The sequence below is a fragment of the Ailuropoda melanoleuca genome, chromosome 10 (genome assembly GCF_002007445.2).
Source record: "Ailuropoda melanoleuca isolate Jingjing chromosome 10, ASM200744v2, whole genome shotgun sequence".
Taxonomy (NCBI): Eukaryota; Metazoa; Chordata; class Mammalia; order Carnivora; family Ursidae; genus Ailuropoda; species Ailuropoda melanoleuca.
In genome coordinates, this window is record NC_048227.1 from 85,180,532 (window position 1) to 85,243,053 (window position 62,522).

At 40.1% G+C, this 62,522-nt stretch overlaps 1 long non-coding RNA gene across 1 annotated transcript; it reads left to right on the plus strand.

The window, feature by feature from the left end:
• The first annotated feature begins 52,449 nt into the window (after positions 1 to 52,449).
• Positions 52,450 to 60,591, plus strand: LOC117804174. Its single transcript, XR_004628491.1, has 3 exons — positions 52,450 to 52,529; positions 56,053 to 56,115; positions 59,619 to 60,591. It is a non-coding gene; the product is annotated as an uncharacterized LOC117804174 (long non-coding RNA).
• The last annotated feature ends 1,931 nt before the right edge of the window (positions 60,592 to 62,522 follow it).

Sequence of the window (62,522 nt, forward strand, 5' to 3'; positions counted from 1 at the left end):
ACATCGATACCTCAGTGTGCAAAACAGATTCACAGGGGGTGGGGAAGGAGGACACAGAATTTCCCATGCCAAAGAGTTCGGCTCATCCGCCATTTGTAGTCTGCTGGGCCCTATGGGTAGATATTTTGAGCTGGAATTTTAATGCTTTTGGCTTCATCAGCTCTTGGGTTCCTCTTACTATCCTTACTTAGCTCAAGTCCAAGAAGCCCAACACGCTGTTAAATATATGAAATTGAAATCAGCAAAGAGCAGAACATGCCTCTTACTTTCCCACCCCTACCCCAGTTTTGCAAATGGGTCAATAAAAATAGTGTCCTTGATGTGGGCAAGAGTGTAAATTAGTACAGTGAAAACTCAAATAGAAAACAAATCCCCAGAACAGAGACTATTTATATTTCAATCTTTGGATTACAGAGAGCAGTTAGAAGAAATCTTAAATGTCATCTAATTTAACTCACTTGTTTTACAGAGTAGGAAACAGGATGTTCTGAGTAAGAGATCTTCTGACTTACAGACCCTGTATTTTTCATGTAGCTCTATATTTCTTATCTTTAGTTTTTTTTTTTTTTTCTTTTAAAGTTCTTCCTACTTGCATTCTCTCTGCATGATGAGTGCAAAAATATTTACAAAATAAGAGATTGGGTGAATTAACCAAGATCACAACTTGAAAGGGCTCAGACGAGAGCCCACATATCCTGGTTCTTAGTTCAGCACTCTGAGATTTAGTTGAGCATTAAAACAAGTTCAGTTGGAGTGAGTATTAGAAATTGTGGCCCCTAGACTCTTAGGTAAAGAATATAGCCTAATATTTGCTATCTGTCTCTATGGCAATGACTCTAAATTTCTTTTGGAGGGTGGAGAAATAGTCCCCATTTGAGAGTCTGAGGAACATCAAAGATCCTCTTCCCTGAAAAATGTACACACATAATTTGCACACAGTTCAGGTGATTCACCTAACTTCTTTTTTTTTTTTTTTTTTTAAGATTTTATCTATTTATTTGACAGAGATAGAGACAGCCAGCAAGAGAGGGAACACAAGCAGGGGGAGTGGGAGAGGAAGAAGCAGGCTCATAGCAGAGGAGCCTGATGTGGGGCTCGATCCCATAATGCCAGGATCACGCCCTGAGCTGAAGGCAGACTCTTAACCGCTGTGCCACCCAGGCGCCCCTCACCTAACTTCTTAATTTGAGGACAAGCTCTGAGGAAATGAACTGATGTTCTGAATATTAATGTCTGCTAAAGTTTATTGAGTGTTTGCTATGTTCCAGGCATTATTCTGAGGTCTTCGCACGTGGGACATCACTTCATATGTGTAACACTTGAAGCAAGTTCCATCCAAGTCTCCATTTTACAGAAAAAATAGAAATATTTAGAGAACATCTGTTTGTTTAAGGCTATTTTTTAAAAAGATTTATTTATTTATTTGAGAGAGAGAGAGAGCATGCAAGCACGGACACACAGAGGGAGATGGAGAGGGAGAAGCAGACTCCCTGCTGAGCAGGGAGCCTGATGTGGGGCTCGATCCCAGGACCCTGGGATCATGACTTGAGCTGAAGACAGATACTTAACTGACTGAGCCACCCACCATGCCTGCCCTCATCATGCTTAAAATCCAATGAAGCTGACTGCTTGCGTGTTTCCATGGAAATGTGGCATGAGGCAAACAGAAATGGGCATCGATAATAACACATACACACAGATTGTTAGGAGAATTTAAGAAGGAATTCCTGCCTGGGGCACTAAGAAAAACAGGCATGGGGGGCACCTAATGAGGGGCTGCAGAAGAGGGGAGTATGTCAGACCTTGCATGGGGAGTTAAATCCTGCATTAGAGGTCAACTTCAAAGGATAGATCTCAAACTCAAACCAGGTCCATTTGCTCCCAAAGTCAGCCCCTGCCCTGTTGTCACCACAGTTCAGTTCCTCTAACTACACTGACTCCTGTGATACTTTATAACATTCCATCCTAGTCTCCTCCACCCCTGTAGGGAGTACACCTCCCTAATGTGCCCAAGGCAGGGCTTCTGGGAACTTCTGTGAGGAAGAACCACATTTTGAAATTTTCAGTCTGTCACACTGTGTTCTGATATTTCTGTTTTTATTTTTTGCTGGGGAATCAACCTGTCACTCGCTCCCCAAGCCTTGGACCCCAATGTGCCTCCTGTGTCTGGATGGGCTCTGAGTAGGCTCACCGAGAATCTTGGATAATCATGGTTTCATGCCTAGTCATTTCCTGCCTCACCCTAAATGTGGAGAGATTATGTGTCCGGACTGTGCCTTAAGTGGTGAAAAAATACTCTCTAAATCTACTTCTGAAAAATTACCTAAAAGTGCTTCAGCTCTCACTGTTGCCCCACATCTGCAGAGCCCTGCCCCCAAACAATTGGGCCTTTATTTCTTCTTTCCAGGGCAACAGCTAGTGGACACATGTGACCCCCCCCAGCCCTGGGCTGGAGCCCTGCCCAGCGTGGCAGGGGTAGGTACCCAGGCCACATATGACTTCGAGTCTGTTGTCCAGCTGATGTACTTGGCATGCCACTGCCAGCAAGCATGCACACACGACACAGAAACGCAGTGCTAATTTCAAGGTCTATTAGAATCCCAGGGCAGTAGAAATAATGGTTGATAGACATAAACGGTTGGAACTGGCAGGTTAAGAAGTCCTATTCTAAAAGCTTCTAGGAGATGTCGACAAACACCGGAAAATAAATAAATACACTCTACGATAATAAAAATGTACTTGACATTGTGCTTTTGAAGGATAACAGTGAGGGGCTGAAGTGGATGATACGTGACCATGGGTTTTGCCCCCCACCATCCAGAACTACTGATCAGGTCAGGCTGAAAACAGGCAGCTGTGCATTCATGTAAAAGGTATCGGAATAGAGTGTTCTCAATGAATACACTAATAACGTCCAACATCCTTCACTTCTGGACACAATGTAATTAATTTTTGCATTGGGAAAGCAAGATGGTCTGTAGTCTGATATTTTCATTTGAAAGCAAGTGGGAAGACAAAAGCAAACAGGCTTTTTGGCTATGAGAGAATGAATGACCTTCCAAGTAAGGAATTTAAACTGGAGCTTTCGACTTCAGAGGGGAATGAAGCTGGAGAACCTTTTGGTAGCAGAAATTTAAGGTGGAGAAATGGTTGTGGGCTACGGTACCCTCCAAGAACCCCTGAGCATGCACCCTCTTCCCCATTACACAGACCACTCTCAGGTTCTGATGTCCCCCAACCACTTTTGAGCAGGAAAACATTGTTGCTAACAGTTTTTTTTTTTTTTTAAACAGGGCTGGCATGCCAGCACATGCTTGAATGCTCTCACAGTTACATATAAACTTTAAAAAGAGGCCCCCTTTCCCCCTAGCCTGACTCATACTCCATGCATCATATAACCAGAGTTTGGAAAGGCTATGAAGAATGCACATGGCAATTGGATATATTTTGTCTGGTTGTGGGATTGATACAAACAGGTGATCTAGTAGGGGGTGGGAGTGTGAAGTTGGGGGGTGAAGGTAAGGTGGAGAGGGGTCACAAAAGGCAAAAGGACAGTTTGTTATACTTCTTCGCTAGTCCTTAGGATGCTTAAGATAACCGAACCATCGTATTTTAAAGATGGAAGAGATCTTAGAAATCTAAAATGGATATTCAGAGGTATGAAATGCCATTGCAAGATCATACAGCCCAGCAGAAGGTGGGGGAGCCAGCCTCTGAACACTCTGTACATCCTTCAGACACTTCCCCCGCCGCCAGAATGTACACATAATATTTCCTGTACAATTTCAAAGTATTTAGGGACTCTTTACGTTCATCCCTGAACCTGAGGGTCTGATGAATTTTCTGTTATGTTAGGGTTATCAACTGAGCATATAAATAATTGTTCAGACAAGTGAGGGTGTAAGTTTCTCCTTTCTACTTAACTGGGCACAATGAAGCATACAATGCGTCTAGGCCTCAGTTTCCTGGTATATGAAATAGGAATAGGAATAGTACGTATTCGTAGGTTACCCGGAGATGAAATCCTGGCCGGTGGGAAGGACAAGGCCATGTTGTGACTGTGATCCTTCCCAACCTCCCTCACTGAGTGTCTGTCCTCCTGGGTTGGCTCTTGATGGGCTACTCCAAACCCCGGGCTTCTGAATCTCTTCCCAGGTGGTGGTGGGGGGTTTGTTTTGTTTTGTTTTGTTTTGTTTTTTTGCCTTTTGCCTGCTTCCAGCCTAAATCTATTCGCTTCCTGGCCATTCTCCTTTCCTTAAGGGTCTCTCCATCTCACCACATGCAAGGCAGCCTGTGTTAAAATGTCCTGATAACTTTGTTGTGCAGAAATCCATTAGAAGGAAGTGTTAGGAAAATAAGATTGTTGGAGCAGAGTGTGCCCGGTGAAGTGCTTCCTCACTCTAGTGCAGATCAAACAATAGAACGAGTGAAAATATTATGTCTTCTGGAACGGTGTTGAGCCCAGATTATTATTTCATCTTCCCTTTAATAACAGGGCAAATAACATGGCTTGTGTTTTACAGCTTATGTTTTAAAAATTTTAACTTTCAGCTTGGAAAACATATATTTTTGTTATCAATTTTCTCTGGTCGGTGTACTTAAATTACTTGCAGCTTCTAACCATTCTGCCCACCCTGGGACTCCAGTCCCTTCCAATCTGTGTTGAGAAACAGAAAGGTAGCTTCAAGAGGAGGGGAGATGTTAAAAATCCTGAGCAGAGGGGAACCTCCTCACCCCACCCCCACTTCTGATTCAAATTGTTCATTTCCTTGAGTGTTGGAAGTTCCCCTGGGGACTGGTGCAGGGTGAATGATAGGGAATTTTGGAAACCGAGGGTCCAAAGATAGTTCTGTGTAAGACTCAAAGCTTCCCCCTTCTACCTGACAAGGGTGGATCAGAAGACCTATAACCTTTCTTGATTTTTTGTGCCAATTCAACTCCTACCCACTTATGAAAGCAGGACTTCAAGGTACTTCACCACAGAAACCAGAAAGCAACCTGTAAATAGTCGCAGAACAGCCAAAGTCTGCACTCTCACGAGGCTAACTACTGAGTTTAACTGCACCCACACAAGAATTACATGATGAGGGCCAAGGGAGTGAGTTTCTTATTTTCTGATGCTTTTGGATTAGAGATAGTCATTCTCTTCAATGCTGTCCTTTCACTGTTGACCTGGTAGGGGTGAAAGTGAAGTGCCAATGAGCATCTTCAGGAACTGAGTCTTCTTGGTAGGGATTGCAGTTACGTGACAGTTCCCCCAAAGAGCTGCAGTCCGAGGGAGCGTAAAAGAAGGCTGCTTTGTGGGGAGAGGCAACCTCATTCAGTGGGACAATTCTGTTATTCTCTCTGCTCTTAGATTTGAGTTCAAAGTCCTCCTTTTCTATATTCTAGCTAAGGAGCCTGGGCAAATGACTCACTCCTAGCTTTGTAAACTTTTCTTTCTCTATAAGTGAAGATATAGAGCCATGATCGAAGCAATCCATATACAATGTCTGACACACAGAGTCTGTTCCCTCGTCTTGAGATAGGGAGTTCCATCTTGGGGAGTGACTAACTGTACTGGGGGATGAGAACATGCCTCCTATATGACAACTTAATTGCCAGAATTAGTGGAGATGGAATTGGAGTGTGTGTATGTTGGGAGGTGGTATTTATACGCACTGTAGACAATCAACTTTTCCTCTAATCTGTTAAAAATATGCTAGAGCCTTTTTTCTCTCCTTTTTCTTAGGGTCTCCTGCGGGTGTGTACCAAGAAATCATTTAGGCTGGTACAGCCTGTACATTACCTCTGTCGTCCAGGTGATTAGTTAACAGAGTCACTATCCACTGGTTACTAACTGTGCTGAAAAGAGAATCGAATGGGGTATTACAAGGGGATGCATCTATTCCACAAATATACATGAATACTTACTCTGTCCTGTCCCTGGGCTGGGTGTTATAGACATAAAAAATGAGGGAATTCGACATAACATTGTTGAGTGAGTCTACTGCAGCATTACCCAATTGGAATCCAAGGATTCTCAAGGATGGAGTATTCCAGAAGAATTCTATTTTTTAAAAATTTTGTTTTGATAGTACGCTTTAGTAGTCATTTTACTAGTTATAAAGACAAAGCTTTTTCTTCCCAACTTTACTGAGATATGATTGACATAGAACACCCTGTAACGTTAAGGTGTACAACATGTTGATTTGATATACTTAGATATTGCAATATGATTACCACAGTAGTGTCAGCTAACACCTCTATCACGTCACATAATTACCATTCCTTATTTTGTGGTGAAAACACTTAAGATCTACTCTCCTAGCAACTTTGAAGTGTATAGTACAGTACTATTATCTATAATCACAAAGCTGTGTATTCGCTCTCCAGAACTTATTCGTCTTATAACTGGAAGTTTGTACTCAATGACCAACATCCCCCTACTTCCTCTACCTACTCCCCAGGCTCTGGAAACCACCATGATACTGTTTATACAAGTTTGGCTTTTTTAGATTCCACATATCAGTCGTACTGTGCAGTATGTCTTTGTCTGGCTTATTTCACTTAGCACAATGTCCTCAAGTTCCATTCCATGTTGTTGCAAATGGCAGGATTTCCTTTTTTCACAAAGCATAATATTCCGTTGCATATATATATATATATATATATATATACACACACATATCTATATTACCATGTCTTCTTTATCTTGATGGACATTTAGGTTGTTTCCGTATCTTTGCTTTTGTGAATAATGCTTCAGTAAACATGGGGATACAGTTATCTCCTGTTTTCATTTCCTTTGGATGTATACACAGAGGTGGGATTGCTGGATCATAGGGTAGCTCTATTTTTAAGTTTTTGAGGAACCTCCATATTGTTTTCCATGGTGGCTGCACCAATTTGCTTTCCCATCAACAGTACATAGGCTTCCCTTTTCTCCACATCCTCACCAACACCTGTTGTTTCTTGTCATTTTTGATGACAGCCATTCTCATAGGTGTGAGATATAACTCCTTGTGCTTTTGATTTGCATTTTATTATGTGTACTTCAGAAAAACATCTATTCAGTTCCTCTGCCTATTTTTTAATGAGATTGTTTGTTTGTTTTTGCTCTTGAGTTGTGTAGGCTCTTTATATATTTTGGATACTAACCCCTTATGATACATGTAGTTTGCAAATATTTTCTCCCATTCTGGAGGCTGCTCTTTCATTTTGTTGATGGTTTCCTTTGCTGTGTTTTTTAGTTTGATATAGTCACTTCTTTATTTTTGCCTTTATTCCTTATACTTTTATATCAAAAAGAACAATTGCTAAGACCTATGTCAAGGAGCTTTTTCCCTATGTTTTCTTCTAGGAATTCTATGGTTTCAGGTCTTACACTTAAGTCTTTAATCCATTTCAAGTGAATTTTTGTAGTGGTACAAGAGAGGAATCCAATTTTCTTCTTCTGCACATGGTTATCTACTTTTCCAAGCAAAAATTTTTTTTTATAACAATAACTCAGATCTGAAAGATACATTCAAAGATTTTGTGAATCTGCTAACTGAGACTATGCATACATGTTCTCAGAATCCTCAAGAAGTTTTCTTTCATCCAGGGTACCTATGTTATCAAAGAAAAACACTGTCAGATGGGTCTGAGTTTTTGTGCTCCCCAACCTCTACCTAGGTGGTGTGTAATCTTAGCCAAGACACTCGTTTAAACCCACTGGGCCTCAGGATCTTCTTAAAACAAGGTGCCTGGGTCAGAGGAGCTCTGAAGCTCTTCCAGCTTTAATAGTCTCTGCCTCTATGACTATCCCTCTAACTGGATTGTAACCCGGATTTCTTTGTAATTTCTGGTTCAGAGAAGAGAGCACTGGCCAGACATCAGATCTGTTCTAATTCTCCCTTCAGAAATGATTGCTTTTAGAAATGATGGAATCATTTTCCTTTCTATGTCTTGGGCTTTCCACCTGAAACTTGAAAATGGTAACCTAAAAGGAAAACCTTGAAAATAAGTGATAAACATCCTTTAAAGCTTTGAAATACACAACATTAGTATTATGAAGTTGAGGTCTGCAGTGACACTAAAGGAAAGGACAAATTACTATCTCTATGTTAGGATGATATAGGCTATGCTGTGGCAACAAATAATCCCAAAGATTTACTTGTGCTATAAGTCAATGCAAGTTGGTGGGGGCTCTGCTGATCATAATCACCAAGGGATCCAGGCTGCTGGGAACACCATCTAGACTCATGGCTCCCATCACTGGAGGAGAGAAACGGGAACTACACCTTGTCTCTTAATCACTTTGCTGGCTAATACAAACCACATGGTTATGCCTAAGTTCACAGGGGGTAAAGGACAGCAATTCCACTTGTGACCTAAAGGAGGATATCTTGAATATTTATGAAATTGTTATGATACTAGATTTTCACAAATGTAACATCATTAGCATGCTCATTTTTAAACTCGGAGACTAAAATCCATACTATAATTTCAGGTAGGAATTCTTTTTTTTTTTTTTTTTAAAGATTTCATTTATTTGACAGAGAGAGAGAGACAGCCAGTGAGACAGGGAACACAAGCAGGGGGAGTGGGAGAGGAAGAAGCAGGCTCCCAGCAGAGCAGGGAGCCCAATGTGGGGCTCGATCCCAGGACCCTGGGATCACGCCCTGAGCCGAAGGCAGATGCTTAACAACTGAGCCACCCAGGGGCCCCCAGGTAGGAATTATTCTAAAATGCAAAACAACAAACAAACTGAAGGTGATTTTGGATTTGGCCACATTTATTTGTCGGAAGAGGGAGCTTTCCTGGAGAGGGTGAAGGAAGAGGAGAATATCTGGCAGCTGCTGAATTGGTGGGCTGCCATGATGGAAGAACTGGCAGGTAGGAGTTCTTAACACTGAGAATGTGCAAAAGGAACAAAACAAAATTAACTGAGGTTAAAGTTTATGAAGCATGAAAGAACACAGAACGGTGATCAAAGGAACAAATGGTTTATGAGAGAACTTCTTTATTAAGGATTCTGACGTGGAAGTCACGTTTGTGTTTAAAGTAGAATAAACCTACACGAGGCCCGGGGAAGCAGGCTTGGAATGAGAGAGATGTGTTCAAACGGAGGAGATGTAACAAACCACAGGGAAGCAGATCGAGAAAGTATAGTAAATATTTGAATTTCTATGTCTGGTCTTACAAATTGGTTTTGCTGGTGGCATACCTTAACATTTATTACTTAATGAGATTCTCACTACACAGTTTACTCTAACCCAGTAGAATAAATGAAAATTCTAAAAGAGAGGGAAATTTGAATCAAAACATGTAATTAGTTGATTACCTGCTTCATAGAGGTAACAACGACTTTGCTTTCATGTGGTATCCTGTCATCAGTCTGGGAGGTTAGTAGTTCTAAATACAGTGGCTTTATAGTTCCTTTGAATACATTGTTCTTAGAATGACATCATGATGTAGGGTAAAATATTAATTCCCAAATCACTGAAAACATATATTCAGGTGTAAGTATAGAAACATTTTCAAAATGCCAAACATAAACTTACGCACACACACACACGTCCAGTGCTGGCTGACTAGTGATGTTTACATTTATTCACATTTTAGATTATTTTTCACTATTGTCCATTTTTTTTTGGTGTGTCTAGAGCGTTGGTTAGTATAGAAATAGAAGTGAAACCCTACAGAGGAGAAAAGACAGCCAATGTTGGTGGCAAATTTAAAAATATGAAGAATCTAGGCAGAAGGGAGAAGACAAAATTCCTTACATGTGATATGAATCTTTTGAAATTATTTAGAGACAACAATTAGAAGAAAAAAAACCCTTCAGATTTAAAACATAATATAGGATGCTTAAATTTCTGTGGATTGGGAATGCAGATAGGAAAGCACTTGGTGTGAAGAAAGAGCACCTCAAAACCCTGGACTCAAGTCCGTGTGTGCCATTTGCTGTCATGTGTCTCTTTGTAAACCACTTTGATGCATGAGAAATACAATATATACATTAATGCTGATAGCAATGATAGAAAGTTCCTGTCTTGACTACGCTAATGTCTCTCTTCTCCAAAGTCTGTTATGGGATGCCACAGCTGTGAAGAACTAGCGGTAATGATTGGAAAGAGTGTTCTCTAGCTGTTTGTCTAAGATGAACCTGGCCTTACACTTCAGCTCCGTCTTCTGCCCATGTACAGAATCATAGATGACAATGAAAAGCCAACCAAAATATACCTACTGATAGAAGTTATGACCAAGTTGCCTCATGGCATCCTGTAATGGCCAGAAAGCGAATGTGGGGGAAGAAAAAAGTCCTAGAATGATAGAGAGGAGGACTAACAGTTGTTTCTCTCCTACTTCTGCTTGCTACCACCCAGTTCTGATCTTGAGGGCTTGCGATTATTTTAGGATGCCTGAGTGGTGAGGATATGTGCATTCTTCATGGGCCTACGTCCATGGAAAAGTGTTCTAATGTTTGATAAACCCATTGCTATTGGGAAGAGAATGGCATTGTCAAGAAAAGGAGCGACACCTCAGAAAGCCTGCCAGTTCTTGTCTTATATATGCATGTGGCGTGAGTGCTCGTGCCCACCTGTATCAGCAAACCCACCAAAGGTGTGACAAGATGCAGAGTGACACTAGTGTCTCGGACTAGAAAGGCCAGGGCAATGAGTCGGGGATGGGCCTTTCCCTCCTGGAGCCTCAGAGGGCCTATGGTTATTGCTTAGTTCTAGACAAGAACTCAGGTTATTATATAACTTGTTTTCAAAACATTCTTGTGGGGTGGGAAGGTGGGAGCTCTTCATGACCCCTCTTGCTGGAGAAGGACCGTGGCACCTGTGAATTTGCTACCCACTGCGGTGGGGCAGGCTTACCAGGTTGGCCAACCTTGTAGATATTATTGTCCGTGTGTGCCATTTGCTGTTGTGCAGAGAATATTTTCTTCTCTCTCCACTTTTGTTGTTTACTTAGCAAAAGGCACTCCACCCTCACTGCAAGTTTTGACACCCGCTGATACACTGTATGGCTACTGTACCTTGACTTTCAATTACATTAAATCCTATTATAATCGTTTTCTTATAACAAATCCTCTTTAGCACATGAAAAGCTCAGCTCCCATGGGTGTAGTGTTATGCTGTCAAAATAAAAAACAGAGGAATCCTACTGGAATTGCAGGAGTTCTTGCATGTGTTTGAAAATAAGATCAACAGAAGAGCCTTACACACTTTGCATTCAGTTCTGGTAGCAAAAGAGAGAAAAGTTATTCTAAGCCATTCAAATATGGCTTGGCCTATAAACCAGTGGCCTTAATTCAGTGATTTTAAATCAGTGTGATAACATGGTAAAATCCTTTCTCGGGGAAAGCCTTTCTTTCAGAAGCAAGGGTCCAGAATTCCTAATTATTACCATTGTAACGATTAATGTAAGCAGAATATTCTTTACTAGTCCATTATAAAAACGCACTGCACGGGAAGGTTTTCATTTGTTTGTTTGCTTTGTTTCTTTTAATGCTTCTGTGTAATGACTAAGCCTAACCAAGTTTAAAATTTTTTAGGCAAATGAACATGACGGATCATCTTTCCTGCCTTGATTGTTTTTGGCCAACGTCTGTGAGTATAGCTCAGAAGCCCGTTTAATTACTCCAGGTTTTTAGTTTATTCCACGTGGCTTGTTGCCACTTTGGGGAAACTCATGATTTTGAGGAGCATTCTCTGTCAAAGGAGGGGAGTGGCTGTCTTAGGAAAGTCACAGGTTTTGTTAACAGTGTGTTTTTGGTGTTAGTCATGCCTGTTGATTCTATACACTGACACTCTGAATTCCATCCAGGGCAACGAGAGCCCTTTCTGGATCAGCTGGTGGGAGGATATCTTTCCAGTTAATCAAATCCTACCCTAACACTTACTCCATTCCGTATACAACCAAAGAATTACCTCTGCTTTTATTATTTTCCCATTATGTCAGAAGAATGTGTAGAATCTAATTTCCCCTTTTGTTTTGAGCCTTTCCTTCCAAATGGCAGGTGGTAAAATATTGCCCCTTCTGGGGATGAGCGTGTGCCAGAGTTTAGTCATTTTCTTGAGGAACAAAATCAAGATTGCTGATGACTCTGGTCCCCCTAGATGACAACAAGTTCTTTTGCTATAACCTGGGAGAGGTAGAGTTCTCTGCTTTCATGACATAGCTTTGGTTCAGGCCCCTCTTTCCAGCTATGGGTAATGTGAGCTGGAATGGGTTGCAGAGGCTCTGGCAGCTGGCTTAACCTGTTTATATAAAGACGGAACACTGCCACTGATTAAGAGAGCCACCTCCTACTGGTTGGTTTTGGAGTAGAGCCCAGAATTTTCCATGGAGATAGCTTTTAAAAGTTAGGTCAGCATCTCAATGAAAGATAAGAACACACAAGAAAGCCCTTGTGGGTTTCCCTGTCTTCAGAAGCCCCACTGTTCAGAAAGAGTTAGAATAGATATATTTGACCAATAAAATACCTCCATTAGGTTTATCTCCATGGAAGGATAACTCTTCTTGGGAGCGATCCTCTGGTCTGAGGATTAAGTGGGTCAGTTTGAGCCCATATTCACATTTAGCAGTTTATATGTATGGCCCTGGTTCTTCAGGGTGGACTGGTCAGTAACCTAAGATGAGTTTGATGTCAGGACATTGTATATGGGGGATATTTTCAACTGGTAGGGACGACATTATAAATAATGAAAGACAACTGCTTCTCAGTTTAAATCAGCAAATAATTTTAAGGGGAGCAAATGAGGGATGGGTAGGAAGCTGAACAGGGGAACAAGAGCCTGATGGAAGAATTATAGAGAATCGGTGCAGAAACTGTAGGACATGAGTGATTCCATAGATTTCACCGCCCCCCTCACTAATCGAACATACTTGAAGAAATCGTATTCCTGAAAAACTGAGAAAAATGATTGAAGGTCTTGGGGTGATTTGCAGATGCAAAGGAATCCTTTTAGTGGATTGGATTGTGACTCTATATTTTTTATTTATTTAGTAGGCACAGACTATTCGTGAAGTTTTCCGTGTGCTTAGAAATAAAGATGTGGGGGAATGCCAAAACACTACTTAAGCTCGAGCCTTTAGTAGCTGGGGCGTGTGCCATTAAATGCAGTGATTGGAGGATATTCCTGCCCTCTAGTCTGTAACTTCCAGAGGTTAAAAAAGGAACATCCCACTTTTATAAAAGGAAAAAAAAAAAAAAGCCCTTTGCATAGATTATTATATAAATAAATCTTCTTAACAAGCACTGCAGTTCTTTTTTTTTTTTCTTCAAGGCACAAAGAGTTATTGTGTGATTTATGTGAAAAGGTTATATAACTGTACTCTGTTACTTTAAATAGTGTTTTTTATTTAAACTGCCAACTTCTTCATCACCAGCAAAGGAAAAAAAAAGCATATTTGCAAAGCACAAAGGTAATTTTCAAGGACTGTAATTAGCTCATGATAACTTTATCTTTCGTGATGTCTTTGCTGTGGGACGAGAAAAGAAATGGACTTTTTTTTCATTGTTAAATCTTCACTGTGGCACCTGCAGTGTGTCAATTCCATTAGAACCAGGGAGAAAGTTTGAAGTATTACACTTGGTCCGGGGAAAATTATGGATGGACTAACGTAACAGATCTTGCAATTTTCATTTGGCTTCATCTTTTCTTTTACAAACAGGACAAGGCTCCATTTCCCCTGTTCCTGTTCCCCAACTGACCCTTTATTTCCAAGACATTAGAAGACCTATTTAAGAACCAAACTGAAAGAATGATGTGGAAGATAAAAAACAACCATGAAATTATGATAAAAGAAGCTAGAAAGTAAAAGTAAAAGCTTTTGTGTCTTAAAAATTAATAGGACAGAACTCTGGCAAGAGAAAGAAAAGTAAAAGAAGGAAACAGCCTTTGAGGAAGAGGATGCAAAATAATTTAATTCATCCCAGGAAAATCAATTACTAAGAAAAATTTTATTTCCATGAAAAATTCTGTCTTTGGGGGAGGTCAGAGTAGATGTGCACACAAGGGGTGTGTGTGTGTGTGTGTGTGTGTGTGTGTGTGTGTCTAAGAGAGAGACAGGGAGAGGGAGAGAGAGAGAAAGACCTGATATATTTCTGTGATTGGCTGAGACAACAGGGTGGAGGAATCCAGGAGAGGAGGTCAGAGTCACAGAATTTCCCCATGGTGAAGAATATTTAAAGAGAATCTAGGAAGTCTCCTTCCTAGGAAAATAGGCTGTTGTAGGCAGCGGAATTCCCTGGAGGTCAGAATGATAGTCCATTCCGGGATTTGGAGGAGGGTTTCTTCTGAGAAGTAAACTCCACTTTAGGAGGCTGTGATCGGGAATTCTAGAACTTATTTATCTCACCAGCGGACTATAATCACATGAACAACAGGAAAATCTATAAAGCACTTAAAGTCGAGGAATGGCAATGTGGCAATACGAGTGCAGGGTGTGTTTCCTGTGCACTGTGAGAACATTATCACCTGTTTGGTCACCAACCTGGTTGCCCAGGTGGCAGTTTGGCAAACAACCAGTCCGAACAAAAACAGCCTCTTGCATGGGACTGTGAAATCTTTGGGCATAGTTGTTCTCAGACGGTATTGATCCTTTTCAGTTCAAACGTTAGAGTTCGATTTTAACGGGAATAAAAACAACCGATAGGAGACTAGAAATAAATAAATACTTTTAGAGTTCAGGGATCAGATACCCACTTTTAGCAATTCTGCACAGGGAGAAGGCAATTGATTTTTAAAGAGCGCCTTGCAACAACCAGGAAGAAATGAGACAATCTTTTTCGATATATTATGGACAACGATGCCAGTCAGTACGCTTTGCAGCAAGAATTCAGTTGTGAGCTTGATTGTTATATCTTTAAAAGTTATGTGGGAGTGTGGAGTCTGCCAGGTGAAATCTGCAGCATTTAGGATTCATTAAATCTTGTTGTCTGGGAAGGTGTCACATACACTGTTTAACAGATCAAGTAAGGGAGGACTGAAAGCTAATTTCCTAGCCAGGAAGGAAGAAGTCAATTAAAAATATACAGATGAAGAGTGATCAATTTCCTTCACACTAGAACCCAAAGGAAGTGTTTTGAAATGTGTATTTAAACTAAGAAGTAGAGTACATATCAAAGGGAAAAGAAAAGTTACATTGAAAGCCAAGCCGGAGTTAACACTCATGGTACATACAAGAACAGGTGCAACCTTTTCTAAATCCACAACCACCCTTTCCCGCTTTAACATGTGCTGGGAAAATCTCTTCAAACAGAAGATTCTTTCTCCAAGACTTAAGGGCTGTCTTGGGCTTCTAGCAAAGGTTGATGAGTAATATAAAATCTTCCATGTGCTCAAAATAAGGATCAGACTAAAATTAACCCCACTTGTAGACAGAAGATAGCCCAGATGACACCGTTATCCATTATGCTGAAAATGAAATGCTTCTCTTTAAACTAAAAGTGCAGAGACAAAAAGTCTTTCAAAATGAATTGTGTGCCCAGGTTTATGCAGGCTGGGTCACTCGGAGAGACACCTCCCTATTTCTGTCTTCTATGGACTACATTTAGATCTTAACTAATTAGCCTTCTTTAACTTTTTTGTTTTTTAAAGTCACCTGCTCTAGAAATTCCAGCATTTTGTATTTTTAGAGGCTGGGGTCAGGGGAAGTGCCAAAATGGTGACATTTTGTGCCTTCACAGGCAATTCTTTTTGACTTGAGCAGGACATAACACAATGAGTACTGAAAATGTTCCTGCTTTCCATTTTAACCCCTTAGGGTCAGAAGCACAAAGTGTAAAATACTAGTATATTCTCGGGAGGCTAATCCCATCAGAGTGAATTCCATTTAGGAAGACCATTGCTCCCTGTCGGGAAACTCATCAAGGTCCTACAAACCACACAATTAGGCCCATTTATTTTCTTGATCTGCTGTCATTTAATTGTAATCATAAAAGTAAGGCAAAGAAGCTACTTTCTAATTTGATCCCCCCCATCCCCGACAATTCTAAATCGAGTGTTCTGTGAACAGTTTAGCTTTCTAAAGTATTTTTTTTTCTCTTTAAGGAGAGGAAGTGTGTGTTCTATTGGACGACAGAAATTCCCCTCTTCTCAATTACACTAAAAAATTCAGCCCAAGCCTCTTAGAATAAATCACATATGAGAGGAAAGGAGGATAGCTTGAGAGAAAGAATGGAAAAACATACTGAATTGCATAAACATTTTAACTTTAAAATGAATACAGGCAATTCCCTAGTTGCGGTCACCCCTTATTTATGAACAGCTGGGCACACTTAAACATCACCCCTCTTTGCCTTTTCCTCTATAATCAGGAGGGGCTAACCCCTAAAGACCATCATCTAAAGCCTGAGAGCCGTCTCTCCTCATTGCATTTCATTCATTCATTTATTCATGCATTCATTCAGTACATATGTGGTGAATACCTATTATGTGCCACGCACAGCGGTAAGCAGATAGAGACCTCCTGAAGCTTACCGTCTAGACTGAAGAGCAAAAGTAGCCTTTAATCAAACAATTACATGAATAGATGTAAAACCACAACTCTGATAATGCAATGAGGGGAAAAAAGTACATAGTGCTGTAAGAATAGTAAAGAGGAGAAATTGAATCTGATCCAGGAGTTCAAAGAAGGGGTTTTTTTTTGTTTGTTTTTTGTTTTTTTTGAGGAAGTGATAAAAGCTGAAATGTGAAGGTTGGAGAGGAATTAATTCATCCCAGAAGGAAATGGAGAAACTTCCAGGTTAAGTAAGTAGCATGTTTGAGGATCTGAGGTGGACTTGAACAGGGGGATGATACAGAGAGAGGACCAGAGGTCAAGGGCAGCCTGGTGACAGCTGTGGCCAGAGAAGAGCCAGACAAATGGATCTGAGGTCAAAGTAGGATTCTAGTTTATCCTAAGAGAACTGGGGAGCCATGCACCATTTATGGCTTTTTTCACGGTGCTGTGTGTGTTGAGGAAGACGGGTCATGGCGGTTTGAGGGTGGTATTAAGTGGGGAAAGCATGCTCCCTTTCATTCCTCCATCGCTGCTTTTTCCCTGCCACTGTGCCTTTACCTCAGATCTCCCAGACGCCCATTTCTGTTTCTTACACTCGCTCATCCTATTCCTTACTCTAGAGCTCCTCACACTTCATTCTGGGTCTCTGCTTCATTTCTTGGCCTGTTGGCCTAAGGCCACAGAAACCCCACCAGTCATGCAGAGTTAAGGCAGGCAGAGAAGGTGGGCCTCTATTCAGTCACCCTGACTTCGAATTCGAATCTATTTCCCATAGATCAGTGGTACACGTGGTCTTCACTGTCTACTTCACCTATGGGATGGGTGACATTGGTTTTGGAAGGCTGTTCTTGGAACCTCACAACACGGGATGCTGTTTCTATGGGAAAGTTGACTTTAACAAACAACTTATAACTCTTGAAGCCAAATGCATTTTTCTCATTAGGGACTGCCTTTATATAAAGAAGTTCTTGTGTGGTGAGTACTTTAATGATATTTCCCCCACTTCTTTGTTTTTCATCCTTTGTATATTGAACTTAATAGAGTATTGAATTAATGAAGAACTAACCAGAGTAACCAGAGAACCTTTAGTCCCAATGATAGGTTTTGTTTTGTTTGTTTGTTTGTTTTTTTGAGAGAGAGAGAGAGAGAGAGAGGGAACGAGTGGGGGAGGGGCAGAGAGATAGGGCAAGAGAGACTCTGTTATTATTATTATTGTTATTAACATATAATATATTATTTGTTTCAGGGGTGCAGGTCTGTGATTCACCAGTCTTACACAATACAAAGCGCTCACATAACACATACCCACCCCAGTGTCCATCATCCAGGCACCCCTATCCCCGTACCCCCCTCCTCTCCACCAACCCTCAGTTTGTTTCCTGAGATTAAGAGTCTCTTATGGTTTGTCTCCCTCTCTGGTTTCGTCTTGTTTCATTGTTTTCCTCTCTTCCCCTATGATCCTCTGCCTTGTTTCTTAAATTCTGTGTATCAGTGAGATCATATGATAATTGTCTTTCTCTGATTGACTTTTTCACTTAGTATAATACTCTCTAGTTCCATCCATGTCATTGCAAATGGGAAGATTTTTTTCTTTTTATGGCTGAATAATATTCCCATGTATATATATATACCACATCTTCTTTATCCATTTATCTATTGATGGATACTTTGGCTGGCTGCTTCTATAGTTTGGCTATTATAAATAATGCTGCAACAAACCTAGAGGTGCATGTATCCCTTTGAATTAGTGTTTTTGTGTTTTTGAGGAAAATACCCAGTAGTGTGATTACTGGATCATAGGGTAGTTTTATTTTTAATTTTTTAAGGAACATTTGTACTGTTTTCCAGGGTGGCTGCACCAGTTTGCATTCCCACTGACAGTGCAAGAGGGTTCCTTTCTCTCCACATCCTCGTCAACGTTTATTATTTCTTGTGTTTTTTATTTTATCCCTCTGACAAAGTGTGAAGTGGTATCTCATTGTAGTTTTGACTTTTATTTCCGTGATGATGAATGATGTTGAGCAACTTTTCATGTGTCTGTTGGCCATCTGAATGTCTTCTTTGGAGAAATGTCTGTTCATGTCTTCTGCCCATTTTTAAATTGAATTATTTCTTTTTTGGGTGTTGAGTTGTATCAATTATTTACATATTTTGGATACTAATCTTTTATCAGATATGTCATTAGCAAATGTCTTTTCCCATTCAGTAGTTTGCCTTTTAGTTTTGTTGATTATTTTCCTCTCTGTGTAGAAACTTTATTTGGTTGTAGTCCCAGTAGTTTATCTTTGCTTTTATTTCACTTGCTTGTTTTATTTAATTTTAATTAATTTAAATCACAATTGAAATAGTCACATGTGGTCATTGTATTGGATAGTACAGGTTTAGGGGTACTGAGAGACAGGTCTAGGAAGATATAATGAAGGCAACCAGATGGAGCCTGGGAAAATTATTAACTACTTATACATTGTAGGACTAAAGGAAGAAGTAACTGAGTTCCAGATAATTGCCATTTTAAATAGGAGAAATGTGGGATAAATGACATGCACACAATCTTCTGGGAAATAAGTTAAAAAGTCTTAATAAAGCTAAAACCAACTAAAAAAAGATGTTTGACCATTCACTGGCTCTTCTCCAAATTTACACAGATGCACCTACCTATTGCATTCCCCTTAAAAAGAACCCCACGAGGATTCCTAAAACCAAATGCACAAGCACTCTGAGCATTTTGGAAGTCATAGGGGACCCTTACATTATCATTGTGCTAGAAATCATTACTGAGCTGAGCTGCATCACAGGAAAGAAGTTGAGCTTTTAAGGATAAATGGGTCATGCAATGATTTAAATCACCATTGAAAAAAATCTAGCATAAAACGTTTTGTTCTGGAAGAATATCACCCATTTTAGAAATCAGTTCAGAGGAACTCTGGCTAGAACAGTTTGTATCAGACAGAGTTGTTTAAAGGTTGTATGTTGTGTTACTGGTAGCAACAGGCTTCAGAGATGTTTTGTAGTTGAAAGTCATCATACCTAGCTTGCAGCTGCTAATCAAAGAAGGAATTAAGAAAAGGAGGGAACATTTTCCCTAATATTCTGAAAAGAACAATGCCAGGAGAAAGCTTTCTTGGACTGGGAGGAGTGGATCATGGTGGGGGGAGGGGTTCTACAAAAATAGAGGGATGCCCTAAATGTCAGTGATCAACTCGTGCCTCTTTTATGTGTGGAGAGATGTTCAAGACAGAACAGAGCCCTGCAGCTAATGCACAAGGGTTGGAAAGGAAATGAAAGCTGTGTGTTTAATTGTTTCTAGAAAGCTAATAAGGGAAAAGAGACCACATACAGATAGAGAGGTGCACCTGGGGTTAGGCCTACGCAGAATCTGGCTTGAAGGCAGTGGATACAGTGTGGATTAAAAAAGCAGCCTAATCAAGTCTCGGGGGAAGGCGAAGGTTAGATTAAATGGTGATAGAGACAGATTTTTAGAAAAGTACTTATGAAAAATTCAACTTTATGCTATTTAAAAGTTGTATGAAATGCACTATAACTAAAATAATGAGGTATATATTTTAAATTTCATTGACTTTGGCTCACTTGTGTCCATCACAGGAATCTCAAATAAAAAAAAAAAAATTAGAAGTCACCTTCTTGCCTTCCACCACCTGGTGACAGTCTACATCAAATATATTTCCCTAAGACTCTTTTTTCCCCTCACCTCTATATCTGTTTCCTTATCACTAGAATAAGGGTGTTAATATCTACTTCTGTCTGCTTCACAGAAGTGACAATCAAACAAGATAACAAGTGTAAAACATTTGGGAAACTCTACAACATATGCAAATATAAGCAATTTCATTTATTATTTGAATGGCAAATAATAGCCCTGAAAGGTAAATCTGTGCCCTTGCACACAGAGAGTGATTACAATAAACATTGGGATGTGATTGACTGTCTCCCTACTGGCCAGGTGAAGGAAAATGGTCAATGAAACAAGCCAGAGCATGTGAGTCCCACAGGTGCCTGTTCACTCAGTAGGTAGATTTCTAGGTATTTGTAGGCTTGTGAAAGAAAAGGCTGGAATAGAAATATTAAATAAGGCCCAAGTTCTTCTCTGCCCATAATAACAGATATCTAAAATATGTACGTTTTTAGTTATGGCGCAAACTCTGATGTGTGCATACTGTTAGTTCCAGACACATGTATAATTTTAGGTCCGTTCACCAGGTGACTAGCCACTGTAAAAGATGAGCTAATACAAATCAAAATCACTTGTGTTCTCCAATTCATAAGAGCCAGGCTATCCCCTGGTTCTTTGACTTTGAACCATTTGCATACTCCTTCTGGGGTATGGTATTCTTAGCTCTAGAATAAAAAGTCTATCCAAGGTCTTGGGTTCAAGGATCCCGAAATTCAGGGCACATGAGGAGCTTTAAGAAGAGTTACTCAGAAAAGTAGCTGGAATGGGGCTGGGTTTTTCAGCTCCTTTTCAGATTAATCCTTTTCTCTTAGTCATTGTAGGCTTCTGGAAAGGAGCTGAAACAATGGGAGGTGCTTGAGGGGAGGAAGAAGGCCCACAGAGCTCTGCTGAGCATCATATGCACCAAAGGGGCTCTGAACCCCAGGTTCTCAAAGGAAATTTGCCTGATTGGAGAAGAGCAAACTAACATTTATGAAGTGCCAACAATGTACAGGGACAGGACCAGTCACTTTATATGCTATCATTTTGTCTATCGGGGAATAGTAAGAATTGAATGATGTCTTTGTTCATGCAATTTGGCTATAAAGTGAAGTAAAACTCCGCCGGATGAATCCAATTTCCTATTGACTTTCCCTCGAATTAGACACCATCCCTATAGCTCTGGCTGCTTGGCTATCCCTCTCTCCTGGAAGTGTCACTTTTCACGTGCTCAATTATCTTAGCAAATTTGTGTCATCTTAGTCTTAACCAGGCTTACTCAAAGGGATGTCGTCATCATCTGTTTTGTTCCAAACACATATTTTCCCCCTAAGTATGTGGGAATTAAGATAGTGTCATTGCTTACAGAGGCAAATGCAAGAAGGCCACGTTTGTATTTTGAGTCTTCAGATCCTAACTTCTTTGTTCCATACATTAGATTCTTGCTGTCTGGGTTTGCATGGGGAGGGAAGCCCTGGGACGAGGGAGGAAGTAGGTGCTGAGCGAGCAGTCAGGCTGGGGCCATGTGTCTGAGGGGCCCAAGTCCAAGGCGACACCCAGGCTGTCCTTGCGGGCCATTTCTTTGCAGTCACTAGAATACTTGATTTTTTTTTTTTTTTTTACTATTTCAGCAGCTCCCTTTATGAGGACTTGTTCTTCTCATCCACAGAAGCCCTTTTCAAACAGTACTGAGAAGACTGATAAGAAGGAAAAGCATTCACTGAAGGGTTCTCAGAAAGAAAGCATTCGATTTAACTACAGGCCAGTGCTGCTCTGATTAGCACGGGCCCAGCTGACAGCAAGGTTGCCAGGCAGCACTTGTTCTGCCAAGAGTGGTGGTGGAATGAAGCAACCATGTGGTTTGTGTTACCATTTTTTAGCTTTTTCAGGTTTCGAGAGGAGAACGTCACCAGCAATGATAATTCAGTTTGGAATGAATGCATTTTCAGGGCAGAGTTCGGCAACTGCTGACTTGTTTGAAATCCGAATGTCCGTAGTTACATTTTACAATGTGGGCAGGATAATGCACAGGATATGTCAAGATCCTACTACATGCAAATAATGAAGTTTCTGGCCAAATCCTCTTTTAGAAAAGAGAGGGGAAAAAAAAAAAAGAAAAAAAAATCTCTCCAGCATCTCTAAGCTGCTACTTAGAGCCTTTATAAAGATAGCACAGGAAAAAGAAACCAAAGTCAAACAATAAGCTAAATTCTGCCTTCCACTTACACCATCTTCTAAAGTCAGCGTTGATTTTTTTTTACGTGCCTCAAGTTAAAACTTGTCACAAAGTAATCAATTTGTGTAAATTTATGTTAAACCATAAAATACAAATGTTTTAATTTGTCATTTATTACCTACATTTTTTATTTTAAAAGAAGAGAGAGAAATCTGGGTTTATTCACACTTTGAATCCTCCTGTGTATTCTTGGAAATATTCTTCTCAGAAAGTCTGGGACACTGAATTGGAACAAATGATTCAATTCATAGACAAATTTGCAAAGTCATATGGTTTGCTTGCATTGAGTTTAGTAAAGTACTTTATGAATTAAGCCCTTACTCAAACGACACACATCAATTGCCCTCTCAGTGGGACCCCTCAAGGTCCCCATGGCATTGTTTCCAGTCTTTAGCTCTTAAAGAAACATATTTTTAAAAGAACTCACATTTTTCAAAATTATTTTAGCAGAATTCAGGTACCCTTTAGAATGCTATTGCCTTCTTATAGTATTTTAAGGATTCTGGGAAATCCACTAAGACATTGCACTCTTGGAAGCAAGATCTTTCTGTCAGAGGCTATAAAGCAGCAGAGACCAAAAAGAATCCATAGCTGGTTCAGTCATACATTTCTGCAAAGGCTTTCAAACAAAGAAAAAATATAACTTGTCAGTCATGATGCCCTGGTCTAAACAAATGCAGTTTTGCTTAAAGAGATGCTGTCAAACGTAGTCATTTGGGCTCCAAAATTATGCTTCACAAAACACTAAATTAGTTTTGTCAAAACATAACCTTGGTTCTCAAAACATTGTCAGGACTTTCCAAGTTCAATAAAAGAAGGCAGCGTTTGTGGTTTAGGTGGACATTGTCCTCTGCATTTACTCTACGCAGTATCCATCAAGCCATCCGTCTGTCTGTCCATTCATTCATCCAATAAGCATTATCAAATTTTATTATGTACCAGGCACTGTTCTGGACCCAGAACACAAAGGTAGAGAGACACATTCATATTCTCAAGGCTAGTCATCTTAGTGAGAGGGCAGATGTGAATAATTATTGCAGACAAATGCGATGACCACTGTAATGGACAGACCGAGCAGGTGAGAAGCAAGGGCTATAGTGTTGCATTAATTCAGGATACTCTGGAAGCTAAGCTGAAGACAGTCCATTCTTTTCAGATACTCTTAAATATTTAAAGAAGGCCTAGTGTCTGAGATCACCTTCTTTTTTCTTATGAGATACACGATTAATGACACTTTCATAGGGAACACCCTGCCACAGGGATATACAACTAAGATGTCCCAAACCCATGTTTCTCAGAAGAAAGAGTTTTCCTGGAAGAGAGAAGGGAGGAAAGGAGAGTATTTGGCAATTGTTGATTGGTAGGCTCCCCCACTAGCTGGATCTACGCATCTTTCTCCCCTTTCAAGGGAATAAAAGAGGATGCAAATGAGTGAGTGACATGGTTGTATGGAAAATCCAAATCTGGTGTAATTTGCTTAAGAGCAAATATTTTGAAACCTCTTATTGTTACAACTTATGCCTGAAAGATTTCAAATAGATTGTGACTGCTGGGCTGTTTCATTGCAGTTGACAATGAGTTGTTTCAAAAGCTTGTCAGAGACATCCTTGAGAAGTTCACGCTCTCCCAAGGTTACATAGCATTTTAATGCATCACTTTGGAAACAAATTACAGCAAATAAGTTTGATTTTATACTTTTATTTTTAATGACTCTACATGTCACCAGCCACATAAATGGCGACAACCAGAACTGCCCTCCTACTTTCCCAACATTAAGAATGAGAAAGTATGGTTGGTCTCAACAATTATTGATAGCTCGGGAAGGGTTCTCTCTGCCACCCAACACTCTCATAGAGCCCCACAGGGAAGTTCTTTTTTTTTTTTTTTTTAAATTTTATTTATTTATTCGACAGAGATAGAGACAGCCAGCGAGAGAGGGAACACAAGCAGGGGGAGTGGGAGAGGAAGAAGCAGGCTCATAGCGGAGGAGCCTGATGTGGGGCTCGATCCCATAACGCCGGGATCACGCCCTGAGCCGAAGGCAGACGCTTAACCGCTGTGCCACTCACGCGCCCCCCCACAGGGAAGTTCTGAAGGCAAACCTGATAGCCTCAGGACAATTCTTCTGAAGGACTTTGAGTTCCAACAGAACATGGCAAAGGATGTAGCTGGGTAATTTGTCCATTAGGCCAGGGGTGGTGGTGGTTGGGGTGGGGTATTCTCATTCTGGAATCTGTAAACTTAGGTGACACAAAGACTAGAACGTATGCTAGGCAAGGCACTGTTCTCTTCACGTTAGAAGTTAAACGGGTTCTGTCTATACACATGACAGAACAAAGTGTTGCAAAACCAACTAATAATGTAGAATTTTTTATTTTTATCTTGCATGATCCATTCAATAACAATCAATTGGGACCATTCGCTGATCTTTTTCAGTCACTAAAACTGCAAATTAAAAATCCTAGATCAGTGGTCCTTTTGTTCAGTTTTCTCCTATTTGTTACTGAGATGCCACTAATATCTAATAAACAAACCGCAGTAAAGCCATGAAGAGGCTTGGAGTTTACTAAGTTAAAGGCAGGGAGTAAACTTATTGTTTCAAAATGTGATTCTTGAAATTTCCTCACCATCCGTTTCAGAATTTTCACTGGATGTTTCATGTTGGCGATAGTCGCTTTGACTGCGGGTTGTCAGGGAGTGCTCAGGGCTCAGCTCATGACCACACTCAGCGGCCAAGCGAGGTAGCTGCTTCCCGGCAGGTATCAGCAGGTCTTCCTGAGCCCACCTGTGTTCCTAATGCATGCTGCAGTCATCTTCTTGGCTATTTTATGCGTAGAAGTCCATTATCAATGCCTATTCAGTTAACTTAAATATATTTTTTTAAGTTGAAAAAACAACAAACAAACAGATCGTTCTTAGTTGTTTAAGTATATCACACCTGGGAGCTCCGGTCCACCGATGGACGGTGAACACCTACCATCTATTGTTGCCCCGGAGGAACCTGCAAAGATGTCTGCATAAGACCAACAGAACTGCCCCTGGCCACGTGGTGCTGAGAACAGCCTTCTCTGCCATCTGACTGGGAGAGGTAAGTCTGGGATGGAATGTTGAGTCTGTGGATACAGTGTCCTAAATGGGAGGCCTTTCCCCCCATCTCTATTTCCTCCAACTTTCTGATGCCCAAAGGGGTGCTGGTCTTGACTTTCCTGACTATTCCTAAAGTCCTCTTTCCTCAGTGCTAGACTTTGTCCCGCCCATACTCCTTAGCTCATTCCCACGTGGAACCCAGCTCTGCCATGGGCACTTCTGATATCACTCTACAGCTTGGAAGCTGTATCCCTTTCTTGTTTCTTAGCTCAAACGTCTTCAGATCAGGAGTCCTGCTGGGCACTGGTCTGAACCAGCCCTGCCACCCTCTCCTTTGTCTTCTGCTCTCCCTGGCCTGGATTTACTCCAGAGTTGCCAGCCCTTACCTGGCCTCCCTTCTGTCTTGGGGTCTGCCCCTCCTGCCAGCTCATTTCCTCTTCTCTACTTCCCTCCTGTGTCTTCCAGCATAATGGGATTGCATGCTGGCGACAGGCACCTTGGTGTGAATTATTTTATTTGACCCTTTGTTGACAGCTGAGGTTGACAAACAGGGAAAATAGAGATAAGAGTTTTGGAAACTTCTAAGGTGAAGCACGGGGGAAGGGGAAGGCAACCTCTGAAGAGAGGTGGAAAGACAGAGGCAGCAGAAATTGTGGAGATAAAAGGTCAGTTTGACAGTCTGCCTTAACTTCCAGCTCTGGTCCCTCTGAACCTGCCAGTGTTTGCCTGGTGCTATCGTTGCTCCTATGTGCATCCATGTCGGTCCATCCATGCACCCAACACATTGTCCTTGATTGCCAGCTCTGTGCCTCTCATGTTATAGGTACGGCGGCTACAATGGTGAGTAAACTGCACTCATGTAGTCTAGTGGGAAAAGAGAGAGGAATCAAATGATCCATGATGAATACATATACAGGTGAATGAGACATCTGCTACAGAGAGAGGTTATAATAAGGGAATTTGTCCAGGTCAGTGCTATCTGGAAAAGTATACCTGAGGAAGTAACAAGGTTGCTGAAATTTAGTGGAAATATAGGCTATAACTCTGACTATATAAAGAAATACCTTTACTGGAAGAAGGAGGCGTATGAACAAAAGCCCTGCGGTAAAAAGGAGCATGGTGTGTGCAAAGAATTGAAAGAAGGCCTGAATGTCTGGGAGGCAGAATGGGGAGATATGTTATAGGACGGGGCTAGGGAGTTGAATACAGGTTTTTACAAGCATGTTAGGTATTTTTTTTCTTTGTCCTAAGAGCCATGGGAAGTTATGTTACAGCAGTGTAACAACTTGCCACAAACTTAGTGACTTAAAAAATAATAAACAATTAGTATCTCACAGTTTCTGTGAATCAGGAGTCTGGGAACAGCTTAGCTGGGCAGTTGTGGCTCAGGCCTTTCACGAGGTTGCTGTCAAGATGTGGGCCAAAGCTCTACAGTTATCTGGAATCTTGGCTGGAGCTGAGGGTCTCCACAGTGGCTCCCCTACGTAGCTGGCACATTGGTACTGCTCTTGGTGGGATGTCTCAGCCCTTTTTATATCCACCTCTCCACAAGCCTGCTTGAGTATCCACAGGCCGTGGCAGCTGTCTTCCCCAGAGCAACTGATGAGAGGGAGAGAGTGAGAGAGTGAGCAAGCAAGAGAGAGCATGAGCTAGTCTCAGAAGTCACATAGGATTTCCATCATGTTCTATTTGTTAGAAGTAAATCACTAATTCCTCTGAACATTCAAAGGGAGAGCAGTTAAGCTCCACTTTTTGAAAGAAGTAGTGTCAAGGAATTTGGGACATATTTTAAAATCACAAAAACCATTAAATGGTGTTAAGCAGGAATGGTGACATAATCAGATTTGCTTTTCAAAAATATTGCTCTAAGTGGAAACCAAATTAAATAGGGCCAGTCTTGGCCTCTAATAGATATTAGCAGAAATAAATTGATGCTAGGGTGGAACAGGATGCTGGTAAAGATGAAGAGAAGCAGAAATGAAAGTTTCAAGATACATGCAGAAGGTAAAATGAATCTTAACAATTAATTGGACTTGGCAGTTGAAGGAGAAGGAATATTATAGATTCCTAGATTTCTGGTTTGCATAGATGGATATTGTGGTATTCAGTGGTATGGAGAACGCTAGAAGAATGCCAATTTTGGTCTATCAGAGGTAGTGGGAATAATCATGAGTTTTATTTAAGACATATTACATTTGAACTGTCTTTAAAACATCCAAGTATGGTTGCCAAGTGGTTTCTTGGTCATAAAACTCTGGAACTAAGATGAGAGTTCTACCCTAGACATATAATTAGTGAATTATCCATAGATAATCCATAGATAAGAAGGATATCTCTGGGTTTGGTGAGACCTGTAGAGAAAGAAAGAATGATATGAAAAGAAAAGAGGGTCTTGGGAGATTGGATTTTTGTCTAGCAAGTGTTAACTCTCTTTTTTTTTTTCTGTGAGAGAAGTCTACTTTCCTGTCCCCTTGGTGCTGGCCTTGGCCATGTGATTTTTATTGACCAATGAGGTGTCAGCAGATGTGACAGTAGCAAGTGCTTAAAATATGTGGAGGAACTTTCCCTTTTGCGCTCTTTTCTTTTGCTTTGAAAACATGCCTTCCATAGCCACAGGTTCATGGAGAGATTAGCAGATTTGCACCCAACCCAGAGTGTGGGGCCAAACCCAGCTAAGCCTGGCCTATATCAGTTGAGCCTAATTTACAGATCTATGAGCAAGAAAAAAAAAAAAAAGCTTATTTTTGTAAGCCAATAAAATGTGAAGATTTTTAGTTTAATTATGTAGCATTGTTTTGGTAATAGCTGACTGGTATGAGGGTCTTGGACATACTAGAAAGGAACAATTCCTTAAAATCCTTATATGCATTTTAAGAGCAGTATCTATCTCTGATACATGACTGTATTAGCAAAACCTAATGTAAAGGCTTGGTCAAACATCTCATGAATACAGGCCTGGATCACAATCTAATGTAGGTATGGCTGTTGATCGTGAATTTCTATAAGTCATGCACATATATTCCTTTTTTTTTTTTTAAGGGGAAGAGGGGCAGAGGGAGAGGGAGAGAGAGAGAATCTTAAGCAGGCTCCATACCCAGTGCAGAGCCCTATGCTGGGCTCGGTCTCATGACCCTGAGATCATGACCTGAGCTGAAATCAAAAGTCAGACACTTAATTGACTGAGCCACTCAGGCGCCCCGTTGCACATATATTCTCATAATAGCTCCTCCAAGCATGTTTCCTCAAATAACATGAAGAGGTTCCACCAAACCTGGATACAGCAGTCATCAAGATCAACAACTAGCATTCTTTCCTTTCCCCAGAGTACTTTTTTATTACATGTTGTAAAGAAATGCTTAAGGAAATTGATGCTCTATCCATATACTATGTTAATACTTTAGACCATATTTTATTGTTGTTGTTAAAGCAGATTTCAGGAGAGCAAATTTTAAAATAAAAAAAAAGTTATTAGTGGCAGTAAACAGGCCTGTAAATAGTGTTCCAATGGAATGAAGGCAATCAAAGTGGCTCTTTTGGCTACTAACGTTTTCATAAAAGCTTTGATTAGTTATGAGGTAATTGTGAGAGATGATGAGTTAGCCTCAAAGAAAGAAAAATAGTTTCTCTAGTTTAGCAGCTGTGGAATCTTTTGGTAATTGCTGGAATATTCCTTTTTAGTAAACTTAAAGCTTGCTTTTTTATGTCTCAGTGGAATGCTTCATCTGAAATGTATATTTTAACTTTATTTTATTTAGAACCGTCTTCTTCAGTGTAACTCTAAACTATAGTTGAGAAGGACAGCGCTTGGATTTATGTGTTACCTCTTAAAAAGTAAGAAGAAGACTCTATAGGAAAGGCAAAAAAGAGGCTGCATTTAAAATATTTGACTGTCACGTTTTGGTTATTAAAATGTGATTTCCCTCCTGACCAAGGTACTCCTCTTAAATGTCCATAAAAATTGTGTGCCTATGTGCACACAGGACAAGTGTGGTTGTCCAGTGTTTATGGGGAACATGTGAAATTATACCTTGCCTAGTTTGACCACAGTGTGAAATTTTAAAGTACAAACATGATCAAAAAGAAAAGTGGCTTCAAAAACTGAGAAACAACAACATTCCATTCTCCGGGAACCTTTTCAGTCTCTCAGTCAGACAGCTGCCCCCCACTCCCTTCTCCCAGCAGTCACTAGAAACAACATCCCATTCCCCCCCCCGCCCCACCCCGCCTGAAAGTAAAGGGCACCATCAATTTTGCGAAAGAAATTGCCAAAATAACAAAACTTATTGGAGTGAATAATTTCTCACAGAACCTGCCAATCAGCTGCAGATGCAAATCTGGCTTCCTTATCCCTCACCCCACCCCTGAGCGAGGGAAAACAACCTAAACCTGCAGGAAAAACTTCACTTTTCAGCCAGAGAATAATACTAACGGCACTGCCATCTTGGAATATTTTGCTTGTACTTCCCTTCTTCCTTCTTTATTTAACAGCTGCCTGTGTATGTGTGTGTGCAGCCTTTCCATTTTGTTCAGCGTCCAGAAAGGTTATTTTAACTGAAAATATCACACAAACATGGTTAAAAAAACGCAAACAGGCAGAAATGTATGAAATTAAAATTGAATGTCTCCATCTTCACACCCCTGAGCCCCTTTCCCATTCTCTTAGGCTTCCAAACAACACAAGTTGTGTAAGGGAAAGAGGGTGTGTGTGTGTGAAGGGGGCTGGGAGGAAGAGAAAGAATCTTACTATTGTCTTATTTTTAATTTAAGAAAAAAAAAATATCACACATAAACACACTCCTCCCTTCATGTCTTCTCCACCAGAACCCAAAAAGAAATAAACAGAAGCCCCCAAACCTCTGACGTTTAGAAGTCTAAGAGAATTGCTGGTTTAAAAGTCTTTCAGATTAAGCTCATTCCAAAGACTTTCCAGTATAACCAAACAATGAGAAACACTGGTATCCAGCCAGTTACAGCCCCTGCCATCTCTGATTTACTGTAATTTGATGACGATTAACTCAAAGAGAAGACAGAGATGGGTTCATATAACAGGAAAACAGACAACAGCGCTCCTCCATTTATTCATATTTAATTATCTTATTTTTATCTATTACTTTAGAAAATAAATTCATGTATGTTTAGGATGATTTTGTTGGTAGGGTAACGTCTCTTGGGCCTTGCATTTTCTTCTTAATTATAAAGGTTTGTGGAATGTTCTCTGAGAACAGAAACCCTTCCTCAAGGAGTTGTTTTTCCTAGAATATTAGGAGGGTCTCTACTAGGTAAGCAATGATGTCAGTGCAAATGTTTTAAGACTCTCCTTTCCCATCCAAGTTGGCTTAATATGTTTTAGTTCTCTTACTTGACTGTTTTTAAAAGAGGTTGAAAAATTTGCTCACTGAGAGAACAATGATTAACTAAATCTGTAAACTGCCATTTCACTTGCTATCAATAGCTTGAAAGAAAATCTAAATCCATGACCAATGGCCTGAGAGAGTCAAGTACTTGCTTTGAGGAACCTCTTTAGACCAAAGTGTTACTTTTGAGATCTTTCATTTTTTTCTTCTTTCCCCACGTCACTCTATCTTTTAAAAAACATGTGCACTCTGTTAATAAGAAATATATTCTCAGTCTTTATTCTCTTTTCAACTACGCCCTTAAGTATCTATCGTCAGTTTTTCTCTGAGGATCTCTTCCTGGATTTGCCAGGAGACAGTGTGGAGTACTGGTTAAGAGCGTGAGCCTCTCTTGACTCAAGCCTCACAGGCTATATGGCTTAAATTAACTTTCCTGATCTCTTTACACCTCAGTTTTCTCAACTGCAAAATGGGCATAAATTTATGATTATCATGTAAACTTGGTAAGGTTCTTGTAAATATTAAATAAGAAAAGGTAAGCAAAGCTCTTTAGATAGTTCTGTTCCACAATGAACCTCAAAGAAGGGACATTTAAAAAAATAAGATACATGAAATGAAAAATTTTAAACTTTCAAAAGTCTCCAAATAAAAAAAAATCAAATTATGTGGCCTCGGATAAATAAAGCTTAAATATTATCTCCAGATAATCCTATATCTCAAAGCCTATGATGTTGAGTATGAAGGCATATATTACTTTGGTCAATTCTATGCCAGCCAGGAAGTAATTGACAATCTGGGGATGCCCATGGCAGTACACTGGTATATGAATGTGGAGGACAAGGTCAAAGGAGTTATGTAGATCACAGCAAGATTAGCCCAAATGGCCTAGGGAAAAATGTGTATTCATGATTGAATTACTGATTGGTGGGGACCAAAAAATGACTAGTATTTGGAGCTTACACATTGTTGCATACAGAAACAGAACTCAGGGCTATACAGATTACTGACTACTTTCCCTTTGGATCTGAAAATTTTAAAACCCCAATAGCCAAGACTGTATATTAAAGTTAGAGCAAAAATTTACATCAGTTCCTTTTCATATGCATTTTGTCCAGGATTGGGGCATTCATTCCTTCTGTAAAAAGTCTGTGTATATCTCTTTATTTACTATGGGCCAAGCCTAGTAGCCCTACTCTCAAGGCTACTGAAGTAAACTGGTAATTTCACTGGAGTATTTTGGGGTATTATTGGAGCCCTTCTGAGACATCTATCGCTCTTGGTGGGTTGGAGGTAGTGTCTGGTATCATAGTTAGGAAATGAATCTGAAATCATTCTTACAAAGGAATAACAGTCAGCAGAATTAAAGGGGAGACGAGGGAGGTAGTAGACAGACAAAATGAGCAAAGATGCAGATATGATAGATTGCTTGGTAGTTGGAGATGGATCCGAGGTTAAAGGAGGATTTTTAATGAATGGGAGGAACATGGAGTTATTTGCAGGTTTGGGGGAATGTCAGAATAGAGAAAAAAATAGAAGGCATAGGAAAGGGGGAATGAGTGCTCAGAGGAGGTGGTGATAGCCTTTAACTGAAGGAAAAGCACCCCACCCACATTCTGGGGCTAGAGAGAGTCAGATGTGGGGACAAAGTCTGATAATTATTACTGATTTCACTCTGATTAGAAAATGGATTTATTTTCCTTTGAACACCAGTGTAGAAAAACCTGTTTGTTTACTTAGAATTTTCCTGAATGTAGAAGTAGGGAAAAAAAAAAAAAAAGAAAACAGGGAAATGAATTTTGTAGTTAAATACCTGTCAATTCTCTACTTGGAAGATATTAACTTCAAATTTGTTTTTCTGTTTCATCCATCTTGCAAAAAGATTTGTTTCATGTAGGTGTCAGTTGGCTGAAAACATTTTACATTTTTTATAAAAATCTAAGTGGTTTAAAAACTTGGGTATACACAAGGCAGGGGCATTCTTCATATTATCAAATATTTGATTTCCTGTGAGGTTAACATTTTTCATATTTTTATTTCTCTCTTTTATGAATTGTCAGTTTTGTCATCTGAAAGAAGGCTTTTTATGAAACACCTTCAAGCTAAAATAAAAAATCTAGGATCAAGAGAATTCAGGATGTTCTGAAGTAGGGTGGATGAATTGGGAAAGCAGGAAAAAAATAACCAAGACAGAAAAAGCTGCATGGAGATATAGACTCTCATATGAAAGAGACTTCAGTGGTTCCTGGTCTAGTCAGTATCAAATGAATTAATCCGATGTACAGTTTCCCTGTGGAGTACTCATATAGCATCAGCTTGATCACTTCTAGAAAGAGGGAGCTCACTGCCACTTGAGGCTCCCCATTCCATTTTGGCTAAGCACTGATTTCCAAAAATATCTTCGGTGTGAAAGGGTCAAGATTATTAATATACAATATGAATAACTCGTTCTTACAGAGAGCTTCCTATTGTCACGTTTAGTTCAAGTGTCTTACATGTATTAAATCATTTAATGCTCAAAGATTCCTTCGGAGGCTATTATTATCTCTATTTCATGGATGAGGTAAATGAAACGCAGAGAGGTTGGATAGATTTGTCAATGTCACACACAGCTGGTACATAATAGAGCAGGGCACAGGACCCCAAAATTCTAACTCTGGAGCCCATGCTCTTAACTTCATCAGTGTTCTTCCTCTCACTGAGTGAACATTCCAAAGTTTTTCTCACCCTTAGCTTGGTCAAGTAGATTCTAGTGTCACTCACTCAGTTTTTTCCCCTTCTTCATTGTCCAAGGACAGATCTGCTGTTGCCAGACTATTTGTTTAGACTTTTGTGATGCAGAATGAGGAACAGTAAAGAGAAGAATAAAAAGCAGATGGGCTAGGGGAATATGGCACAGAACCAACAGAGTATGAGAAAAATGTTGGAGGGAAAAAGGAAATTTTAAGAAGAATCACTGGAGATTATATACTTCATATCGCGCAAGAAATGCAAGGGAGGAAATGGAATTATTCTTATGTTCCTTTTTGTTAGCTGGACTATGTCTCTTGATTATGGCACCAGTCTAACACTCGACTATGTAGAGCATGGATTTAGCAGGGTTACACATCTGTATAACCCCAATTTTTCTTCCTGTTAAGTTCTTCTAGAGCCATCTGGCTCAGAGATAGCCTTTCAAGTTTTTAAGGATGCTTATCCTATTCATCTTAAATTTTCTCTCTTCTTGGCCAAATATTTCTAACAGTTATTTCTTTTTTTCTTTAAAGAAACAGCTTATTGGGTATAATTGATATACCATAAACTAAACATGTTAAAAGTGTACAACTAGGTTAGTTTTGTCATATGTATATATCCACACATCATCCTCACAGTCAAGATAGTGGACATATCCATCACCCTCAAGACTTTCCTTATGACCCTTGTTAATACTTTCCCTCTTCCTCCTAGCCTGTCTCAGTCCCCAGGAGATGACTGACCTGCTTTCTGTCACTGTAGATTATTTTGTACCTTCTAGAGTTTCATATCAGTAGAATCAATCAATATGTACTATTTTGAGGAGGGTGGATTGGGAAGTCTGGCTTCGTTCACTCAGAATAATTATGTTGAGGTCTAGACCTGTTGTAGGGTATACCAGTAGTCTATTTTTTTGTACTGCTGAATAACGTTCTGTTGTATGGCTATACCTCATGTGTTTGTTTATTCACCTGTTGATGGAATTTGAGCTTTTGCCAGTTTTTGGTTATTACAAATAAAACTGTTTTGAACATTCATATACAAGTCTTTGTATAGACATAAGATTTCATTGTTCTTGGATACATAACTAGGATTGTAAGATTAGATCATATGTACTTATGATCTAACTTAGCAACAACAACACAACAACAACAACAACAACAAACCCCGCCAAACAACTTTCCAAAGTGGTTTTACCATTTGAAAAAACCCTACCAGCAGTTTATGGGTTGCACTTCCTCTATATCCTCACCAGCACTTGGATGGATCAGTCTGTAATTATGATGTCTAGTGCTATTTGCGGTTTTAATGTGCATTTCTCTAATGACTAATAATTTTAAACATCTTTTCATGTGCTTTTTTGCCATTTGTATACTTCCATTGGTGAATATCTGTTCCACTTTTTTGTCTATCTTTTTAAACTGGATTTTTGTTTTGAAAGTTCTTTTTCTTCTCCGGATACAGTTCTTTTATCAGACATACGATTTGAAAATATTTTCTCTAGTCTGTGGTTTGTCTTTTCATCTTTTATCAGTGTTTTTTGAAAATGATTTTTAACTTTATTGAAATCCAACTTATCAATTATTTATTTTATGGATCATGTTTTTGGTATTTTATCTATGAAATCTTCTCTTAACCAAAGTTCACAAAGAAATTCTGCTACAGTTTCTTCTAAAAGTTTTACACTTTTAGATTTTACATTTGGATCTATAATCAATTTTGAATTAATTTTTATATATGCCTTTGGATAAGATGGAAGTTCATCGTATTTTGCATATAGATATTCAGTTATTCTTGAACAATTTATTGAAAGAATATCCTTTTGCTACTGAATTGTCTTTGCAACTCGATTAAAAATAAGTTATTCCTGTATGTAAAGCTCTATTTCTTAACTCTATTGCACTGATTTATCTGTCTTTAAATGTCTACCATATCAACTTGATTACTGTAGTTTTAAAAATCTTTTATAAAAATAATATAATAACTCAATAAGAAGAAATCAGGTAGAATTAGTTCTCCAACTTTATTCTACATTTTTCAAGTTGTGTTGTTATTCTAGGTCCATCACATTTTCATATGAATTTTGGGATGTTTGTCAATATCTACAAAAACAGCCTGCTGGGATTTTGATTGGGATTGCACTGAATCTAGACCAGTTTGGGGAGAATTAACATCATAATGGAGGGTTGCTATCCCTTCATTTACTTGGGTCTTCTTCAGTTTGTTTTAGCAGTGTTTTGTAGATACTCACATATCAGTCTTGCATATCTATTGTCAAATTTACTCCTACAAGATTTGTATTTTTTAATTATTTTTAAAATTTTAATTTTTGGGCACCTGGGTATCTCAGTCAGTTAAGCGTCTGCCTTTGGCTCAGGTCATGATCCCAGGATCCTGGGATTGAGTCCTGCATCTGGCTCCCTGCTCAGCAGGGACTCTGCTTCTCCCTCTATCCCTCCCCACTGCTTGTGATCTCTCTCTCTCACGTTCTCTCTCTCTCTCAAATAAATAAATAAATAAAATATTTAAAAATTTAATTTTCAATTTTTTGCCAAAATATTGAACACACAGTTGATTTTTTATTTTGTGTTCTGCAAACTTGATAAACATACTATTAAGTATAGCAGCTTTTTTATATGTTCCAAGGGATTTTTTTACACACTCATGTTGTTTAACAGTAAGGAGAACTTTTTTCTTCCTTTCTAATCTGGTGCCTTTATTTCTTTTTCATTCCCCCTTTTTTTTTTTTTTTAAAGATTTTATTATTTATTCGACAGAGATAGAGACAGCCAGCGAGAGAGGGAACACAAGCAGGGGGAGAGGGAGAGGAAGAAGCAGGCTCATAGCAGAGGAGCCTGATGTGGGGCTCGATCCCATAACGCCGGGATCACGTCCTGAGCCGAAGGCAGACGCTTAACCACTGTGCCGCCCAGGCGCCCCATTCTTTTTCATTCCTAATTGTACCATCTAGAACCTTCAATATAAGGTTAAATAAATATAATAAGTTCAGACATCCCTATATTTTTCCTGATCTTAGGGGGAAAGATTTATTTCTTCATCATTAAGTATGATATTAGTAGTAGGTTTTCATGGATGCCTTTTATCAAATTGAGCAAGTTCCCTTCTATTTCTAATTTTCTGAGAATTTTTAACAGAAATGTATGTTAAGTTTTGTTAAATGTTACTTCTGCTTCTTTTGAGAGAAATGATCATATGGTTTTTCTTTTCCAGCATATTAATTTGATAAATTAAATTAATTGACTTTCAAATTTTAGATAAAAATTGCTCATTCACATTGCTTTCCTGGGATAAACTCCACTCTATCATGATGTGTTATCTTTTTAAATATATCATTAGACTTGATTTGCTAGTTTTTTAAAAGAATTTTTGCATTTTTATTTGTGAGAGATATTGGTATAGAATTTTTTGGTCTTCGCATCTTTGTCTGCTTTTGGTATCAGGGGGGAGATAGCCTCACAGATTGAGATGAGAAGAATCCTTCTTCAATATTCTAGAAGAATTTGCATGAAATTGTTATTATTTCTTTCTTAAAATTTGAAAGAATTCTCCAGTGAAGCCATGTAGGCATGGAATTTTCTTTTGAGAGATTTTTAATTACAAATTTATTTTCTTTAATAAGTACAGTATTATTCAGATTACCTATTTCTTCAGTGACCTTTAGTCATCTATGTTTTTCAAGAAATTTGTCGATTTCATCTGTTGTTGAATTTGTTAGCACAAAGTTCAAAATATTTTATTTTCCTTTTATCTGTAGAATCTATATTGATTTAACTTCTATCATTTCTCATAATGGTAATTTGTATCTTCCTCATTTTTCTGATAAATCTGGCTAATAGTTAATTATTTTTATACATTTTCTCCAAGAAGTATAGACTTTTCATTTTGTTTTCTAAATTCCACTGAATTCTTTGTGATCCTTATTATTCATTTTCTTCCATCTACTTTGGTTTTTTTCTAGTTCAGGGTTGAATAAATTTTTTGTGCAAAGGACTAGATACAGTATTTTAGGTTTTGTGAGCCCTACATTCTCTGTCCAACTACTCAATTCCGCCATCACAGCATGTATGCTGCCATAGAATATAGAAGAATGAGCATGGCTGTGCTCTAAGAAAACTTTATTTCTGCGAAAAGTCAGTCATCTTGATTTGACCCAAGAGCCATAGTTTGCCAAACCCTGTTTTGATTTCTTATGGTTGGAACTAAGTAAATTGGTTTGAAACCTTATTTTCTAATATAGTCATTCAGCACTATAAATTTCCCCATAAAAATATTTTAGCAGCATCTTGTAAATTTTCATATGTCATATTTTTTTTTTTAGCTTAAAATACTTCTTAATTTGCTTTTGTAATTCTTCTTTGCCCTTTGGGTTATGTAGAAGCTTGTTACTTAGTTTCTAGAGCTCTGTTTTTGATTTCTAATTTAATTCCTCTGTGGTCAGAGCAGACACTTTGTATGACCTAAATCCTCTTATATTTATTTATTTATTTATTTATTTACTCTTTAAGTTTTGCTTTTAAAGATTTATTTATTTATTTTAGAGGGGGGAGGGGCAGGAGGAGAGGAGGGAGAGAAACTTAAGCAGACTCTGTGCTGAACACAGAGCCTGATGAGGGGCTTTATCATGACCTGAGCCAAAACTAAGAGTCAGTTGCTCAACCAATTGTGCCACCCAGATTCCCCAATCCTCTTAAATTTATTGAGACTAAATTTATGGCCCAGGATATGGTTTGCTTTGATAAATGTTTCCTGTGCAATTAAAAAGAATGTGTATTCTACTATTGTTGAGAGAAGTGTTCTATAGGTGTCAGTTAGGTAAATTTGATTGATTGTGTTGTTCAAGTATCCCATGTCCTAGATAATTTNGATTGTGTTGTTCAAGTATCCTATGTCCTAGATAATTTTCTGTCTATTTGTTCTATCAAATATTGAGAGAAGTAAATTTATTTTTATTTTATTTATGTATATTTTAAAAATTTTTAAAAAGTTTTTAAGTCCAGTTAACATACAGTGTAATATTAGTTTCAGGTGTACAATGTACTGATTCAACACTTCCATACAACACCCAGCACTCATTATAGGTACCCTCTTTAATCTCCATCACCTATTTCACCCATCCCCCCCTTTCTGGTAACCATCAGTTTGTTTTCTATAGTTAAGAGTCTGTTTCTTGGTTTTCCTCTCTTTTTTTTCCCTTTGCTCATTTGTTTTGTTTCTTAAATTCTGTGTATGGATGAAATCATGGTATTTGTCTTTCTCTGACTGACTTATTTTGCTTAGCATAATACTCCAGCTCTGTCCACATTGTAAATGATAAGATTTCATTCTTTTTTTATGGCTGAGTAATATTCGTGTGTGTGTGTGTGTGTGTGTGTGTATTCCATATATACTATATCTTCTTTATCCATTCATCAGTAAATGGGCACTTGGGCTGTTTCCATAATTTGGGTATTGTAGATAATGCTGCTATAAACATCAAGGTGCATGTATCCCTTTGAATTAGTATTGTTGTATTCTTTGGGTAAATGACCTTGTAGTGCAATTGCTGGATCATAGGGTAGTTCTATTTGTAACTTTTTGAGGAAACTCCATACTGTTTTCCAGAGTGGTTACACCAGTTTGCTTTCCCACCAACAGTATAAGAGGTTCCCCTTTCCCCACATCCTCACCAACACCTGTTGTTTCTTGTGTTTGTGATGTTAGCCATTCTGACAGGTGTGAGGTGATACCTCACTGCAGTTTTGATTTGTATTTCCCTGGTGATGAGTGATGTTGAGCATCTTTTCATGTGTCTGTTGGCCTTGTTTATGTCTTTTTTGGAAAAAATGTCTGTTCATGTCTTCTGCCTATTTTTAATTGGATTATTTGATTTTTCAGTGTTTAGTTTTATAAGTTCCTTTTATATTTTGGATACTAACTGAGAGGAGTAAATTTAAATCTTCAACTATAATTTATATTTCTCCATTTTTTCTTGCAGTTCTATTAGATTTCACTTCATATAGTTTGAAGCTCTGTTATTGAATGCATAAATGTTAACACTTTTATGTCCTCTGGATGAATTGGTCCCTAAACCATTAAGAAATGATCATTTTTATCCTTATATTTTATTTAATATCCACTTTGTCTTATATTAATATAACCACTTCAGCTTTCTTTTTGGTTAGTGTTACCATATATAACCTTTTCCATACTTTTATTTATAACATATTTGTGCCTTTATATTTAAAGGATGTTTCTTAGGTAGCATATAATTAGCTTTTTTTTTTTTTTTTTGGTACATCTGACAATCTTTGCTTTTTAATTGGAATGTTCTTTTCTGCTAATTCTAACATCTGCCATTAGTTCTAAGTATTTTTCAATGGAGTTCTCCCCTTTCTTTCTCCTCTTTTTTGCCTTCTTTTGTATCAGTTTTTTTAATGATTTCATTTTATCTCCTTTGTTGGCTTATTATAATTGCTTTGTTATTTTAGTTGTTGCTTAATGATTTATTGTATACGATTTAACTTATTTCAGTCTACATTTAAGTGATTTTTACCATTTCATAAATAATATGAAGACTTTAATATAGTGTACTTCCATTTCACTCCTCCTGACCTTTGTGATATTGTTATACACTTTGTTTTTCTTTTCTTTTTTTAATTATTTTTTTTCCTCTGTGCTTCATATGGGAAGTTTCTATTGTTACATCTACAAGTTTGCAAATCTCATTCATTGTATTTTTACCTAAGGCATTATATAGTTCTCATTTCTTCAAGTTTGTTATGCCTTTACATAAATTCTTCTTAGCATGTTGAATGCATTCATCATGACTGCTTCAACGTCCTTTTCTCCTAATTCTAACATCTGTCATTAGTTCTAGGAATGTTTCAATGCCATTTTCCTCTTGTTTTATCCTATTTTCCTTCTTTGCATATCTGGTAATCTTTGACTGAATGCCAGACATTGTGAATTTTACTTTCCTGGGTGCTGCATAATTTTATATTCCTAAAAATATTCTTGGGCTTTGTTCTGGGATGCAGCTAAATAATGTGGGAACAGTTTGCATCTATTTGGTCTTTCTTTTAAGATCTGTTAGTCAGAACCAGAGTAACATTTACTCTGGGGTTATTTATTCCCTATTACTGAGTTGGGACCCTTTGAATTTACCCATGCCCTATAAATTCTAAGATTTTCTAGTCTGGTTCATGGGAACAGGCACTTTTCCCAGCCAACTATGAACACCGGAAACTGTTTGCTCTAATCCTTTCAGGTGGTTCTTTCCTCAACATCAAGTAGTTTCCTCACATGTGTAGTCTGGTTAGTAGTCTGCTCGGTACTCGAGGAGGATCTTCTGAAGGTCCAGGAGTTTCTTTCTTTTCATCACTTCCCTCTCTAGTACTTTGTTCTGTGAGCTCTAGCTACTGTGATCTCATTGACTCTCAGTCCTATATCCTCAACTCAGGGTGTCCATCAAGTTTCATCTGGCTTTCTTCACCCTGAGCCACTAGTTGATATTGCTCTCAAGACAGTAACCAGGAATAATGATAGAATTTACCTTTTTTCCCCCCATCATCTCTCAAAAATCACTGTCCTTTGTTACCTGAGGTCCATTGTCTTAAAAATTTGTGTCATATATTTTATCTAGTTTTTTGGGTTTTGTTTTGGGCAGGATGGCAAATCTGCTCCCTGTTACTCCATCTGAGTCAGAGCAATTCATCTGTTACTTCTTACTCATTACTCTCTGCACTGGGCNAATTTGTGTCATATATTTTATCTAGTTTTTTGGGTTTTGTTTTGGGCAGGATGGCAAATCTGCTCCCTGTTAACTCCATCTGAGTCAGTGCAATTCATCTGTTACTTCTTACTCATTACTCTCTGCACTGGGCATTCTCTAGTTTGCCTTTATACCTCTTCAAATGTACTACCTTTACCAGAAGACAATATTACAGGTAACTTCGGAAAAATGCAGAGGAAAGTAGAACTTTCCCTCTTATAATCTAGTCTTGATGCTCCCATGAATGTAGCATAAAAACACATTCCTTTTCATCAGGCTTCTCATACTGTGGCCTGTCATAGTGCAGGCAAAGCAGTAAAATCTCCCCGTATTCCTTACTCATGTAGCTGTAAGCTATGCCCCCATCTTGTGCCTGTGCAGTTGTTTATATGTTTTTCTTTTTAGTTGCTGAATTTTAATTTTTTTTTAAAATTGAATTTCACTTGGTTAGATTTTAACCAGGACTCACTAGTTCGCAATGGACTAACAGATTTTAGGAGGTACCTAGAATCAAAGTCTGGAGGAAAGAGTAGGGAGAAAATCAGGTTTCTAGGAATAGACCTTAGGAAAGATCAATCAAGTTGATGATGTAGAGGGAAAATATGATGGTTGTAATAAGGGAAGAAAGAAAGGAAGACAAAAAGNAATAGACCTTAGGAAAGATCAATCAAGTTGATGATGTAGAGGGAAAATATGATGGTTGTAATAAGGGAAGAACGAAAGGAAGACAAAAAGGAAAGAAAGAAAGAAAGAAAGAAAGGAAAGGAAAGAAAAGAAAAGAAAAAAGAAAAGAAAAGAAAAAAGATTAACAAAAACCTTCAACTAGTAAAGACTTAGCTGACATGAGCACGCCAAATATTTTAAGAAAATACCTCACTCTTGGTGTGGAACGCAAATGTACTAGTTTGCAGGCTCCGAAACAAAGACATAGAGAGTCCCTGGGTTAAAGTAAAGTGATGAAAAAGAATTGCTGGAAAGAACCGTTAATGTTTTGAACCAATGCCAGGAGGACTGCATAAATGTGAAGATTTTTGTTGAGATTTTCTACATCTTATCTATGATGACTATCTTAGTGTTATTCAACTGAACTAAAATTTATTTAGTTATATAAAGTTTGCAAATCTCATTCATTGTAATGTGTAGCTACTGTTTATGATGGTTGACAGGAGACAAAATTAGAGGAACATGTTATGCTGGTAAAGAGGGAGTGGGGAAAAGGTAAGACCCAGTTATATTGTCTTAATGGAAGCAGTGTCATTTTTTCCATTAATCTGTATAATATCAATGCAAAGTTCACCCATGACCAAGCAATAAAATGTAGGAACTTATCTAAGTGGGAAATAAGGGTCTTTATGAAGCTGTTTGGTAATTTGGAGGCAAGCGTTTCAACTCTTTGGGATATTGGGGATATCAGGGTTTGTTTTTATTAAGATTTTTTATTTATTTATTAGAGAGAGTGGGTGGATGCGCACGAGTAGGGGGAGAGGAGGGGGGAAAGAGAGAGAATCTCAGGCAGACTAGCTCTGAGTGGGGAGTCCGATGCCAGGCTCCATTTCATGACCCTGAGATCCTGAGAGCTGAAATTAAGAGTGAGATGCTTAACTGACTGAGCCACCCAGGTGTCCTGGGGATATACATTTTTATTATTGCTACATCTGAGAAAGTGTGGTTTAGGGAAGTAAAGGCAGATGGAGTGCTCCAGGTTTCAGCAGAGGACAGAATACTATTTTAAGGAAAAAAAGGAGGAGTGGGTTTTCTTTTTTTCCTTATATGGTGCCCCATTGCTTTTCATTTTTGCTTTTTAAATGACTTCTTACAATTTTTGTTTCTTCCCCATGCCCAATATTTTTAATATTTTCTGTTTCTTCTTGTTTTTCTTTTTTAAATGTTTTGTTACCTGTGCTATCTCCTTCTAATAGCATGCTACTGGCCACCCTTGCAAACAGTGCCTTCATGGGAGCAAAGAGAATTTTGGACAGGTAGAAGGAGCAGAGGGATGGGGCCATGACTGAATTTGGTTTTTCTGCAACAGCCAATATGCATTGTATAGAATGGGGAGACATTTTTGTAAGTGGTCGGTTAGGCTTAATCATGATGGGGCCATTCAGAAGAGGAGTAAACAGGCGGTGGAAGAAAAAAAAGCCATGCCATCTGCAGAGTAGTTTCCCCTTCTTACTCACGCAGCAGAAATATAAGACCACAATTGATAACTCAGTGACATTATATTTTGAGTCATGGTCTCCCCTCAACTTTGGGAATTTTCCTTCTTGCATGGCCACAACAAACTTTTCCCACCCTGCTCCGTGGGCGAAAACAGACCCAAGTGGCAAACAGGATATTCTCGTCCCATACAGAATCTAAGGGAATTTCCACTCAATGAACATCTATTGAGCATCTACTGTGCACAAGACATTATAAGGGATGGTTAAGTTTAAAGTTGCGCAGCCCGGCTCTTTAATTTTTAGGAGCTGTAATCCATACAAGCACCTAAAAAGTCAAAAAAGAAAAAAAAGGTTGTAAAAAAGAAAAAAAAGTAAAGATCATAGGAAATGATTGTAGTATAGTGAGGGCCTTGAGGAGTGCGAAGTTGTTTCTTGTTTTGAGATAGAGGGAGGCTTCATGGAGGAGCTAGAATTTCATCTGGATTCCAAACAGTGACAAAGATTGAGGAAGAGAATGTTATGTAAAATCTTAGAGATAAGAAAATGTGGAGAACATGTGTGCGGTGAGTGGTGGAAAGACAATGACATTGAAAGGACGTTTCAGGTGAGAATAGGAGACATGCTGGGGTCTACACTAAGCAGGCTGGACTTTGTTCTGTAGGAGAAAGGCAATCATTGACGAGCTCTAACCAGGCATGATAACATGGTGTAATTTTGCATATGGATAACTACCTTGGTAGCTCTATAATGGTGGGCTAGAGAGAGCGGAGGCAGGGAGATCAATTAGGAAAGGGGAGGGGGAATAAGAGCCAATTCTTAGTGAGAGGTGCAGCAGAGCACCCAGGAAGCTTCATGATGTGACTCAGAATCCTGGACTTCCAAGCCATGACCTTGGGGGAAGTTTCTTACTTTCCCTATGCTTCAGTTTCCTCCTCTATAAATCAAGGATCAAAAGAGCAGCTATTTCATTGGGCTGTAAAGATTAAATGAATTGATACGTGTAAAACCCTTAGATCTGTGTCTTGCAAACCGTAAGCACTCAATAATGTTATGTATTATTAGTAAGGCAGTGGTAAGAAGAGACAATAAGGAGTGGATTTGAAAGTTATTATACTATATAATTATGTCATTATTTATATTGGAGTTATTTTCAGCTATTTGCCTACTGAACGTAATTCTGTCATTTAGTAAGCAAAGCAAGAAATCAAGCTGTTACCACAGCATTTATTATATTTTATTTCTTGTGACTGATTTCTTCTAATATGTCTCAGACTTTGAGATAATATATGAAGTTGCCCCTGAGACCTATTAATTTTAAAAAGGAACTTGGAAATGTAATAGGGCCAGTTGAGTTATGTGGTCAGAGTTAGTCGTAATCGATGTTTGATCATCTATTTCCTCTATACTTTCTTACATTGCACCCAACCTATGAGAACTTAAAAATCTAAGATCTTTTGAAGATAGAACCATGTAACCTTAATAACCTCTTTGAAGTTGGGAGAATGTGTTATTAAGGTTTAGAATGATAGTCTGACCAACCCCTGCCCTGCCTTCCTTTCCTCCCTCTGCCCTACCTCCACTGCCTAAATCATGGCTGCAGAACGAGGGAGCTCCTGTCCTGGAGATGTCATTCAGGAGCTATGGGGGGAGCTGGAGAAGGCCTTCTCAGGTTGCCCTGTATGCTGCTTTGGGACCTTGGGAAAAAGACATAAGGCAAATTGAGGCTGACAACAGTGGGCAGAGAAGCAGCTCTCCTTGTTCAGGACCAGGAAAAGAGGAAAATACAGAGAGATAAGCAATTTTTCTTCACTGTTTCCTGTGCATTCTGAAGTGGACTTATCTGTGGTCTAGACCACACTGAAAATATGAAGGTCATGATAACAGAGACATCTGCAGTCAACTTCTAACTGTAAAATGTTTATCTTGATCTATTTTGGGCTTTAATAATAATTCAGGACCTAGGAAAGGAATCATAGGTTAAGTGTCAGTGGGTTGGCAAAAAAAACCAATGCACCTCTAAGGGAAGAACAAGAGTATGGGAAGTTCTTATGGTTCACATCTCTGGGCACCCTTTGGCCTTCCCATATCAGGGAGCCCAACTTGGCAACAGACTCCTGGCTGCCTCCTTTCCCACATCAGACTCAGAAAGAGGTTGAAGGAGCAGGGACTTGCCTTAGTGCTCACCCTGAATGCACTCTTGACTCAGGTGAGTCAATGTCAGAGACAAAGCAATTACGGGATTCTAGACATGCCGCTGATGCATTCCTCTCAACTCTGCTGAGGAGGGGTTATCCAGCATCAGAAAGAAATTAATTCACATGCAGCCTTTAAAAATAAATATAGAAGAATATTTACTGGCAGGAAAACTTGTTCGTGAAATGCTGTTAAGTGCAAAAGCATGTAACAAACATTGTGTACAGTATGATCTCTACTTGTGCGCCAAATGGAATCAGCCATACATATCACACATGCACACTGGGAAGCTGAACCAAGTTTAACCTTGGCCGCCTCTGTTGGGGAGGAAATATGGGGTTTGCTGCATATAAAAAAGTGTGTGCGTGTATTTATTTTTTTCTATCAATGAAAATCGTTTTTAGCTTTCAAAATGAAAGATACTAACCCCGAAATCCACGGCAGCTAAGTGGTTGAGTAGAGCCTCCCCAGATATCCCTTAGAATCTGGTTTATATAAATGTGAAGAGATCTGGGAAATAATACAGTCCTCATTTCCCTTTTGCCTTCTACCGTGGTCTCTTCATTTTTTTGCACAGAAAGTAGGGATAGCAATCTTCTCCTTCCCTAAGAAGGATCCTGGAATGTAAGTGACTGAACAATCCAGAAAAGGAGAAGTTGAAGAGAGCCCCCCCCATCCCCTCCCCCCCCCAGATTTCCATGTGCCAATCAGCTTCCTGCACAAACTACCCCTCCCCCATCTTCCTGCCACTATTCCTTTAGGAGGAAGGGGAAAATGGACTGAACTTCTAACACTTGGAGAAATATCCCATTCCCTGCAAGGGTGCCTGTGATTTCAGTGGAAGTGTTGAGTGGGGGTGTGGAGGGTGCGTGCTAGAACAATCTGTCCTTAGTATGTGTCATGTTCCATCCTAACCACTTTCCATCAGTAATGTCACAGGGTTAGTCAGCTTCCAGTCTTTGGTCCTCCTTGGTTTTCCATGACCAACAGCCTGTGTACTTGCTGTGATAAATTTTTCTCTGAAAAGCTGACTTTTAAACCGACAACATAAGTAACAGTTACACTTACACAAGAGAAGGTGAGGAAATTTCAGGCAGGTTCCCATGTTTGCTCATCAACTGACATTATTTGGGCCCCTTCTGAAGAAGGGAAGAAACAGCAGGCCACAGTATAATTTAAACAACAGTGACAAGGAGCCGGTCAAAGCCAGAAAATCCTAAGTGGGGTGGAATGAAGTGTGGGAAACTCTTTCTAGAATTTCACTGATTAACCATTGATAAAATAACAGAAGTCTATTTTTCGCCTCTCAGGGTCCCCTTTATTCACAATCTGAATGTGAAAAGTAAGAAATCCAATTTACCTAAGCTTTACACTGTGCTAATTGTGTGCGAGATGCTGTCATCTGAGAGTGTAGCCTCAGTATCTTTTCTGAAGGGCTTGGTGCAGAGCAAGCGCCCTGTCACCTCCTCTCTCCTTTGAGGAGGTTGCGAGGAGCACAACAGTGAATTCTTTCATTCTTACTGTTTGTTTTAGGGAGGTATATGGCGTTTGTTTTGGGGGGCTCATCTTCCTCAACCCCTGAACCAGCAGGGCTTCTCCCCTCCCCATTGTCTTCAGAAGGCACATTTCCATGTCAAAGACCTCTCTGGAGAGAAAGCTACTTTTTCTTCCACCCCCCTTGCCTGCTTTGTGCCTGACTTACCTTAACTCCATCCTCCCCAGCCCTGTTCCACATTAGCGATAGCAAGGAGCAGAAACTTATTTAGAAATCAAAACCACAGAAAAAAAATCTGCTTCTTTCTGTAAAGGATAAGAGCAGTTTAATTGCCCTTGAAAATATCAACTTGTAAGAAAGATCACCATCTCTTGAAGTAAACATAGAAATAAGAGTTATTCTTCAGTGAAATTGTAGGTTTTGCTTGGGAAAAATGGAAATGCTAACACTCTTATACACAACTAGGTAAATCCATCCTGGGCTAATTTAGAAGAATTTCTAAGGAATGAGTGAGTACAAATTAACTTGTCTTGAATCTATGGACTGTCTCCTGATATATTTGTCCAATAGAACTGATAGGTAATTTAGCTGGACACAAAGAAAGCTCTCCATGTTGCTCATGTTCCTACTCTTCTAAGGTTGGGGAACCCTGAAACCCATTACTGCTCTTGACCTTCTGGCAGATCTTGGGAATCTAAACCTATTTATTTCTTGCCATTTGCCAAGATAGAAGGCATTCATGGTAGGGATTCACTTGGGAATGGTTCTCTGGGATTTTGATCAGTGCTGTTTGGACCCAAGTAAGACATTCTCACGAGGCCACCAAAAGCCTAAGAAGCTCCTGCACTGATCACCCACCCATGAGCGGACTCAAGCTCATCAGCTCTTACCTGACACCAGAGTAGACACATATTTGGGCTTTGGAGAGCAATAAAGATGGTCTTAGGGCCAGAGAAAAAGTCAAAGTCTTCTGGTTCCTGTTTATTTCTCGTGCCCCAGAACTTGCCCTCTCCCCTTCTACACTAGATTGGAGTCATCCTGAAATGCTGAGAGTTCTTGAGCAGGTCTGATTTTTCTTTCTCCAGATATTTCACAAAATATCCCTTTTCTTTGGAATGCTCTTCCCCCTCTTTGTTCCTGGCTAACTTCCAGCTGGCTAACTCTTACGCCCAATTAACTCCTGAGTCTTTGAAAACTCTTGTTAGTGTTCCTCCTATATAATGTCAAAACCGGCAGGAGAAACAAAACAATCATGGGGAAGAAATACAAGTTTCAGAAGCCCTCCAATTCCTTGCCTTTTACCTGTTTGTGGGTTTTTTTTTTTTTTTATTGCAGGACTTGGAAACACTAAAGACCTTTTCTTTTATTCTTGAAAAAGTTGATCCATGTCTCTCTGAAACCAGAACAAGAATCTAGGTCTAAAAGGAATGATTCTGTACTAGTAGGACTTTTAAGTGCTCTCTATATAAGCCAGTTAAAGAAACGTAGGAAGTGGTTCTCACTGTCAACCTAGAGCATTTATTTCCGAAAGATATCTAGGAATTATATAGATATAAACAAAACCTTGGTTTAAAATGGTTTACAGTCTGGTTATGGGATATGGCATTTATATTAATTTTCTATTGTGTAACAAATTACCCACGAACTTGGCAGCTTAAAACAACAGCCATTTATCAACTCACAGTTCTGCATTTAGCAGTCATGTGGTTCAACCGTGTTCTCTGTGTCAGGGTCTCATACTCCAGGTGTTGGCTGAACTGAGTTCTTATCTGGGGGCTTGGAGCCTTCTTCCAAGCTCACTCAGTTCCAGGCAGTTGTAGGACAGAGTCCCTATTTTCTTCCTGGCTGCCAGGGATGGTTCTCAGCAATTCGAGGCCACTCTCAGGTCTTTGCCATGAGCCCCTCTCCATCTTCAAAGCCAGCATCAGAGAATCCCCCCTTGGGTCAAATCCCTCTCACATTTCAAATCTCTTTCACCTGTCCCTTTTATGGTCTCACTGAGGAGGTCAGATAAGGTCAACTGTGACATAGAATATGACCTAAGCATGGGAAGGGTATCCCACCATAGTCACAGGTCCTACCACACTCAAGGGGAAGAGATTATATGAGAGTGTGGGTCATTGTGGGTCATTTTGGCATTCTGCCTACTTTAATACTCAATGGAAAAGACAGAGTAAGATAAACCCCACTCGAAAGATAGAAAATGTTACATGGATACAGACTAGGGAGAGAAACTTACTGTATGTGCTTAGCATATGGTAGATGCTCTTTCAGTATTTGTTAATATGCAGGAAATACATATATCCTAAGAGTACAATAATGTATTGAACTGGATTAATTGGAATAAACTTCATCAGTCAAATTAAAAAAAAAAAACTTTTGATTCAGAATTTGAGTTGTTTGTCAAGTTTCTGGGTAGGGGAGAGTGAACTCCAAAAGGCAGCATCATGGGAGGGCTGGGTAGGTAAAGAGGCTTCACACATGTAGGCATTTTGAAGGATTCTGGGAGGCGGAGCCAGATACTTGAGATACAGAGTAGAGCTCAGTCAGGAACCACAGCAGGCAGTTTGGGATCAAAGGCAAGAACACAGAATCAGGCTCAAGGTGCACAGTGTTTTTCTTATTCAGTGAGGTGTTCCACTTACGTGGGTTACTTAATTTCCATTTACTATATCACTCCCTTTGAAAGAGTTGATGAGCTTCTCCAAGTAATGTGCTAATAAACTAGGAGCTAAGGAGATAGACCTACCCAAACTGGAGTTCAACACCCGGTCATGTTGGCAATGCCTTGCAATGTCTGATAAGAGATTGTACTGTGGTCATCGAAAGTGCTTTTCTGGGATCACTCAATAAAAACAACAACAAAGACTCTTCCTTCTTACGTAACTCCATTTGAAGCAATTTCAGAACCTTATGGACAGATCTGTTTAGAGCTGTTCCCATTCTGTCTCACAATGGAAATAAGCTGAAGTATTCAGAAGGAAATTGACTTGCCCAAGGTCTTAGTAAATCACTCGAAGCAAAGGAAAGTAAATGCAATATTCCCAAATAGTTTTAAAATTTCTCAAGAGGAAATATCAAAGCCATATCGATACTTTAAATTGATGTCTACATATCTAAGTTGGATATAAATTTTATACATTTCATTAACAATTCTGTCATGGCTTTCAAAATTGTCTAATATTGAAATCTTTGCATCTCTGCCTTATGCAGAAAATCTGGATCTTTTATAAAACAACTTAGTTGTTGAAGATTCAGATAAAGACCAACTGAGGATATTTGTTTGCAGATTTTTGGGTTTAACCACTTTTATTTAATTACTAAATATATAATTGAGTTATTTGACTGAGGTGACGACGTTTTGCAAGAAGTATTAGGAACTTCCTCTGCAGTTCTTGGGAAAGAATATTCAAACCATTGTTACTTCTTATAGAAAGTCCGGCCCTAAGCACTCCAGAGGCAGTTTAGAAACACTCTGCCACTGCTTACCACAGTCCTAGCTGTTAAAGGAGAAGTCAGAGAGGCACACAAGTAGAGAAGGATGGCTTATGTAACGGAAGGAAATGCAAGTGTAGACCCAGTAAAATTTCAGTTCACTACAGCTGAAGTAAACAAAGTTATATCTTGTTACGTCAGAGTAAAGGGTGAGTGTAGGGAAAGACTTGGAAATCTATGGTCTGTATCTGGTTTTATAATGTTTTTCTCATTCTGGTGGTGATGGCTAATTCCCTTTGGAATATCACTTATGGAGATACTTGGAGATGTTTGGGTAAGGTGAATTCCATCACACAAATGCAACAGGAATGTATTTGGGGAATAATGTGCTAAAATCTGACTATAAGTGACACGACATGGATGTTTGTGAAGTGCACTCCTAAACCATGAGTTTGCATGTTTTGAGAACAAATTGCTATTAAACTAGAATATTTTGGGTCTTTTCCTACATTAAGTAGGAAAACATAGAGCATTTTAAAATGGTGAGTTTTAAATTAGGAAACAACAGCAAAGTATCTAGAGGGACAGAATATGCCAAAGGAAACCCACAAACCACAAGCTAAGACATTGTCACCATGTGGACTGACCACGACAAAATGCTCACTCCCTGTCCCGTCACGAGGGCTGCTTTCAGCCCAGCACTAAATATCATTGCCATAAAAAGGTCAGGGCACTAAAAATGTAGCTATGTTTTCTTCCTAGCGTCTGTTTTCTTTCTTGGCCGCTACAACCCTATGTGAAAAACAAGAACGAAACATGACCTCGGTGATTGTACATCAGGAGCGAGAAGCTGAAGTAAGACAGCCTGTCGAGAGGATGGTGCCCAAAGTTGGTAGCGTTTGCTATCTTTTTGGTGCCATGACAGGGAGAGACAGGTCATGAAGATGATTCACATCTAACCAAGCCAGTCTCTCCTTGCTCAGAAAATTCAATGCTTAGATGAGAGTGCTGATGGTCAATATTGCTACCTTGGCATACAGGCTTCGGAACAGTGTTGGCATCTTGCCAGGTTTTCAAGGCTCTTGGTTGGGGAAGGAGAGCTTGAGCTGCAGGAAAGCAGCCGAATCGGGCACAGGTCTCTTTTCTCGTCTTTATCATCTACCATGTGTACAACAGTTGAGTGAATAAAGAGAAAATTGCTCTGTCTCAACAGTTAGAAGTTTCACGGTTGGTATCCTGGAACCAGAAAGCATCTGACATTTAGGCGCTCTCTTTGCAGTGTTCCAGAGAATATCTGCAATGCAATTGCTGCCTACAGAATTTTTTTGTGAAAGTCCCATTAATGAGAGATGTTTAGCATAAAGACAGATGTGTGCCTTGAACCAGATGTACCTGATGTGTGGAAAGCTCTTCTCCCAGTCTGACATGTAGCTATTTCCTTCTTGTTATGTAGGTCTTTGTTTATACGTCGTTACCTTGTGAGGTTTTCTGACCACCTGGCCCAGTCACCGTGTAAGATACGTTTTATTTTTATCAGAACATTGGCTACTGCCTGCTGTTTTCTTTTATTTTCTATTTTGTTTGCGGTCTGTCTCCCTGCCTCTCACTTGAACTGAAGGCCTGTGGAGGCGGCCACTTTGTCAGTCTGGTTCATTACTGTTGCCCTGTTTCTTTTTTCTTTTTTTTTTAAAGATTTTATTTATTTATTCGACAGAGATAGAGACAGCCAGCGAGAGAGGGAACACAAGCAGGGGGAGTGGGAGAGGAAGAGGCAGGCTCATAGTAGCGGAGCCTGACGTGGGGCTCGATCCCATAATGCCGGGATCACGCCCTGAGCCGAAGGCAGATGCTTAACCGCTGTGCCACCCAGGAGCCCCTGTTGCCCTGTTTCTAGAAGATGGCCAGCCAATGGTAGGTTCTCACTAAACGCTTGTGGAATGAAAGAATTAATATGCTATACGATATAGATATAGTCTGCCAGGATTGAATTCTTGGTGTCCCAGGGAAAGTTATTTGGTCTTACTATTCTGCCTCTCATTCTCTTTCTGTTCACCACCAATATTAAAAGGCATACTGTTGTCCATGTGTAGGGGTTTATGTAAAACTTTTTCTGTGAGCTCAGAAAGGCTTTCTCTAAGGGGATGTAAGATTGTCAGAGAATTTACTTGTAAAAGAAACAAATGAGAACAACTAAGAATGGAATTAACTTTAAAAAAGACAGAATGGCTCCTAGGCCTATACGATTTGATTGATAACAGATATAATGTATTATTTTAAAAAAAGAAGAAGACAAAAATGTTGGTTAGCCATGAACACATTAAAAAAAAAGTCTTGGATGCTGACTGGCTAGTGCCTGTTGACACACCCAAGTACCAGGCCTCTAGGGAGAGGGAATCCGAGCTAACGGGCCTCTGTTCTGAGAGATGGCTGTGTCTGGCCATCTCAGCCTGATGCCATTAAGTATTTGCTTCCTTAACTCACTTCATTTGGCTTCCCAGGGCCCCAGGCAAACTTTGCAGTGTGATTTTCCACAGAGGTGTGCCCACCACAGGAGATGTCCCAGCCGTGTGGACTTGAAGACTTTCAGTCCCTGCAATGGCCATTGCTCATTCCACATAATTAATAAATTGCTTTCAGGCTTATATATCTATCCTGTGAACTTGGTAAATGTGAACTGTCCCTGCAGGAGATGTGCTGACAATTCATACATCGGTGCTGGCTGGGTTCCTGGCAATGCTCTGGGTCCCAGTCAATTCACCAGGATGATGAATGACCTTGCAGCACATGTGCTCAAAGAAAAATGGTATTTGAAATTTTGAATATATCTATATCTATATCTATACTATATCTCCGAATTAGTTACTTAACTGAGTGCAATTTTCTCAGTCTCTCTGTCCCAGAAGGATGGGTATAGGTGAAGCCCAAGTCACTATCCTTCCCTCTCAGCAGAAGGATAATGAACTTGGGGGACAAGTCTTAAAAGTTTAGGTCTCAGGCTCATTCATCCTTGTAGTGCCTCTGCTGGAACAGGTGTTAACATGGGGACACAAGGAGAAATGGTGGTGTTTTCTCTTCATGGAATGCCTTCCCTCACCCCTAAAGCTGAGCGGAGCTCTCCCTGTCTGCCTCCAGAGTCACAGCAAGCTCCTCAGCAGGGGCCCGCGCCAGAATCTGTGGTCCCGGGGCCCAGGGAAGCATGAAGAACCTCTGTTTGCCTGTGTTTGGCTGCATAGAAATATGACCAGGCTTGGCCAAAGAACCAGCTCTGTGACATGTAGCTTGACATCGCCAATCTCTGCTTTCTGAGTGCTTTTCACCAGAGATGGTGTCCTTCCTGATCTCAGTACCTCTCATCTTGCCATTTATATTTTGATCAAATCTCATTGACATGGATGCGTTGCTTCTCTCAAAATCCCTTTTATTTAAGAAATATTTCTTCCTTAGCCAAAATAAGAAAAGGGACGCCATTTCTTTGTGTCAACATTCGTGCTGTAGTTTGATATAAGTTCAAGCAGGACGAGCAGACCTGGGTGTCTTTTATGGAGGCAGTCGAGTGAAACAGTTAGGAATTTTGACTTGAATTTAGGAAAAGCTGGTTTCAAAGCCTTGTTTTGCCACTCACTACCCGTTTGATTCAGGGCACGGTTTTTAGTCTCAGTTTTCCCATCTGCAAAATGGCAGTAGTAACTACTTCAGAGTGTGGCTGTGAGAATTAGACAGATAATGAATTTAGGGTTTGGCTAAGTCTCTGGCTCATAGCAAGCCCTGAATACACACTACTGTTACTGTTCTATCAACCCGGCACTCACTTTTCGATTCCTTTCAGTTCTTCTCAGAAGAACCCTGTTAACCTTGGCCAGTGAGGAGAGCTCCTGTGTTCCAGGGGGAACTTGGCAAAGCTTGCATCTATGTGACCACCTGACCTTTTACTTTCTCATACTTACTCTTTGCTATTCTCATAGCCCTGCCACCTCTCACCCTGTACTTCCCACCTCTAAGGATCTGAACCCTTTTTCACTGTGCCTTGTCTTTTTTTGTGTGCCCACTCCATCCCGAGACTAATAGAGTAACAATTCTGCAGACACTCACTTGGCTTAGCAGAGAAGCCATGAACTAATGGACGGAGTTTCCATAGACTTGACGCCTTAGGATGGAGTTTGTGGATGGACACCAAGGAGGCAGTGGACTGGGACTGTTCTGAGGAGGGGAGTAGTCTCGTAATGAGAGAACTGGGGAGACAGAAGGGTAGGAGCAGAACCCAAGAAATGTCGGTCCTAGATGTTAGGGGCTGGGAGTGAAAATTAGAGAACCCAGGTTGCTTGATGATGGACACCATACTGCCATTTTCCTTGTGTCTTTAGCATTTTGCACGGCATTTCACATAGGGCAGGCTCTCAAATGTAACTGGGTAATGATAACTAGAGGGTAAAATCTGGGAACTATGCTGTTTAAATCATGTATGTGACTGGAAGGCTGTTGATTCACCTGAATCCTGGTTACAGCCTCTCTAAAAGAAGCTTAAAAACAGCCTATTTACTTTGCCTATGTAAAAATTAGATATTAAGAGACATTTATGGGAGCTGCTTCTGGTTTATTAACACCTGGCAACATACTACTTATTATCCTTGTCATTACATTTATATCAGATTAACTCTGCTGTAAATTTTGTCTGACTGCAGTAGCAAACTTTACTTATGCTCCAGATACATTTACAGAATGTGAAGCTTATGCACAGTCACACAGAAGCCCTTCTAGGGTTGCGGCGTCAGACCTCAGGAGCTCAGACTTCATAGAATGTAGCACATGTTCCACCTTCATTCGTTCACAAATTTAAAAAGAAAAAAAAAAAACCCAAACAAACAAAAAAGGAGAAAGTATATTGCTCAGAATTAAAAGCAGGGCAAGGGGAGCCAGAACGGGAACAGTCAGTGCTGAACACTGTGCAGAGCCAACTCCCGGGACACTAAGAACGTGAGGCACTGGGAGAAGGGGAGGAGGGACAGTGAGCAGTGGGGCAAGGAGGGACAACACCACGGGGCCGGCGGGCAGCTGGCATGTTCTCCCCTTCTGGATGCACAGGGAATTACACTTAAAGCCTACTAAAGAGATACGGATTTCCATGGCGCCCTATTCAGTGCCCTAAATTTGGAGTAACAAAACCCAAGCAGTTTAATGATCAAAAGCCTTTATTTTCTCCCCCCAGAGAGTTCATGGAAGAATAAAAATTAGATGTGTGAAATTAACTTCCTACCTCAATAGCATTTGTCCTTTTCATCCTCAAATACATGTTTGTAAACATAAGTTTGTGTTTCACTGCATGTTTTTCTTCTAGTTCATATCAGAGTTTCCTACCTCTAACCACTTGCTGAGCTCTGTACGTTACGTTTTTTTTTGTTTTTGTTTTAGTTGTTTTTGTTTTTGTTTTTTTTGATAGGTTTCAAATCTTCTGTGTTAGGACAAGTTCACCAGAAGGCCATCTCGGGGGAAAGAGTCCTGGGTGAGTGATTCATTACGGTGGTTCTTCCAGGAGAAGCAGGTAGAGGCATAAGGGAAGTAAAGACAGGGAAGGGCATGGGTTCAGCTGGTGCCAGGGAGAACTTTGAAGTGTAACTTATGCCTTGGAATTTGTCCCAAGCAGAATCAAAGCAACTAGGCTTTTATGTTTTATATTTTATAGTCACTGGCTGAGGACTGTGGGATTTGAAGGGTTAGTGGTAGTCACGGTGGGGGTGGTGGAGGGTAAATTTGTAGTCACTTTGAGCTCTTGATGCCTGTAAGCAACCCCTCCAGTGGCCAAGCAGCGTCTCTAAAGGAGAAGCACAGGTGGGGAGGGGAGGATGTGGGCATCCAAGTCCATGTACAGCAAGAGGGGGTACCCAGAAAGTGTTACCAAGGATGACCGGGGATCTGGGTGGACACAGGAAGTGTCCACAACCTCTTCCTGATGCTTTCTGCCCACCACGGTCCACCTTTAATTCACGTCCCTGTGGCTATTTCTCTTTTGGAAGATGTCATGGGTTCCCAGCCTATATTCTTGGATTCCCACAGGCCTCCTCTAGTCAATCCTTGTGTTCAGAGAGCTTTCTAAATTGCAAATCTAGTAGTGCTAATCTGGTGCTTAAAACCCTTCAGTCATTGCCTGCTTAACATGGCTTGCCTGATGCTCTGATCCCTGACCCCAGCCTCCTAGGACGGGCCCCTGACAGCCCTGTGGTAGTCCTTGCTGTCCTCTGACCTCTGGGATTTTGTAAAGCGATGCTCCCTGACTGGAAAGACCTTCGTCCATCTCCTCACCTGGCTCACTGTTACTCTCCTTTGAAGATCCCTCCTAATCTTCATGGCCTCTGACTTCCCACTACACTCTGGCCTCACACTGTTAGACTTGCCCCATTCTATTTCCCCACCAGACCGTTTTATTTCCCCATCAGGCATTTCTCTTTAAGAGAGCCATGTGCTCTGTTCATCTCTGATCTCATCGTTTTTGGATTCTAATAGAAGACAAGGTGAAATGAAGGAGGAGTGGGGATCTGTCTTTGCAGGTATCTGCAGAATGAATGTGGTCTGCAGGTTTCAAAAGCCTCATTCTTTATGTGTTAGATCATGGGAGCCAGGCAGAGGGTTGGTCAGCTCTGTGTGTCAAATAAAGGGCTGAAGGTACATTGTCACATGAAGTGCCCCCTACATGAGGACTGAGGGGAATGTTATTATCCAAGCCTCAGATGATTACGTCGATGTCTCTGGAGATCAGAGGGACCCATTCTTTTATCAGAGATTTTCTGGCTTCCTGATGGTTTTACCTCTCAAGAAAAAAATGTCGATCCCATGTTCAATTTGGCCAACATCTACAACAAAAGTGCCAGAGCGGGGCACCTGGGTGGCTCAGTCAGTTAAGCATCTGCCTTTGGCTCAGGTCATGATCCCAGGGTCCTGGAATGGAGCCCAGCATCAGCTCCCTGCTCAGTGGGGGGTCTCCTTCTCCCTTTTCTCCCTGCTCATGCTCTCTCTTGCTATCTCTGTCACTCTCTCTGTCTCTTTCTCGAATAAATAAATAAAATCTTAAAATAAAAGTGGGTGAGATATTTAAGCCAATTAAACATATATTATGGAAGGCCTTGGACCTGGCCAAGACCTGGCACTGTGCTAGGTATGAGGTATGCAAAGATGAATAAAGCATGGAAACGGATTGTTATGATTTGAACTATGCTCCCCCCAAATTCATATGTTGAAATCCTAACCTTCAGTACCCTGTCTGGAGATAGGGTCATTGCACATGTCATCATAACTAGGGTAGGATGGGCCCCAACCCCACTGACTGGTGTCCTTATAAAAAGAATGCCATACAAAGATAGGCCTGCACACAGGGAGAGGAGCACAGGAATGTGAAGGTGGAAATGGGGGTACAAACAGGGTACCTCAACAGATTGCCAGCAAGCCAGCAGAAGCTAGGAGAAGGGCATGGAACAGATTCTTTCTCACAGCTTTCAGAAGGCATCAACCTTGCTGACACCTTGATCTCAGGCTTGTAGCTTCAAGAGCTATGAGACAATAAGTTTCTGTGGTTAAGCCACTCAGTTTGTAGTAATTTGTTATGACAACCCTAGCGAAGTAATACACTAATTCTAATCAACTCCAAGACAGACATAAAAATAGGATGTTATAATGTGATGGGACTCGTAGCAGAGACATGTACAAGGTCCAGATGCAGCACAGAGAAGGCTGTGAGTTTTGTGGACGTGTACACAGGCCAGTGTGGGGTGGAGTGGGGTGGGGGTGCTGTATGGTGAAGGTTGCCGAGTGAAGAAACTGTTTGAGCTAGGTTTTGAAAGCCCAAGATGATTAAGACTGATCTCTCTGTACGGCAGTTATGGCATTCACAGATAAAGCCAACTACTGTGCAATATTACCCCCATTTCCTCGTAATGAGTTTTGGCGGGAGCAGTGCAGAGAGGCTGCCGCAGATATGGAAGTGAGCAGGTGGCTGTGGGGCCTGACGGGAGCCGGTAAACAGCCTCTGACCCTGCGCCAAAGGGTGTCGCACCATTCCCCCTCCCCACCTCTTTGTAGCACACCTTTGTTCTCTCCTACCTTTTATCTTTTTTCCTTTGAGTAAATTTGTTTACTCCGCAGAAGAGAACAGGGAAGGACTAGGCCAGTTGCCTGGGGCAGATGGTGCAATGTTAGCAGACAGGCAGAAAGCAGAACTCCCAGCTCCCGCCTTTCCCCGCCCCACACGGTCCAGCAACACTCTTCACACTAAATAGCATCAAATAAACATTAATAAAGGGAAATTGAAACACAGGTCCATGGAAAAAATAGTCAGGGAAGGAACCCCCGACTGATAGAAATGATTTCATGTTTTCAGGTCTAAGTGAATTAAATTCCAATATTGAAAGAACTTGCAGAAATGACCGATAAACCACTGAGGAGAAATTATTTTCAGTTTCTTGCTTGTTTGTTTGTTTTTTAAGAAATTTTGGATAATATGAAATGTGCCTGAAGCCTGGAGAAGAACAAACGTTGCTCTCATATTGAAAGAAATACAAAAGATAAACTCATGGAAAGTGCAAGTTCATGTTGATTTCTTGCGGGCTTTTTTTCTTAAATTTTATTTTATCTATCCGTATACAAAAATACAAAGGAGAAAGGAGGGAGGGAGGGGCAAAGAGAAAAATGAAGGAAGGGAGAGTTAGAGGGACAAAGAAAAGAGAAGGGAGACTAGAGCAGAAAAAAACAAGAAGAGAGAGTAAGAGGTTCCTTCGATTTATGAAAATTACCTGAAGTTTGCAGGGTACACACGACTCAATTTGCCTGCAGTTGTGACCTCAATAATCCTGCAAAATTTCAGGACGGGCTATTAAGTCAACATAATGTATGCCTTGACAAAATAAAGGAGATGACTAATAAGAACCAGAGAAGGTTAATTAAGAAAAAAAGTCATGCTTAACTTGGAGCACCCTTCCTTTTCCATTTCCTTTGCCTTGTCTTTTCTCATTTCCCCAGAGTGGAATCCACCCTCATGTCACCCAGTGATGCAGCACCACCCATACCAGACAGAATGTGACGGTCAGTCTCCAAGCTCTACACACCATTCTCCGGAAGTCAATCCTACCAGGAGAACAGGAAGCGCTGGTCGTGCTGCTCCCCGTCAGTCCCTGAGTTGCAATTTTTTGCTCTCCAAGTTCCCCATCCTGACGCCTCCTTAACTGGCTTTGTCTCCTTCCAGTACCCATACATCCTGGGCTTCTGAGTTAGCCACATTCCCTTTGGTCCTGTTTTGAGAACCTTGCCCATCCGAGAACTGGCTGCTGGCTTACTTTTGTCCGTTGATGTCTCTAGGGTCTGCATCCTTGAGTGATGGGCGGGACCAAGAAACCTCCACGTGGTCCACCTTCAGATGCAGACTACATCTGTTTTGGATTCTCATACTCTTCTCCCCCCAGTGGGATCATTCCTGCTTTTTGAACTATGTCACTGTAATTCCTTTATTCTATCATAATTGGACACCAACTCTTTGAAACACATTATTGCCTTGGGGTGAAGAGCAGGATAAGAATGACGGAGATTTTTATCTCTAAAAAATATAAGTCAGATCATCTCTCTCTCTTGCTTCAAATCTTCTAAAGGCTTTACATCACACTTAGAATAAAATCTCAACTCTTTTCCATGGCTTGCAAAGATCAACATAATGTGGCCACTGCCTACTTCTCTTCTTAAACAAGTCAGACTTGTTCCTGCCTCAAGGCCTTTGAACTTGCCTGCTCTCTTCCCTTAGATCTTCACATTTCTGGATTTTTCACTTCATGCAAGTTTCAGTTTAAGTGTAACCTCTAGGAAGAAACCTTCCCGACTACCCTGTCTAAATCAGCCCTCTTCGCCGCTGCTCAGCCCTCATCAATACGGTGTTTTTTCAGTCTTCCTAGCACTTAATAAATGCCCTCAAGAATATTGTGTGTATTTATTTGCTTCCCTTGTTTATTTCCCTTTTCTCGACTCCCAGAATGTAATCTTCATGAAAGCAGCGCTCTATCCTCAGCACCTGGATAGTTCGTGGTATATGGTAGGTGCTCAATAAATGTTGGAATGAATGACTGAATGGATCTTTGTTCTGTACTTACTGGCTACATGGCCATAGATTAATTGCCTCCATGGGCTTTAATCCCTATCTCTACCATGTGGTTAGCAATTCCCGTCTCATCAGGATTTTGTGAGAGTTGAATGAAATTACACAGGTAAGTTATCTGGAGCAGAGCAGGGAATAGAAAAGACACACAATAACTCCCAGTTGGGCTTATTATGACATGCTAGTCTCTAAGAAAGGCCATGGGAACACAGAGATGATTCTAACACAGTCCTTTTTCCCAAAGTGCTCAGTTGCTTTGTCTGAACGAGGATTAGAGACGTTGGGTGTTTTGGACACCACGCCTCCCCTGCCCTGCTGAACCTCTTCTGAGAGCCAGACGCTCCCCAGGGCCCGTCACACCCAGTACTTGGGTCACCTTCTTGGGCCTGATTATCCACATCGCCTTGTCTTATTGTGAATAAACAGCCAAGGCACAGTGACAATCTCCAGGATTACAAAATTAACCTAATTTCCTTTTATGGATGGAGCTATTAGTCAAGTATTTGTAGGTATATTATAGATACTTAGTATCTCTGAATTTCAGTAGAGAATATGACAGCCTTTTTTGATTTTTTTGTGTGAACGTTAGAGATGAATGTAAGATTATGCCTCTTTGACATTAATGACTATTTCGCTAGGTAAACCTAAAAAACTCCCAGTATTTTCTCAGATCCAAAAGCACTCTTAAGATTACAAATTGTAGTCAAGATTCATAGTTGGAAGACTGAATCCCCAAATTAACCCATCTGTATAAACAGACTTGATTATGTAGGGGGTGTCTAATTCCTTCACTTCCCTTTCAATCAGTCTCTGTCACTTCATCCTGGAGGGTGATGAACCCCTGAGCTCTAGTATCTCCATCTTCTAGTTAATTGAACAGAGTAACAAGGCTATCAAATGGTGGTGGTAGCACGACACCATTGTACCGTAGTGAAAAATAAATATTCGTGCATGGAAGAAAAATAGCAGATGGACATATACCAAAATGTTAATACTGAAAGTGAAATTTTAGGCTTTTCTTTTTCTTTTTTTATGTTTTTAAACTGTGCTGCCTTGATCATGCATGACTTTTGTGAGTAGGAAACAAAATTATACAAATCAACTACACACTTATAGGATGGGTGAGAGACGACAGTGTGCGAGCTTTCAGGGTCAGGAAATGCGCAGGAGCTGACTGATCGTGCACCACTGCGGAGGGTCCCCCAGGACATGGACCAGAGCTTCCAGAACAGGGGGGATGCGGACCCTCTGGCACAGTGTGCGCAGTCCCAGTCCCACCCTTTAAGAGGCTTATTTTGAAGTTAGGGTGAAGGAAAAATCGACTTAATTTTAAGAATACATTTCAAATAAGTATAGCCAAGAAAAACAAGGCCATTCTTTCTCAGGGGCCTTTCCTCTGACAGAGTGCGGGACACCTGAGTGCCTACATAGGGTGGGGAGCCTCTCAGGTGACGTGTAGTGTGTCTTTCCAGGCTGGAAGCTGTACTGATCAAACCTGTTGCTTTTACTTCTTCATTATTCACAATACCTCCATGAGATGGGTGTTATTTCTCACCCAGGAAGAGGCTGATGCTCAGACAGGTTAGATCATCTGCTGAATAACCCAGATCTTGTGAAGTTTCTGAGCTGGGACTTGAGCCTAGATCTGCTTGGCCCCAAAGCCCCCAGGGTTCTGCAACGACATGCTATTTCCTGACACCATGATTCTGTGCTCCTTGCCTCACTTTCTTTCTTCTTCCTGTGTATTTCCCCTCTCCTCTCCTCTCCTCTCCTCTCCTCTCCTC